The sequence below is a fragment of the Aspergillus pseudonomiae genome, assembly GCF_009193645.1.
Source record: "Aspergillus pseudonomiae strain CBS 119388 unplaced genomic scaffold BDV37scaffold_89, whole genome shotgun sequence".
NCBI classification, from domain to species: Eukaryota; Fungi; Ascomycota; class Eurotiomycetes; order Eurotiales; family Aspergillaceae; genus Aspergillus; species Aspergillus pseudonomiae.
In genome coordinates, this window is record NW_022476081.1 from 418 (window position 1) to 65748 (window position 65331).

Here is a 65331-nt window from a genome sequence, read left to right on the forward strand (position 1 = left end):
GATCTGATCTTCATCTCCAGTATATCCTCGCCTCCCTTTCTCCTCTCCGACTCTGATTACATTCTTCAGTTTTTCTTTTCTTCTCCGTAAATCCTATCTCCTCAATTCCTGGACCTGCCGGAGCGCTCCAGGTTCCTCGTACAACCCGTTCTCCTACTTGACTTACTACTTCCGGCGACTAAATTCTACTTTACCTTTTCTCACGGTGATCCACTTGGCCGAACCACTTTTTACTCCATCCACTTACTACTTACTACTCCTACTTGCTTCACTACTTGCAACAACTCTCTCCGTCCTGTCGCATGTGTCATCGCACCTAGTCTTTGGGTAAGTTAGTTTTCCACCAGCATTCTTCATTGGCTTTTCTACTCTTGCGCCCATTTCCTGTTCCTCCCCCAATCTCCTTGACTGCGTTTTTCTTCAATCAAAATGCGCTCTTGTCCTTTTAGCATAGTCATCTGCTCGGCGCTTCGGGCCATTCACTCATGCTGGTCAAGCTTTTTACACTCTCAATCGGTTTCTATCCCTGTACCATGATGTCCTTATTCTCTTTCTGACCTCGGTTTACTATCTGTTCTTAATCCCGAGTGGTCCCCTCCCTCATATGTTCTTATCCTCTAGTATATGTGCGCCACCTTTCGGCTGGCTATATCCTCCCCCCCTTCTTGTTCCTGACTGAACCTTCTTATCAAGATGTGTGCCTGATTGATGTTGGTCTCCGTCTCCGCCTTCTTCTTTTTTTTTTTTCTTCTTGTTTTCTCTAGCTTATCGTTGGATACTTCCAAAGAGCTATCTCTTGTCAAAGCTCCCCCTTCTCAACAATCTTCCTTGTGACCGCACCCTTACTGACAACTGGATACAGAGAATTGCGATGGCGGGCATTAAACGTAAACTTGACTCCACCAAAGGGTCAGCTGCAGCGCCTACTGGCAGCGCAACAGGCGCAGGTCTCCCCCCCAAAACGCCTAGTAAGTATTACGGAGAGCTGCTATCATCTTTCGTAGGTACTGATTGCTACATAGACTCTACCGTTGGTGATACTGCTCATATCCGCGTGACACGGAGTCTACGTGCAAGTCAAGATGCGCGGGCGAACCACACGGATAACAACAAGAACAGCACAAACCATCCAATGCATAATAGGAGTAGTAATAATCGCCCTTTGTCGCGTATAATCACGCTCAGTACCCGTGCTGCTCGAGCTAATAGCGCTGCAAGAAATGCGTTGAACAACGCAACAAACAATGGAACAAATAGCCCATCGAATGCTGCTCGCGAGACCCGGGCTTCTCGAACTCGCGCCGCAGCACCTGTTGCAGCTGCGGCACCCGCACCCGCACCCGCAGCAAGTCAGTTTGACGGAACAGCCTTGAATGTGCCTGAAACCCCGCGGTCTAAGAGGGTCAGACGAGGACCAGCAGCCGAGGAAACTCCAAGAAGTACGAGACAGTCTGCTAGACTGCGGTCTCACGTCAACACATCTTTTAACGATAACGCTTCCTCTGAAGCAGTCATTACCAAACAGTTCGAAGCAAGCCCCTCCAAGGGGGTTACTCCTAGTAGTAGAACTAGGAATAGAAGCCGGCAAGCTGTGGATGCTGCACTTGACACTATTCAAAGCAGCGTGAACTCGAACGCAACCGCCGATATGAGACCCCCATCCCCGGAAGACATTATCCCAGAAACTGTCGAAGGACTTAAAGAAACAGAAGATGATCAAGATCCACATGAATTCATGGAATCAACTCAAGCTGCAGAAGAACTACCGGCGGGCCCCACGTACCAGGAGGACAATCATGAAACGAATGAGGTGAACGGCCAGGAGATCGAGGGTATGCCTAGTCCTGCGAAAACTTCTAGTTCATCTGGATCTCGAAAGCGCAGATCTTCGGAGCTAGAAAACCAAGGTACTACAGGGCTTACCAGTATTGTTGATCTTCCTCGCCAAATATTAAAAGTGGAGGATGGGGAGCTCGATCGTACGGCAGAACAAACGTTACAGGGAAGTACCGATATCAAAAATGCGTCGCGCTCTCCCGATGATGAGGTGGAAGAATCTAAACCTGGCGATGAATCCCGTCAAATAACGGAAGATATTGAAGAATCAACTCCGGAGAATGCCACAGAACCCACAATTGGGAAGGCACTTCGTGGCGGACGTAGTCGAGGACGAGGCCGCGGTGGGCGTAGCAGAGCTGCAGCACGCTCCGGCTCAAGCAAACGAGGTCGTGGCGGTGCTCGTGCTGCTCGTGGCGGGCGCATTGGGCGTCAATATGATCGGTCAAGTGATGTCGAGCACGACCGTTCTCCTTCTCCTAGTGCAGCCACCCAAAAGCTCCGGGATCGACAACGGGAACTGGATAAAGCATTTAGGAAGGTGGCAGCTGCCCAACGATTGGCTTTGGCTGTCTTAGCTTCACAGTCCCAGAAAAAGCTTTCCCGCGATAAGAACGCCCACAGAAATGTACCCGAGTATGAACAAATTAACACACTCCTGAAGGCGAGGCTCGAAGAGAGGCTGGAGGTTTTCCGCCATGAATATGAGCTCCGAGTTGAGCAAGAAAATAGGCTTTTCGCCGCTAATAGAGAAGCGATCGAGGAAAGATTCCGAGTAAGTCCGATTTCATTCGATTTTCTTCCTTTCAGGAGCTGCTGCTGATGACAAACGATTACAGGCGTCAGCCCGGTACATCAAAGAAGAACATTTCTTTGCAAGCCAGGGAGAATATATGGCATTTGTGGAAGGCCGACGTGCTGCGGAGGATGATGAGCACACTGAAGTATGTCAGCTTTTTATTCAGGATCATTATGCAAACGCAATAAGCTAACATCGTCCCAGACTGATGGCTCTGAAACCGAGCCTGAGCGTGTTATTCCACCAGCAAAAGAAGTCGTGAGGGGGTTCAATTCTTCCTTCGTACGGAATCCTGCTGGAGCCGCTTCCTACGACCGTGCTAGGTATGGCTGGGACGATTTCGTCCAGCGTGCTAAGTTAGGCGATGATATCGACCCACAGATGAAGGAGATGAGGGAAGCTGGACCTTTTGCTGGCTTTTCTGCCCGAGAAATCATAGACCTCTTACTAGAGGCGACTGGTATCGTTGAGGTGCGCCAGAAAGCCAGTGTAGAGAACCAGCTAAACCCTGCCTTCCCTGATACGCGCCCGACAGCCTTGTTCGCATTGGCTGATGTGGCAGCCGCTGAGCTCCCTCGTCCTACCTTATCCCAAACCACACCGCGGCTTTCGGCACACAGAGCTCTCCTTCCGCAGCCTTCACAGGTGTCTCACGGGCCGACAGATCCTCGATCTTTCGTGCTGCCGCCCCCCACACCCCAACGGCAACAGCCCCGTCGGCTCCTCCCTGCTGGGCAGCAAATTCCGCCCATCAGTGAGCAACTTGGTCTCCCAGATCCATTCGCGAGTAGGGGTGGACCTCCACAGCTTCCCCCTCCCCCGGGGTCTAACTTCCAACGGCCTCCGCTACCTAATTACTTGGCAAGTCATCATCCACAGAGTTTGTATTATCCGCCGCCACCACCGCCTACAGCCCCGCCACCTGGGCCTCGCCCTCCATACTAGACAGTCACGAATGGATGATATGAGTTTCTGTTCGTTTTCTCACAATAAATGTTTTGTTTCCTTTTGTCCAGTTTTGCAAACACACTATATTCTTTGGATCTGCCAGGGTTTGATATCAATACGGAGCTACGGTCTACGCCAAAATAGTAATGCTGGTTCACGTCGGGAGTTATGTGCTGATTGGGTGGTGGTTTTTCTATCTTCCTTTTTTTTTGTCTCTTCTTATCTTGTTGGTTTTATCACACGGGTGGTTGAGAAGTCTTTGGAGCGTGGGCTTGATGTAATATCCCAAGATAGTAGTATTTACAGTGGATGCGGTGGTATCATGCATACCCTCTGTGTATCAATATAGGAGCAATACGAACCGGATGTATTCTACATGCAAGAAGATAACTCGATATTTGAATCTCATTGATTATTAGTATGAGAAAAAAAAGATCAACAACGGAGGAGAATGAAGGATGCAAAAAACTCGACGGAGGTGAGAAGCAGACCCACCGAGCATCAGAATGAATAATGATGACTCCTCTCATGACTCTTCACCGTGACTCCGCCCCGATTGGGTCTAGCCCCGCGGGTGGGGTGGTGGGATTTGAGGCTGCTTTTCCTTTGCATTGATCTTTTCTTGCGTTGCTTCGTACCTTCTCTCGGACAATTTAATTCCTATATCAGTTGAGCGTGAACCGCCAATTGCTCCTACCAGAATCTTGTCACGGGTACTGCTGATCCTCGCGCATTCCCCGTTCTCTGTCACGTCCATCTAACGACAGTTTCTGCCTCTTATCACCCACCCCACCTCGCAGATTCTCCCATCTTCCTCCTCGCCTCATTGTTTGAGATTATCTCCTGTCTCTTCCTTCCTACGGGTAATCTTTAATCTTTCCAAACTGAAGCTATCGCTTGAACACGATCGAAAGCTTTGAATTATGGCGGTTCGCGCGCAGTTTGAGAACTCCAACGAGTGAGTGGAATATAGTTGCCAACTTTTTCCCCCCTCTGAACACAAATTGGATTTTTCTTTATTTTAGAGAGAGAGGGCAACAAATAAAGGTGGCTACGTACAGGTGTTAACTGTGATATTCACCATGCAGGGTTGGCGTCTTCGCTCGTCTCACCAATTCATATGCGGTTGTCGCTATCGGAGCCTCGGAGAACTTTTACAGGTACGTGCAGTTGTACGCAGGTCCCGCAAACTAGCAAACTGACTTGCGCAGTGTATTCGAGGCCGAACTCCAAGATGTCATCCCCATTTGTCACGCTACTATTGCTGGTACTAGGATTGTTGGCCGTCTAACAGCGGGGTATGTCTCAGAACTCACTAGATGTTCTGCTCTGGCCCTTATGCCATAGTACAATGGGACTCACACGTCGAATAGTAATCGCAAGGGCCTTCTAGTCCCCACCACCACCACAGATCAGGAACTGCAGCATCTCCGGAATACGCTCCCAGACTCGGTCAAGATTCAACGGATAGAAGAGCGTCTATCAGCTCTGGGAAATGTCATCTGCTGCAATGACCATGTCGCCTTGATACATCCGGATTTGGAGCGAGAAACAGAAGAAATGTACTACCTCCACCACCATTGCCCCTTGGCTACTTTATGATGCGGAATCAAAGTGCTGACAAATTTTCCTAGAATCGCCGACGTCCTCGGTGTTGAAGTTTTCCGACAGACTATTGCTGACAATGTCCTGACGGGCTCATACATGGCTCTCTCCAACCAGGGCGGTATCGTGCACCCCAAGACCTCCATTCGTGATCAGGACGAGCTCTCCTCTCTCCTCCAGGTGCCTCTCGTCGCTGGTAGTGTGAATCGTGGTAGTGCTGTTGTTGGCGCTGGTATGGTTGTCAACGATTGGTTGGCCGTAACGGGCCTGGATACGACAGCGACAGAATTAAGTGTCATTGAAAGCGTGTTCCGCTTAGGAGAAATGGGCCCTCGCGGTGCCGGTATGGGCAATGCTCACAAGGAGAGCATTGTGGAGAGTTTCTACTAGGTTGTCATCATGGGCGGTGTTATTATTTGGGATTTATTCACTCAGAATTGTCGTATATTAATGTGTATGCCTTGTGCGCATACACGTTTACAATGTGAGATGCTTCATCCAGCCTGTCTCTAATTCTTGATCATATATTGAATAGGACACGGTCAATAACGACCCGGTAACGACCTAGAATAGCACCCAGTACCTCAGCCATAGTCAATATAGAGAAGTACCTAGGGCCCAGTGAAGTGATATCCTTGTATACGGAATCTGAAACCTGGTTATATGTTTGGTAGAGATGTCTGTCTACCAAAACCCAACCCAACATATACTATTCCGACTACTATCAGAATCGAACGCAGAGACGTATCTGAAGTTGACTAAATATACAGGTTTAGGTGCTTGGTTTGCATCCTGTTCCAGTATGTTCCTTCTTGCTGGCATATTGTGAAAAAAGTATGCGACAACACTAGGGGGTATGAGGGGTATTGGAAGGGTACATAAGACAAAAGCGTCAAGGCGAAGAGAATATGTTGGAGTGTAGAAGAAAGGAAAAGACAAGAGAAAAGAAAGATGGAGGTCGAGTCGGTAGGGAGAGAAATAGTGCGAAGCATGTTTAGGAGGAAGTACAGACAAAAATTAGAACCCGCTAGACCCGGGCTTAACATAAATAATCTGCCGGAATCAACTCCGTGAACACCAGTCCAAAATGCTGATAAAAATATTAAGTTGCTTTTTTTTTTTTATGGGAGGTAGGTCGGTATTCCCATTATCATACCTTTCCTTCAATCTCAGGTTGAGATGGTTCGAGCTTGGTCATATCCGTAGTATACTCAGCTTTAGATGGTGATTGATCTATGGCGTGATCTGATTCTGGGGATTCGCTCGGGATCTCATCGTCTGGTGGAGGGGGAGGGGGAGGTGGTGGAGTGAACTCGTGGTTTTCACTCCTACTATCAATATCATCTCTTAAGGTTTTCTTTGCATTATCGATGTTTTGCGGGTCATCTTCAGGACTTATTGGCGGCGGCGGCAGCGGCGTTGAGGATCTTTGTCTCTTCGAGGATGAACTGTACCCGCCCAAGGTGGAATCCTCCGCGGTACCTCCCTCTCTCTTCCGTTTTATACCTCCCTGGAGTTCTTCTGCAGTCAAGGGCGTGTCTTTCTCATCGGCCTTGTCTTCTTCTTCATCAGACATCTTCACATCTAGCGCCTCATCGTCACTTGCAGCTTGAGGCGTTTCGACCTTCGAGTCCATCCCCTTCGCTTGATTTTCAGCCTTCCGTTGTTCATAAGCTCGGTGCTTTAGGACGGCTTTGTCGAAAAATTCCTTGCAGTACTTTTTGACTTTCTTCTGCTGCTTTTCGCTGATTTTCGTAGGGTCCTCGACTCGGTTATTCTTGAAGTCAGAGTTGACCAGTTTTTTGGCCACCTATGCGCGGGTGGTATCAATATGTATGTATGTATGTATTGTATACTCTAGGCATGGGACTTACATCCTTGGCGTAACGTTTCAAGTCCTCCTTTGGAAGCTTATGCTTGAACTTATCCACTACATACTTTATGTGCGGGAACAACTGATGCATGATTAGCCCTATCATTCATATGTTATATATAAATTGACACTCACCGTATTCTCATAGATCTTCTTCTGTTTATCTTCACTGTAACCCCTCCATTTCTCCTGTCCCTCCTTCTTGACGGGAATTGGCTTAGATACTTGCGGCGTGCCAGGTGTACCGCTTTTCTCCTTAGGCGTGTTCTCTTTGGCATTCATGATGCCATCGATGATGTCTTGCAGAGCTTTGTCTTTCGACTCTTTCGGAGGTGGAGGAGGTTGAGGTGCTGGCTTAGTTGGTCTGGTCCATGTGGTATCCCCACGTGCCGAGTAATAGTATGTCCGACCATTCGACTCAGCGGCGAACCACCCTGTTGGAAGTGGGTTGAACTGACGACGAAATGACCTTGGGCCGTGATGGTGAGGGTTTCTTTGTCCGTATCCCCCTCGAGTTTGAGCTGCAGGCCCCCGGGGGGCCTCAATTGACCGCGATCTTGACCGACTACGGGACTTTGACCGCCGTCGTTGATCCCGAGTGGTCTCCCGCCGTTCAAATTGATTGACAGCTTGGGCGGTGGCATTCGGATCTCGTTTCATGCGTGGAATCCGATAGCCTACCTCCAAGGTCGACCAGACTTGCAGAAGTGTAGCCGCCTTCTTCTCGACACGCTCGTCGCCACAGCTTGTCAGTGGTTGGATAGTAACCTCTATTTTTGAATCAATGATCTTATTCCGCGTGAGGCGCGGAAACTTATCCAGGATATCCAAAATCTGCAGCACAACATTGAAATCGTCCTTCCACATGGTGAGCTGCGAATTGAGGATCTGGTACCCATGCATTTTCACCACACGATTGCGAACACGCTCATCATCACAGCGTTGGATCCGCCCCAAAAGCTTCACCGCGATCCACTTCTCCTGACACTGCATCAAAGCCGCCATAACCTTGGTGACGCCGTTCTCCTCCAAAGACTTCGGCTGGACACTATCCACATACTCTTCGTCATCCTCGCCCATCTTCTTCTTGCGTGGCCGCTTCGCCACCGCCGTATCCCAGCCGTCTGCATCCTCGATCCCCAGGGCTTCAATCGTGGCATTCGACAACTTCGTGGCACGTTCTGTCTGGGTCCTCCCACCAATGAAGCCTGTACAATTCGGTTCTCCGCAATAGCATGGTTGAGGATCAGCTCCGTACCGGTCGACATTGTAGTTAAAAACTAATTCCTCCCCGGCTTGAATGTCTCGTTCAGCAAAGATACCCATGCGGAGCTTCTCCCCAACTACCCACTTGTCGACATAGCAGTTAGGATTGCAAGAGTGGTTACAGAACCGGCCTAGATTACCCCTCTTAGTCGCATCAACAAATTCACCTTTGCTGAGGGACATAAAATAGAAATGCTTGATCCCCTCTTCGTCGTACTGCCTCATGCGCCGCCGGAACTGGCCTTCGTTGATGACTTCGCCTACATACTCGTAGATAAACTGGTGCGGTCGCAAATCGGCTTCGGCACGCAGACCGAACCCTTTCTTTTCCGTCTTAATCACGGCTACCTGGGCATACTCCTTTCGTTGGAATCTTTGATTTTGACAATCCGGTCCGCATCCACAATCGCCCACACATTCCATCTTGGTCGCCCGGTTAATACAGTCGGAATCCTCTCCACATGCCACATTTTTGGAGAGGGTAGGTTCTGGTTCGCAGTAAAGTAGAGTCTAGTTAACAATCATGCGGCAAAAACGAGGGAATCATAAGGGTAAGTGAGAGTAAGACAGGAAATGAGACAAGGAAATCGAAGAGAGAAGGAAAAGCCGTAACTTACCCCATTCTTCAGCACAATCGCATTCCATCGCATGCTCAGTATAGCCCATATACTTGTTTGCATAAGTGCAACTGTCCATCAGCTCAAAGGACGCCTGGGCCTCTGCCGTACTATCTCGAAGGTGCGAGAATAGCTGTGGTGGCCGCGCAACAACTTTCTGGGAGGAGCTGCGAGTTAATTTAGGCGGCTGTCCAGGTTCTTGTTTGACGGAGATGTCGCCCCCGACTTTCTCTTCCATATCTGTAGTGTGATCTGTCTCCTCTTCCTTTTTGACGGGAGTTTGGGACGAGGAGCGTGAATTAACCGCAACATCCATATCCTGTCCAGATGGCGAGCGGGACGCGCCATTGGGGTCATCATTCAGCGAGGTGCTTCTACCGTTAACCGCGGGAGTATCTGTGGCTCCGGCGGGCTCCAGCTTCATCGCGGTTACCGCATCTGTTACGGATTCTGACCGACGGTCCGCGTAGCCATGAGGGGACATGACGACACGGACGACGCGCGCCGGCTATCAAAGCTAGTCGGTAGATGCGCTGGAGAAGGCAGAGGGTGTTTGTCTGACGTGGTAGTAGGGGGTCGGCAATCGGAGATAGTGTAGGTGAGGAGAGAGAAAATGAGGGCGAAGGAGGGCGAAGGAGGGCGAAGCGATGAGGGGGGAAAGAGGATAGAGAAATGGAACAATTCGAGTTGAACCAAAAGTCAAGTCGAAGTCACCGTCAAACAATGTCCACGTTTTTTTCCCGCGGGCGCCAAGAAAATATTCAAGAGGAAAAAGGAAAAAAAAATTTCAAGAATCAAGGGAGTGCCATTCTCGGACTGCTTTCATACGCTTCTAATCTGACTGGAGGGGTTCTCTCAAGATATTTCCCCAATTTCTTATTCACTATTCATCGATTCATTCATAACCTCTTCCTAACTATTGTTCCTGTCGCATGAACTTCACTCCCCCCTTGTACACCATGATTCACTTCCGGATCTCTCAACATACGGAAAAACACCCAGTTGAAGAGCTAGATAGAGCCAACAAGCTTCTATCTAAGCGAAAGCGGTTGCACAAGGTCTCTTGCTAAATACTTAACTGATTTGCTAGGGCAATTCTGACCTTTTTTCACGCATTTCGCCGTGGTGGTGCGGTAGTGATATGTAAAAGGCGACCACTACACAGCATCGCAGATGTGGCCAAGCCACTGTAACCTGGCCACAGTTCTGCCCTAGAGGTATAGACTTTGCCACATCCCCCTTCTATCGTATACCTGTTCTTTCTTGATTCCCTTAGCTGCAATCTCGACCCGTTTCATCTGTGAGCCATAATCTTGAGAGATAGCATTATCGAGTACTGGCTCAAGCGAGTACAAACAATCATGTGCCTTGTAGCCTTTCCGAAGGAAAGCTAGAACATGTCAGCTTCAAAAAGTAAACGGAAGCGGCCTTTGACTCTTGGAAAGATGAAGACAGGGTGGCTGCTTCGCAAACTCAAGGGGCATGCCCGAACAAAATAAGAATAGAAAGGAGATGGCAAAGGGATGAAAAGACAGGGCAGAGATTCGTCTCATTAAGTTGATCAAGCCGCAATATGTTACTACAAGCTATGCTTGCGTATTATGTAGCAATTCCATTCATCCATTGGGCCCTACTCCGGGGAGTTCATCTGCTATTCTCAGATGGGCTGGTTATGGAGTAGGGAAGACGTGGGCTAATACAAGCAATCGAAGTAACCCTCAGAAAGGATTTGCTCTCGAGAGAAGTCTAGAGATGCCAAGAGTCAAATACAGAATTCATAGGCTGTGAGTGGCCCAAATAATCCGGACAAGCCTCTTGTCCATGGAGGTATGATCTCGCTCGGCTGAGAAGTACGTGAGAGCGCACGACACCGGAGATCGGAGGAGGGATCTGCAAGAACATCGCACTGATATTTAGCATGACACGCCATAAGGAGGGGTGGGGTTCGCATTTCCGGTATGATTGTACCCTTTCTGAACAGGGGTTTATTCTGATGCGCATAGCGATTGGGCGAGGCTATCGCAAATTGAAGTCCAAAGCGCATAATTGGACGGTATGTAATTAAGCGAACGAGTACATGACGGAGGAACAAGAGGGAATTCTTTGTGCCATCAATAGTATTTCTGATAGGTTATTATAGGGATGAATGCATGCAGGATGGAGGCCAAACCAATCTGGGCGAGTTCCCGTGCATGAACGGGTGTTGTCTCGAACATGCTGGAGAAGTGTGCCACGCAACTTTCATCTCATCCAAAGAAAAGCTAGAAAAATACAGAAAGAAGAAAGATAGGATAGAAAAAAAAAATCATACGAGCAAAAAAAAAAAAAAAAAAAAAAATAAAAAACCAAAAAAAAAAAAAAAAAAAAAAAAAAAAAGTGAGAGCGCGCGCGCGAGAGAGAGAGAGAGAGAAAGAAGAGAACAGGCTGCATTATGAAAGAGTAATAACCCGCGTGAATACAACACGATAATCATAGCCTTAATGGTACGGCTGATTTAATACTCTCATGTTCGCCCCAATGAAAGTGGAAGATGGGCAAAAGGCTAATGCAGACATTTCTCTGTTGGTACTACTCGTACAAAGGACACAATACTGGCATCTGTGCGTCGACTTAAGTAGTTAGTTGGTCGAACTCGAGTTTCTATAATTTTGACTCCCGCAAACAAGGGTAAAAGATGGGATCGGTGTCACCCTTAGTCTGGAAGAAGGAAGGAAATTGAACAACGGTACCGAGAGCCAGGTACGTACTAGTATCCGCAAGTACGACTGTACTCGTCGTACGTCGGAGGGCCTCTGTGGACCGTCTGTACCGTACCAGATACTAATAGATTTCCAAGTTACTTGGTATGTACAAGCGCGCCGGGTACCTGAGATGTGGGGCCAAAAGAACATTCTGCTTTGCCAGAAAGTCACCGAGACTTCCTTAACCAACACCGTACACCCGCCATACTAAACCTAGTTTTGTTATGGGGGATGAAACTTTACCGCGTCTGTTGATGAAAGTCACCTTCATGACAGGTGGTTCTGGAATTTGATACGACCAATACATGGGCGCCACATCCACCCTGGTCTGCCAAAGTCTATTATAATTATTATGATGATGATTATCGTGATTATTATTACTATTATTATTTATTTTGAAGAAGTAAAGCTTCCGCGAATTTGTTTCCGTCACATCCATGGATAATGATCCTGCTTTCTTTTCTTGATTCTCTCTTCTTTGGTTTTCTCAACGTCAATCTTCTACATCTGCACCAGCACCGGCACCGTCCGTTTGGACGGACAGATGAAACTTTAAAAGGACTGGACCGGAGGACAAGATGTCGAATGCAAGGCTACTATCGGACGGTTGATTCAAGTCAGCGGGGGCGCTGCTTCTCTTGCACGCTGATGGTTCTTCGTGCATGGTCCATTGTTATTTTCATAACGATGCACTCTACTAAGATGACGATGTCGTACTAGCGGAGCTTTAGAAGCGCGCTGGTAGCATTAGTTTGCATATGATGTGGATGAAGAACGAAGTCGTCTCATCCACACATTGGATGTCCTCTGACTGGGGGCAGGCAATGTTGATCCATCTTGCTGTCGGCCCCTCCTTCCGTGATCCCCAAAGGAAAGGAAAGATAAATGAATAAATAATAATAAATAAATAAATAAAACAAACCAAAAAACCAAAAAACCAATCCAGAACTACGGAGGAATAGAGGTTGGCCCTCCAAGGTCATATAATCATCAGTCAGGGCTTGTTTTCCTCGTTTACACTAATGTTTTCATATTCTGACCAGACAAGAGAAACCTACCAGGATGTGATCAGAGCGTTTAAATTCATGGGTGGCTCATGGACGGACTGGGCCGTCGTTGCAGTCCCCGTTCCATTGCCTTCTCGCCAAATAATGAAATTCATTCATTGACCCAGCCCCCAGGATTATTGTAGTCTGCGTCGACTAAATAGCGGAGCCTTTGACCCCACTCTGCGGTTATCAAACGACATCCTACGAGTAAACCATCTCCACTACTTTCAACTGTCTGCCAGTCATTGGGAGGTGCATTCCCGCTATCTTCGATAGGGCCAATGCACTTTTTTTTTTTTTTTTTTTCCTTTTTTTTTTTCTTTCCTCTTTTTTTTTTTTTTTTTTTTTTGGTCTCCTGTACGTCCGTAACCATGCGGACCTCTATCCGAAGTACACCAGGATGACCTGCTGTAAGGATGGATCGACCGCACTATCTCCATCCCGGACTTATACTCTGAGCCTGCCACCCTTTAAAGCTTCAGCTCTGACTTCTGAGCAACCTGTCGACCTTTAGTCAGTTGACCCAACGTTCTGGGGCGCCATTATCCACCTATCATTAGCCGGCTAGCGCTCGAGACGTACGCCTGGGTACTGTACTTCCCGCGCGGAAGAGTCTCTCTCTGTCTCCATCTCTCTCTCTCTCGCCTTTTTCTTTTTTTTTTTTTTTCTTTTTAACTTTTATGAAATTCGTAGTGAAGGAGCACAACAGTAGCTTCAAACTACTGTTGTTGCATTGATTTAATCCTTCTCCGTCTGAGTGTCCATCGACTTGCAGCTTTGTGCATGCTTAGTTTCTCTCTCGCGCTCTCTCCAATTCAGTCAAGATTGATCCTCGCTCGGATAATCCAGGAGACTTAATGTGCCCCTCCTTGGGATGGGAGTCTTTCGTTCGGATCCCTCCTTCCCCGTGGCGGAAGATACCAACGTTTGGAATTATCTGAAACCGTCATTTTTGAAACACACACGCACACACACACACACACACACACTCTCTCTCTCTCTCTCTCTCTCTCTGCTTGGTACTTTTCAGCCTATCCCCCCTCGGGTTTGGTAGGGTTTGCTGCCACTAGTTCATCTGTTCCTTGTGGCTCCTTTCTCTCAGTTTCTAAAAAGAAACCAAGCGGACACGAAGGAGAGTCCCTGCAGTTCCCTTAGGCTGGCGGCGGACGCATACTTGCGGCATTGATACTGTTCTGTACAATCCCGAATTAAAAGTCCGTTTGGCTCAGAATCGTTGTTGAGGAAGATAGAGTGTCACTTGGCTACTGCATTGATTCCCTCTGGTATCTTTTTCTTCCCTCCTTTACCATCCATCTTGTCATTTCACTGCGTGCTTGGTGACAGTATGCATCGTTGAAACGGGCTCTTCTCGCTCCCTTTCTGTTCTTTTCGTTTTTTTTTTTTCTTTCTTTCTTTCTTTTTTCTTGTCCCTTGGTTTTATTTTTTATTTTATTTTCCCACCCCTCCTAGGCTGGGGAGAAGCCCTCTCTATCCCCTGTCACAACAACATTCGCTCATCTCAACTAGATTCTTTTAACTACTTTGGTTCCATGGTGGTATTCTTCTTCTTCCTTTTTTGCCTTCATTCACATTGGCTTTCCCTGTCCTTCCCTGCATAGAGGTGACTGGAGCATAGAAGTTACATGTCAATAATTCTCCTCCTACAGTCCTAGTTCTCTGCTTTATAGCCCTTTGCCCTTGATTTACACTGCATGGCAAAACCCCAAGTCCAGGTCTCTCGTGAAATTCATTCCTCCTGTGAATGTCCAACCCTTATTCAATGTCTACTGTCCATCTCTGCCACTCGTTGCGTTGCGAACGTGGTTTATGATTGCTTCCTGAGCAACCACGTGTTTATACGTTGAGTAGACGCATCATTCCATTTGGGAGGCTCTTTTGGTCGTTTATTTATCATCCTATCTTTCGTTTGGTGTTTGTTTTGCTTTATATGTGCTGCAGCGTAGTCGCGTGACGCGTTTTACCTTCTCTATACATTTGTTATAGCTTGACTCCTCTGGGCTCCTCTTTCTTGCTTTCTTTCTTTCTTCCCCCTCTCTGAATTGTTTGTCGGATTATCTGTTGAGGGAAGCCGGTCGTATTCGCTTCCATGGTCACCTGGATATGTCGAATCTACCAGAACGACCATGGACCGAGGAGGAGAAGGTAAGAAAGGATATTATATTCTTTATCCTCTACTGTTTTCTGTTTTGATCTTACTGTCGACGGCCCACCAATTTTTACTTGACTTCACAACTTGTTCTTCTCACCGATGAACTCCGAAAGCCCCGTGCATTATCATCTATACAAACGGTTTGCTGATGGTAGATATTCTGAGACTTAGTACACTTTGCTTACTGAAATATTGAAGAAGGCTGGAGTACCCTCTAGTCACCTAGTTAAGATGATCCAAGATTTCAATATCACCCCAAGCTGGGCGGATATACCCCTTCCTCCAGGTACAGACTGCCGGCACCTTGCTCTTGCCCTTTGCTACTCTGAAGCTCGGCTTTATGAGACTCACGCCCTACCCGTGTCATTCTCCGGCTGTTTCGCAAAGAGGGATACTTCGACATTCGAACCCAGCTTTGCTGATATCATTCGTTTAGGCCGTTCTCTCAACTCCTGTCAGGTGACATTTTACAGTATGTGTCCGCAACATGTTCAATTACCTATCAATCCAAGCTTTGCACCTTTTCCTCCTCCGCGCCATGAATCCTCGGCACCTCCAGCCCCTGTGCTTGACAACAGCCAAACCCGAAAGCGCCTTCTTTTCCCATCAGACAGACCCATCTTAGCGCCGCGTGCGATACAACCCCGACCAACGACCAGTACAGCTTCGTTCAGTAGTGAGAGTGGTGCGTCAGCCCTGTTGTCCCCAGGTTCGGAGAGCATGCCATCCCGAGGGGAACCACCACGCAAGCGCGGTCGACCCAGCAAAGCCGAATCAGAGAGACGAAGAGCAGCCGCTGAAGCTCGCGGAGAAACCTATCCACCTCCGAGGCGAACTGGTTCTAGCAAAATGAAAGCTCCTTCTACACCAACCAGTCCCTCAAACATAGAACCTCTGGCTGCCTCGTTCATTCCTCATGCTAGTGGCAGTCGACACCCAGGTGTACTACGATCTGATCTGCATTACGTACCCCCGCCCGGAAGACCGCCGAGACTTTCAGGACCAAATGAAAATCAGGGGATGAGGGATATGCCCCATCGTGACATAGGGCCTCCAGTGAGAGACTTGCCACGACCAGCGGAAATGAGACAGAGACTACCTTCCCCGCAAACACTACATTCAGGCCAGAGGGAGACGATCTCGCGCATGGAGCCTGGGGAGCGACCCTTTGAGGCACCCCCACCAGATCGGATATCTTTCGGTGATAGCAGCCGAAGATCTCTCCTTCATAGATGCCCAGATGAACCACCTATCTCAGGTCCGGAAGTGCCTCTGCACACTTCGGTCGAGAAACGAGCCGAATGACCTTCAATACTCTGGGTACCCGATCATTTAAGTTCGCTAGTTTAAAAGGCTATTGAGACATGATGAATGAATTACACTGTCGGTTATGACATAGATAGCATTGATTTGAACACACAAATCTCACTTATTATGACCTGTGATGAGTTACTAAAAATGAAGGCTACGAGCAGCATGCACCACCGCACTTGCTTTCTTCTTTGTTTCAATTCCTTTTGCTTCAAATTCTGTGGGTGAGTTAACGAACTCAGCAACGCATTCCTTGGATATCTCTTCATTTTTATCGTCATGTCTGAGCTGGCAAGCCTGATATATCATTACAGGTCTAGCCAGTAAACCTGACTTTTGTCCTGTATGTGTTTCTGGTTCATAGAACTGGTATAAGGAAAGTCAACACCTTGTCACTCGCAAACGAGCCCTGGGGATAACTTAATACTATTATATTCCGTTCATTTCAAGTGCTGATGCCGATGCTCCTTAACAAACTGAGTTGATATGAATATCACGCTTTTTTATCCCGTGATTTTGCACCTTTGCTTCATTCTTTAGTCTTTGTCTACTTTATCCAGGACAGTAATCTCTTGGGCCTCTAGCTGTGTGTTTTGGTTTTTGACCGTTTCTCTGGAGGCACAAAAGGTTTGGATTTAACTGAATGCTGAATATCTTCAAACGCTGCATTATTTGATCTAATCTCCATGTCCTCTTTCTTCCCTTTTCTTCGGCTTTCCAGCCTCCTAATTGGCGACTCATTTCAAAAGTTAATGCCCTGTTGTGGACGTTTATGTTTAAGATTGTATAGATCTGGTATATGTACGGATCTAACCTTTTATAGAGATGAGAGCCATTCCACAAAGCAGCGTAACATCCCCCACATCTACAAGAATACAGGCAACCTGCCAACAGATAGAATGGGAAATTGTGCAACGTCATTGTGTGCACAAGCGCTGTTGCCCTTACAAAGTATATATATATATATGTATGTATGTATGTATGTATGGTATGTATGGTATGTAGCATGACATAGCCATACAGTCTTGGACAGCAGAAGATACTTGTCATTACATAGCTGCCAGTATGCAGATATCAGAGGGGAATAACTTCACAAACAAAGGTCGCGTGGAGAGTCCTCTCCCAGATTCTAAGTGCCCTCAAGGAAAAAGCCTTGAAAACAGCTCAAATTTCGGCGATACTTCCAAGGGTTAGTGTGACATCTGTCCACGGCTGTAGCGTGCCCCAAGGTAGAGAAGCATCGAACTATATTGAGCGTATCGATAAGCGAAAACGCTATGGATGCCGTTAGTGAGGCAGAATGTTGAGTGAACAGAACCTATTCTTGGTGCGGAGTTCTAGCCGCCATGCCTTGCATTTGTTGTTGCCTTTGCAGCTCTAGCTGAGCCCTTATTGCACTCACGGCAGAACTCAGACTTGGTCCCGATGGTTTAGCGAGTCTTTTTCCAATTTCGGGGACTGTGCCAGGGATTTTTTCTTCTACTAATTTCATTACTTCGTCTTTTCCTTCCACACGTCGAGTGAGGTACACCTTCGGCGTAGTGCCCTGACGAGGAAGACTGCGGATTCGGATACGCTCAATCTCCTGCCGATACGCGGTCTCGTAGATGTCAAACTCTGCTGCACCCGGTGATTCGCTCACAACAGGGCATGGGTCGATTTCAGAAGGTTCTGCAGATAGCATGCTATCCGGTTCATCAAAGATGTAGTCCATCTCAGAGTCACCAGTATTCGTAGGCGGCGAGCCGGTATAAGTAGAAGGCCCAATGAACAAGAACGGAAACTCTTCCTCCAAAGGATCTCGTGCATGTCCACGTGTTCCCTCTATGCTGCGCTTAGTAAGAACCGAACTTGTCCTCGACAGTGGAACTTGAGGAGATGAGGATCCAGGTGTGGTTATGGTCTGCAAGTCATCGAAAGATGTTCCTGGTACTTTGCTGCTAGGTATGTAGCCCGAGTCATTTCTCTCAGGCCCGACGCTTGCAGTCTGCTTACTGCTATCGGACACCACAGGTCCTTGTTTCCCAAAGATACTGGAGTCTGTGTTGTCTAGGAGCTGCTGTAAGCGTGGTTCATCGCAATTCAGATGATATCCTTTGAGAACGTCATCACGTTGCCAGGCATTTCTATTGTATGTGTTTAGGCTCTGGCTTTTGTTGGAATTTAAAACAGTACCAGCTGCGAAACTTTCTTCTGGTTCCATTTCAAGGGGTGGTTGGACAAAATGCGTCTCGTACTCTTGTCCAAGAATACTCTGCATAGGTGGGTCTGCCTTGGCAGGGTCAATTAGTCTCTTGAAATTCTTCACGGCTTTCATCTGTGGCTCCTTGTTAGCTTGCCTCAAGACGCAATCAAGTCTGTATAGAGCTTACCACAGCTAGGACATGACCAATCGTCTTTGTGATAGCCAAATTCATTTCCTCTTCAGTAGGGAGTCCAACTATTTCAGCAGTATTTTCGCTCTCTGGCAATAGTGGATCTATCCCATCCCTTGTGACCCAGGGGTGTTCCTGAGTTTCTTTCTGTGAGCAATGCTTTGTTATGGAAGTAGAAAAGGCTCGCGCCACTTACTCGCAAATCACTCATTTGGATCCTTTTGGCCGGATCTTTCTCTAGAATCCGTGACATCAGGTCCTTGAAGTTTTCATCGGTTTCCCCCTCACATGCCACTGGGTCACTCTTAATAGCCTCATACAGCTCGAAGATGCTCTGCTTCTCGAAGGGCAATCTGCCGTACCGCAAACAGTACAACGTAACACCCATAGACCATATGTCGGCCGCTTTCCCCGAGACATCCCCGTGTTTGATAACACATAGCTCTGGTGGGAGGAAAGCAGGTGAGCCGGCCGATTTCGCCGTGAACATATCGGAGTCTTTCTCGAACATCTCGGATACCCCAAAGTCCACTACCTTGAGAACGTCATCGCTCGTTATCAGGCAATTATCTGGTTTTATATCGCGGTGTACAATGCCCTGAGCGTGCAGATATTCTATTCCCAGGATCAGGTCGCGGAACCAACAGCGACAGAGTTCGTCATCATATGGGTCGGCTCTTTCTTCAAGCCCAACTTTCATAACCACCCCCTTCTTACACATCTCCATAACCATGTATAAAGAATCCTCTGTCGGGTCGTCTAAGACCTCAATCAGAGACACCAGGTTGTGATGATGCAGTTTCTTCATGATAGCTATCTCTTCTTTGATAAGGTAAAGGGCATTTCTCTTTTCATCTGGATCTTCCAGAGAACGACGGTGAAGTGGGGAATTGAAGCCATCTGACGGGCGCTTGGGACCTCGAGGTCTCCGTAACAGGTGGGATTGGGCGCGTTTCCTAAGCCGTGCCTTGGAGAATTCCTTGACGGCCTTACTCAGTGTACAGTTTGTTAGCTGGGAGTTTTGCTTTTCCTTTGTACTTCATGCCACGATATATGTCCATAACCAAGCTACCAAGACAGAAAGAAGGTCTTACGTATTCATTCCCAAACTGATCCGTAGCAAGATGCACGGCTCCGAAAGAGCCCCTGCCAATTTCTTGTTTGATCACATATTGATTGATTCTGTGTTCAGCGGTACCATCATCCTGGCTGGTGGTATATTCAGATCGGGCATCCAGAGTTTCCTACCACCAGTCCAGTTAGCTTCCTACAGAGAGAAATGAAACATATTCTCTGAAGAACCACCTTGACCGGGCGTCTAGCTATTGGGTTTCGGCGATAATGCCTTCGTGGACTCTCATATGAAGGTGTCGAGCTGATACCGTGGTTTTTAGCAACCCGCTCAATCACTAGAATGGCTGGGAACCCGCAGGAGACAAAACATAGAAAATGGAGAGGGAGAAGAAGATCAAAATGTTGTAGAGCTTACGCATAACGAACTGGTCGCGGATGACGAAGACCGGGGCGACCACCCGGAAATTGATTAGCATCCTGCGAGGAGGGGAAGGCATTTTCGTTGGCCATTGAATACGATGAGCAACGAAAAGGTAACAGGGAGATCCCCAAAATACGAGAGGGAGAACGTTTAAGTTGGGGATGTCTAATTCTCCGTTGAGAGAGCAGACACGCGAAACCCGGATGCCTAGGCAGATGTGGGGAAGAAAGTGGGCTGCACAAGAGAACAAGAGGCGACAACGCTAGGACGTTGTAATGGACCTATAGGAGATATAGAGGGCGGTCGAACCTGCAAGTTGGGGAAGACACGCAGAAAAAGGAAGGGAACACAGATGAAGAAGAAATGAGGACCAGAGGGAAATAAGAAGGATGCCACTACAGTATATAATGATACCTATAAATAAAACATGGAAGAAAAAAAGGGAAGCTTGATAGTTTCCAACTTTCCAATTGGGATCCTCAGGCACAAGTCAATCTTTATCGATAAACAAAACATCTGATCTTATTTTGGATCGCTCACCGCCCACGAGCATACCGACCCGTCCACCTAAACGAGCCTAATTCAACGGTCTCTGGGGGCACATCTTTGTATGACAGCCTTCTCCCCTATAGATCTCCGCACTTTAATTCCCCTTTGTCAGGTCAGCTCCCGTGTATACTTCTGTGGTGAATTGTCTGCTATCTCCTGACCGTAATGGTTGTTTATTCCTTCTACATTTTTGACCGCCATGGTACGTGCCTCTGCCTCTTAACCAACCCTCAGCAAAGGTATACTGACTGCTCTCACTTCTTAGCGGAATGTATATACAAACGACGTTGGGTGCCCCGTCCGCCTTCGATTATTGGAAAATCCTCGCGCCCAACTTCAGAAGCATCTGCCACTCCCAATGCATTGCCTTCCGTGCTGGGTCAATCTGCGCGGACTACCGATGACGATGCTAAGCTGATCTTCGGCACCGTCTTCTCCCTCCGGAATATGGTGCGCAAATTGGGGGGTGAGGATGATAGGTGAGGACAATACCCCATACCACTGCTAACCCAGGAGAAGAGGTTGATACTGACGGTCGAAACCTGGCATTCAGCTTCGTTACCTACCATACCAATCAATACAAGCTCCATTATTACGAGACGCCTACCAACATCAAATTCGTAATGCTTACCGATCTCAAGAGTCCAAGCATGCGAATTGCATTGCAGCAGATCTATATCAATCTTTATGTTGAATATGGTATGCAAGCTCACGAATTGGAAGACTTCACCGGACGCTAATGTGAGGATATTGTCTTAGTGGTCAAGAATCCGTTGTCCCCGGTCGAGCATCCAGGCGGTGTGGGTGTAAATAATGAGCTTTTCGAGGAGTCTTTGGAACAATTTGTGGTATATCTGCCATTCCTGCTCAGCTCAACTTAAGCGCTGACACAGTAACAGACGCGTGTCCTGTCATGAGAACTCGTGGACTCTAGGGTCTCCATCAACTTGGTCGTCTGTGCCTCTTCGAAGTGGACGGAGAAGCCAATCGTGCAGTAGACATGTGATCAACTTGTCGGGTATCTACAGAAAGAGAATTCGATAGATTCCGGGGTTAGCGTTCCTCGCTTCTCCCAAGGCAGCGCCATGAAAGACGCATCACAAATATGCGTAGCCTAACCCGGAAATTACTATCAACCCGGAAGGGTCGTCCTACGGCTAGTATCTTCCAAGAATCTCAAGGCGCGAGGGCTGTGTCATAGCCGTGTTGCTAATGCACCTGTGTGATATGCATCAGATTACTAGATGCAAACTATGGGTTAGAGGATGATAATCAGCTCTCTCAGGCTCTGTGGCGGCTGATTTCACACTATGCGATTGTCAAGTACCAAATCAATAACCATGCAACTAAAACAATATTTGTTTGTCGAGTACATTATGGCACAGTACATTGCCCACGGTTTCACTTGAGATGAATTACACGTCAGGCCTTTAATGATTTAAAGCATTAGAAAATTCCACCCGTGGCAGATCTTCCAGACTGTCCATAACGAACATCCTCGGGTAGATCGTCCTCATCACGTCCTTCACTATATCCATCCTGAGTACGGGGCTTTGCGTGACGTAAGCGGTCGCCACGTAAGATGTTGCTTCTGTCGATAGCCTCTCTTTCGTCGTTCTCTGCAAGCTGGTTAGCGAGCCTCGCGAACGCTGGACAAGTATAAAACCTTACCTAGTTGTTGCGTACTGTTGGAGAATGGAGGCTGGATAGGATCTTCTTCAACATCTTCGTCCTTTTGAACAGGGATCTGACTCCTTAGCTCGGAACGCGTTTCATGGGCGTAGGTATTATCTCTGACTGTTCCAGAAACAGGGGAGGAATCATTCTGAGCCTCGTAGCGGTCTTCGGCTTCTCTTTCGTAAGGGTTCGACATGGTTATTCAAACCATCGGCGATTTCATAAAGGATATACAACGTATTTGTTATGGGCATATATGTAGAATGCTATGGAGTGGGAACAATAGCGAATATTTAAGCATTTCAGTTCCCCCATCCCAACGCACTTTTGACATCAGATGGCCGTCATCCTTATGTATGGGGCGAATTGGGTTTTCGATAAGGTTTCAGATTAGATCGGTCGATGTGATGCAATTCAAAGGGTTCGTTACTAGATCGGTACAATCTCACTTCTGTGTACGTTGATACAACCTATACGGTAGCTCATCTGTGGATTGATACTTTGTGTAGTATGCCAAGTTTTTTCTGACTTGAGTTGCTGATATCTTCGACCTGAGCTTCTCATGAGGTAGCTCATGAGTAGGCAAAATAGCAGGAAACAGTCGTTTTGAGGTAAGGGGAGGTTCCGCTCATAGCAATGATTACTACGGCGATATGGAGCTGCTTTCAGGAAGCAAATCTTGTCCAAAAATACGTAATATTGATCAATGTCAATGGCAGCTCTGGCCACAACTATGACATAGAAATGATCCAGACTGAGGTCATCCGTCCCAAGATGTTTAGGAGATTGCTCGTTCCGATATCAGATCAAGATCGCCAGGGCTTTGCTCCTTAGACGATGATGTCCGCTAGTTAAATCATTGCCTTCACTCCAGAACAAGTTAAAGAAATCTAGTACCAGCAGGTAGCCTTGAGAATGAGAGGGCCGGTTCCAATGGATGTTAGTTATACATCAGTGGTATTATGTAATATTCACAAATTCTCCCATGATTTCGGTAGATACACACCCAGCTACTGGTAGGTATCTGGACTTGATTTTGCTCAAGTTAGTGGTAGGGGTTATAGCCTTCCAGTGACAAAAAGACAAATCAATCACCCATACAAGCCTATTACAGAACCGAAAAGGCACGATTCAGTAGCATACAGTGGGGAAGACAAGTCCATTCTGCTGTACACCACTTGAAAAGGAATTATTGTGCTAACCCAAATACTGCACAGAACTATCCTGAAATGTGTCTATGAAATGTGAATTGAAGTGTACAGTATATCTACAATTCACCCCATATGACCATGCCGAATATCACCTGACAAATTCTAATGCAGTGTACGACATAAATTGGCAAGAGAAATGGCTCGTGCGCTCCCACACACAAAGGGTTAAGTTTCAGAAACAGCTTAATCTTGTTCGGGAAGGCCAAAGGGATGTACGAAGCTTGAACTTTGACTCGCGGCAATTCATTCGCTTAGGGAGGGGAGCCCCATAAACTACGTAAAGCAGACTGGTAGCCCTTAGGCCCCGCTTTGTTCACCGTAGCGTACGCCGAGTACTGCTTGTATGGAGTAGGGAGCAGTTAACGGACAGTAGATTTAGGGGTTTCGAAAGATTTTGTTTTTTGATTTTGATTTTGATTTTGATTTTGATTTTGAATTGATTGAAAAAAAAAAAAAAAAAAAAAAAAAAAAAAAAAAAAGAGAGAGAGAGAGAGAGAGAAAATAAAAGAAAATGAAACCATTGTACCGACACAGTGAGGGTTATCCCGACAACGGAAAGTCTCCTGGTTTTAACCCTTCCACCCGGACCAATCGTTCAACTGATAGTACACAACTATCACCCTAGATGGATTGAATATTGTCGCTTTCATATGGGAAGACTTGTGGAGTGGTTTAATATGGCAAATTAAGACTTTGAGGGAGTCCATCCACAAATGATAGTACCTACAGAGTTGTATTCCCCGCTTTTGACTCCCACCCCTGAGCAAGAAAGTACACCGCGAGCGGTGTCCAGGAGTGCATATTTTGTGTGCGGTCATGGAAGCATGTAGTGAACGGCAAGAGAATTATAAAGACCTGTCGGCTTTTAATTTGACCTGGGCTCTTTTTATCTGTATCCTATCCCCATTCGCTTAGGTTGTTTGACCTGGCGGTGAGCCAGACCCCGTCACGTACAATTTGAACGAACACTTCTATACTTCAGTCCCTACCCCAAGAACCAAGGCAATAATAGCTGGAGTTTGACCGACTCGTCAAACTCAAACCATCGGGTGACCAGGAAGTGTGCTGTGGATCATGGATTATATCGAGTAATATCAAAAGATGCTAAAGACCAACAGTAACGGGTACCCGCACCCATCGGAAACGGATGGGTTGATTTCCGAGATTAACGCATCTTTTCTTTTCTAATCACTCATAAACAATTCGGGCCATCCAGTTCATTCCAATTTAATACGGTATCTATATGCAGTAAGATAGCCGCGGTATCGGAGATCAGCTCAACCCATTGGTAATCTGGCATATTGAGGAGTTTTGAGGGGGGGAGGGTGGAGGAAATAAAATACCCTCTTACAGGCATAATAAGGATTAACTCTGGAAATGAGAGAGGCACTTCGTGTCAGTTGCAGTACTACTGTGTACTAAGGCAACTAGCGTGGGACAGTACAGATTCCATCGGGAATGCCCCACTCACCATGATGCAGCGTGGTAAGTAATTTTAGATGGACCGTTTTCTTTACCCTAGCTTTTTCTTCTGGTCTGTGATTGGCCTCAAAAATCCCTCGTGCATTTCTTGATAATGCTGGTCGATTTACGTCAGTTGTATAGGTCAGGGTTAGGTACCATCTCCTACCGCTGTTGAGGGGAGATTATAGGATGAAAGAAAGGGAACAGTATCTCGCTCCAAGCTCAGTTGGCCAACCCTAGGTAGGAATTTGCAATTAAAAGTACAAATGCCTAGATACAGATTGGTTCTCTACGAAGATCTGTGCAGCTATTAGGTTTGGATCATGCTCCAAGACACTCCGGGGACGGCAGCCACAGCCGAGGTCCGGAGTACTAGCTCTAATAAGCCCACGTCGTCTGTTCCGGAGCATTGGTACGGATATACGAAGCCTGCTGATGGAGCATTGTAAACAGTTACGCATACCTTCCCATGCCAAAATTGTCAAAATAAATATTGATCATCACGTGGCTCGAGGTGTTTAGGTAGGCATGTTTGGCGGTGGATGACGTTTCGGAAGGAAAAATGAATGGGGGAAATAAAAGGAAATGATAACAATAGTAGTAGTCGTAGATAGATCAATGAGGGTTGTTGATGATAGCCTTAGCACTCGGTCGTCAATTCACCTTGACATCTGCTGACCCCACGCGGATCCTCAAGTAGAAAGCCAAAAAGGGCCATGTGCATGAGAAATAGTCGCTTCCAGTTCATAATATGGTAGAGAAACTCATGATCTGATCACAAACCAAAGCTCGAAGTTAAGACAAAGCCATCAACAGCTCCAAAATATACCCATTAGCCTCCTCAAGTGAGGTAATCGCCACGAGAAAATCTGACCGTTTCTCCACCACTAACTAGTAATATCTAGAAAGAATGTTGTCATAGCACATCAGTGTCTTAGGCAAGCGAAGTCTGATGTGCAAGCTTCAGCCCTGTCATTGCCGGAAAGACTGTAAAACTGTCAATGTACCCGTTAGTTGATCCCACAGTATGTATTTGGCCGATGGAATAAGTACTATAATCCAGAGAAAAGGGCAGTCAAGGCAGAAAGAGTAGAGAATCAAACCGTGCATTGGAATTGGCTGTATTATATGTAACTGGTGGGTGAAACCCCGAAAAAAGGGTCGATCCCTAACACCCTATATTAGTTGTCTAGTGACGTTGGCTGCCGACTATCTCATTAGTAGCCCACTTCCAGGTCCTCTCTTTCATTACCCCTCATTGTGTGGATGACGAGGGTTTTGTTTTATCAAGCCATTTAGGCAAACCGCCACACACAAAGGGAACTAAGTACGGAGTAAGGTAAGCCAGAGTAATAATGTGACGCTTTCCCGTAGTTCTACCTAAACTCGACCAGCCACCCAAGCTGTTGTGAATGATGTGCGGGGACAGCATACCCATATGATCCATAGGACTGCAGAATGCACAGCCTCAGTCTGACTTAAACTCCCGAGATTGACTAATATCCTATGCGGGTCGCATTTGTTTGGTAATTGCCAGTGTCACCTTGTCCAGATGAGCCAGACAAAGCGGAGGCGAGCGTAAAGCCATCAATGGATGGACGTCATCCGACTGATCTTCAAGAGACAAGGTCGTAAAGAAATGAAAAATCAAAACATGAAACAACGATCAGTAATTACTGATGACTCAGGAGAAGTGAGCAACTCTAGTATCTTTCTAACAGTCCTTCTCCAGACAACCAAGTGCCTAAAAAAAAAAATAGGGTTAAAAAATACATAAATACATATTAAATAGTGAAAGAGAAATGCATGAGGCTTCTTCCCTCATATAATACTAACTAATCTGCGGAGCCTTTACTTTACTACTGAGTAACCTGAAGGATGAGGAAGCCACTTTGGTTTTCTTACATCTTGTCCAACGCACTCCTACCTGGTATGTAGAATTAGTCTGCAGTACTACCTAGGTACATACATATACATATATTGTTAGTCAGTGGCTGCACTGAGTGATTTGTCTCGTCCACTCTTCACCTCCATCGTCCCGTTGTCCGATTGTCGGGGAATGACTTTCATGGATACGTTACTTGAGAGGAACAGTCAGTACAGAGTAGTTTTTAGAAATAGAATCAGGAAATCTGTGTAAGGTAATGACAACCCTGTAAAATTCAAGGTAGTGGCTCCAATGGGATACTATATTCACATAATCATGGTGGGTACTCATTTACATAGATACTCTGTATAATACATACATACTATACAGCCATTTCCCACAGTGAAGAGATGTGGCTGCAGTTGTATGATACCATACCATCACAAGACGATACCGACAATGCGTCCCATCGGCGAGGCCTGCGAACGGAGGGTTAGTAAATTTCCAGCAAAAATCATCCATCTGATTACTCGATTCTGACAAAAAAAAGAGGGCTTCGGCTCCATGAGGTATTAGCCTCTTACTTCCACAACCGGCAACAAGAAAGTCTCTTCCAATCCCCTTTGTAACCCCAACACAAGGCGTACCCATAGGCACTGATTCCCACCATAATATAAAAAAAAAGAAAAATACAATTCGAGGCAAGAAAAAGACTGGTCGCTTTATTGTAGGAAGCTAAAGGGACGCCCACCCATACTTTCAATATTACTTTACATTACTTTGGTATCATCTAGAAGCTCCGGACTACTATTTCAACCTGGACTTTCCCCCAGCAGGCAACTGCATTCTCACAAGAGACTCTCGCTGGGTACTATACCTTCACTACAGTGCTACTACTACTACGGAGTATTTTAATTTCTTGGATTACTGCCTTTCTCTCCTGCCCCAACTGGAATTTTAGAGCTACATAAGAGTCCAGTCCCATTCTGTGGTTCTCAGTGTGGTACCGTCCCATCTGGACATTCCGTGCCTTGCTGCGCTAATTTTTTCCTTTTTATTTTATTTTATTTTTTTTTTCTCATTTTTTTCCCCTTCCCCTTCCTCGCCCGCCCACTTTTAAGTCAGTTTCGTCACTTTTCAGGGAGACCGTCGCCTCAGGCCACCACCGGTCACCGGGGGCCACCGCACCTCTTTTTTTTTGCCGTCTTCCTCGCCCCCTCCTCTTCCTCTCTCAATTTCTTTCCAACCTCTAAACCTCTTCAATAACAATCTTTTGGAGCCTCTTCAGCTTCGTGCTGTAGGCGTTTATTCTCCTACCTTGTCACGGGGGCAACCTTTGTCACTCTCGTCCTCCGTGTACATTACAATTAGTTACCGCACATGACTCCACAATCTGCTTCACCTGTACCTTCCGCAGTCTCCTCCGCCGCAGCGTCACAGATATCGTACGATCCTCGAGATGGAGAGCCCTCGGTAACACGCGCTCTTGCGGGCATGAATCTGTCCGCAGCGAACGGGGATGTTCTCCCCACGCCTCCTCCGCCTGCGAAAACTGCCAGGCCGACTATGGCAAATCGCATCTCTCGTATGTTTTCCAACACAGGGAAGACAACTTCAAGGGAGCCGGATACCCACCGTGACTTTTCAGACAGCAGCACAGACAGCGTAAAGCCACCTAGTAATGGCAGCGGGAGGCAGTCTAAGCCTACTTCTAGGCCTTCTTCCAGAGCTCCATCGCGACAGACTTCTACGAAGGAGGATAACGAGAGAAAGCCAAAGTCTAGCAGTGGAAAGGATCAAAGAGAATCATCTGCAGCAGCACACAAGCGGTTCGAAGCATTGCCAGACCACGCCCACTGCCATCACCTTAAGAGTACACGGCGGCAGGAAAAATTGACAGACCTCCTTCGGGACATGCTTGGCGGCGGCAGGAAGAAAGACGATCATGTCGATGATCAGCAGCTATCACTCATGTCGACATGGATTGACCAGTTCAAGAATGAACGCGACAAGCTAGCCGCCGATAAAAAGGGTGGTCCCAACGCTACGGCTTCGTTAGTCGATAAATATGGTAAATGCCAGGAGATCGTCGGACGGGGCGCATTCGGCATCGTTCGAATCTCTCACAAAGTCGATCCCAAAGATTCCAGGGTCGAACAACTATATGCTGTCAAAGAATTTCGCCGTCGTCCTCAAGAGACCAGCAAGAAATACCAAAAACGTCTAACCTCCGAGTTTTGTATATCCTCGTCGCTTCGCCATCCGAATGTCATCCACACCCTCGACCTCTTGCAGGATGCTAAGGGCGATTATTGCGAAGTAATGGAATATTGTGCCGGTGGCGATCTCTACACCCTTGTGCTGGCCGCAGGAAAACTGGAAGTTGCCGAGGCCGATTGCTTCTTCAAGCAGCTCATGCGTGGTGTTGAATACATGCACGAAATGGGCGTGGCTCATCGTGATCTTAAGCCAGAAAATCTGTTGTTGACTACTCATGGTGCGCTCAAAATTACCGATTTCGGAAATGGGGAGTGTTTCCGCATGGCTTGGGAAAAGGAAGCACACATGACAGCAGGACTTTGCGGCTCCGCTCCATATATAGCTCCTGAGGAATATATCGAAAGGGAATTTGATCCGAGGGCAGTCGATCTGTGGGCCACTGGTGTAATCTATATGGCAATGAGGACAGGGCGTCATCTATGGAGGGTAGCCCGCAAAGACGAAGATGAATTCTACCAAAGATACTTGGAGGGTCGAAAGCATGAAGATGGTTACGCTCCCATTGAGACTCTGCATCGGGTAAGCGCTGATAATAGTCTATTTGGTGCGTCTAAGCTTACAGATGGCTCGCAGGCTCGTTGTCGGAACGTGATTTATTCCATCCTTGATCCAAACCCTTCTCGTCGTATCAACGCCTCGCAGGTCCTCAAATCCGAATGGGTTCGCGAGATCAAATTGTGCAAGGCTGGCGAGGAGGGATTCTGATCTAGTCAGTGTGTCTTGCCCTTGAGGCTTTGATTTTCGCAGATAGTGTATCCCTAGGGGGCAGAGCCTGGGCGGATTTTGAACATTGGCCTGGACTCTGTCCCTCTCGTGGTAGTCTGCCTCTGTATGCCTAGTTTTGTGATAAAACCGGGTGGCTCATCTGTTTATCCCATTTCCTTGGGGTTTTAGACCTTCTTCACCTGTTTCATAAAAAGGAGGTCCTTTTGCTTTCTATACCGGCGCATGTCTTACCTGCCTGCTAGCTTAAGGGCTTAGTTTGTTTTTATGTTTTTCACGCTAATGCAACGAAGAGTCATGACCTTGAGCTCCTTCTCTTTCCTTCCTTCCTTCTTTCCTTCGTCTTTGTCTTTGCATTTGTTAATCATATATGTTGTATCTCCATCATTCTACTTATCCGGCATGCAGAGTTCAGCGACAGTCTTTCGCCTTTTCTATTTCTGGGTTCTTGGCTGACAGATAAGTTGATGCTACTGACCTACTAGCTCATCTAATTAGGTCGCTATGGAGCTGAGGGCACGTTTAGTTTCCCGGTTGGGTTCCGCTGATTCTGCAATTTATCAATCAGATTGTTTATAAAAGGGCGTTTCATATTTTGTCAGTTATAGCGAACTGCATATCTGTGGGACTGTCTCGTTCATTTGTACTCGGGGTTTGGGCACTTATTATTTGGATACCCTTTGACACTATTTGTTTCAATGCTATTCATATCGGAGTTTTTATAACTTGATGTATCTTTGCTGGTCGTAAACAAGGCTAGCCACTCTCTCCCCCTTTTTAGTTACATATTAATATATTATAATGAAAACTGTTGAAATTCCACAAGAGTTCAAGGGAGTGATGGGGAGAACATGGGCTTTCAGTGGAGCAGCACACTAATGCCTATGTCGTCTCCCATCATGTGATGCGTCGTGTCTCCTTGCCTTAGACTGCAGGACAGAGGCATAGCGAGGTATAGTCTAGTATTTGCCAAGGTATCACTGTCGGCTGGAAACGCCAATTCAGTTGCTATTCTGTGGCCAGAATCTGGATGGCATTGGCCGAGTGAAACACTTCAATGCCTACATTCCTGGTACCAACATGGGTTCATGTTACCCAACCTGTACTAAACCTTGACTTGGTTCGGTGAGCTTTTCGGCTATGCTCTTTTAGTAGAACCACGGTACTTCTTCCTCATGCAAGGCAATATCCTCTTTTTTATCCCCTCCTCTTCTTGTGGGGCCTCTGCGACAGCTGCGATGTGTATGTACATGTCTTAGCAGTGAAGTTATGTCTTCCCCTAAACTAGCTTCAGAGACACAATTACATAGAACTTTGGGTATGTTTTGATTCCTTTTCTTCTGTGCTGAGTGACCATGCATAATATATATTGATGTTATTATATCCGTATAATCATTTAATTACCCCTTGCCCTGGCTGGATTATAAATGGGTAGATTCAGAAGTCCCAAAAACGTACATCTTCTATAGTTGAATAGTTGCAGTCACGGTTATTCACCTCTAGCTATACCCCTACAAGTAGCAGCACCAAGAAGTCACCATCTATAATTTTGGAGTACCCGGCCAGAAAGCATTCCGCAAAAAAAGAGCCCTCACACCTCCCTTTCACCAACCGCCATTGTAGCTTCTGCCTAGTACCCTGACCTACCTTGTGCAAGGTCATCGGCGTCTAGCCATTTGAAATTGACGACGGTTCCAGGCCAAGCTTGCTTGGCACTCCGTGCAGACCGAAAAGTGCGAGAGATTACTCAATAAGAATGTCCAGAGTACTGCGTACCATACATGGTTTTCTTTCTGTGTGAATTGGTCTTTCTTGGCGCCTAGTCCATTTTGCTTTTTCCTTGCATTGGAATTCCTTGGCATTATGCCCTAATGCATGGATGAACCTCGAGAAAGGTTATGGTTGTGTGGTGGTAACAGGCAGCATGATTCTCAGGGATCCCAGGATCCACAATCCACAATCCACATTGGAAGGGCGTGGTTGAAATGTGAGAATTAAATACCAGTATTTTCATTGAGCGAGACTCATAGTACTCGTTTGGTCCGGAAGACCATATCAACTTGCAGGTCCATCTGATCTAAGGCTTAACCGCTCATTTAGGGCTTAGTCAAAGTCACAGTTAACTATATGGTGGTGGTGCTTTTTGAACGCAGTAGTCGTATGTATAAGCTTTGCTTGGTGTAGGACTCCTAACTAGACTTATCTTCTGTCATCCCGATCCATTGCACTTCTATGTGGTTGCTATCATCCATGCGTGCACAATCCTGAAGGGTTGGTATCATACTTATACTCAATAGATCACAACCAAAGACTAGGTTCACGGTGCGAATTTGTTACACTGAGGATGTTACTGCGTAACAGTCCATTTCAAGAGAAAAGAGAAGTTTCTCTGAAGTCGTGCAAGATCCGGAGGAATGTAGTAACATGGAGGGCCTAGAGGTCTTCACACTTATCACCGGGTAGAGTACGGTATTTGAGGATGTCACTCTGAATTAGAAGAGATCGAATTGACATCACCATCCTTGTGTTATCGGATCCAAGTTCAATACATGACGTAAGAGGAGACAGTTGATAAGGATTTAATACCGTATCGTATAAGGCCGCATGTAATTACCGATACAATACACCTCTTCTATAGGGCTGGAGAAAAACGTCTCCTGATAATCACTGGATGAGTGTACATACATACACAGCCACACACATAGCCACATTAGAGGGAATCTCCCCCGAAGTCCCGCATTGCCAGCCCTGTGACAGTCACCTCTGTCTTTTCGAACATTCAACACTATCGTCAACTAATATTCCGCCAGACAATCCAGGCATTTTCTCGTTGCGTACATTACCTGCACATATCCTATCAAAATCCTCACCGCCATCACTTGCTTCATTGCCTACAGTAGTACTCAGTCGGTTCTGCCTGCTTAGCCGTCATCATGTCATGGGCCGGTGCGCAAAGCTTCCTAAGTCCCTTATCTCTACATATGTCAGGTTAAGTGCTGATATGCAGTCTGTGAATCTTAGGGTTCAAGAAGAATGTCAACCGTGCTACCACCCAAGTCATGATGAAGACGGGTATGTACATTATTATATAGCCCCGCGGCTCGAGACGACCAAGTGACTGTTGATATGAGCGGTACTCAGTTGCTGATATAGTATAACCTGTACAGGTCATGTGGAGAGGACAAACGATCGTGACTATGAAATCGAAGAACGGTAATGGCATCGAGAGATCTGGCATAAGCTAAGCCAGTCACTGATGGGATCCCATAGGCGATACCGGACCATGGAAGCTGCTGCCAACCGTCTACAAAAAGAAGCTAAAGGCTATCTAGATTCATTACGAGGTAGGATTCTTTCTCGTTCAAATGGAGCGAAATGCTAAGTCCTTGGTTGTGACAGCAATGACTGCCTCCCAGATGCGTATTGCGGAGACAATCGATGCCTTCTACGGTGATGCTGGAACGCGCGATGGTGTGAGCAGGAGCTACAAACAGGCTGTGGAAGATCTGGATGCCGAAACGATAAAAGCCTTGGATGGGCCATACAGGTGTGACGTCTTAATATTAGAAATTCCATAGCTGCCGCTAACTGGTTTACTAGAACTACCGTTCTTGAACCGATCTCGCGCTTTTGTGCCTACTTCCCTGACATCAATGAGTGCATCAAGAAACGCAATCACAAGTTACTCGACTATGATTCTATGCGAGCCAAGGTGAAGAAATTGGTCGAGAAGCCAGACAAGGACGCTACAAAGCTTCCCAGAGCGGAGCGCGAAACTGAAATTGCTAAGCAAGCATACGAACAGTTGAATGAACAACTTTTCACCGAACTCCCGCAACTTATCGACCTGCGTGTACCTTATCTGGATCCTAGCTTTGAGGCTTTGGTCAAGATCCAACTGCGTTTCTGTGCTGAGGCATACTCTCGCATGGCACAAGTGCAACAATACCTTGACGCGGAAACAAGAGACCAGTATGCTCGGGGCGACTTGGATAACAAGGTAGAAGAAGTATTGCAAGAGATTCGTGATTTGAGTATAGCGGGAACTGTTTGATCTGTGAAATTAGTTGTATCATTGCTGGCCTGTTTATCATTTGCTCTACAGAACTAATGCTGTCGAGGCTTGCCTACGGGTCTGTTATCTCGCTTGTCCAAGGGTCTCCAGGCCTAGGAGTCATTACATATTATGTCAAATTTTCTTGACCAGTAGGATAAGAGAAGCAGAGTGTGTATACTAGTTAAAAGCAGATACGCCTAAGCCCTGATGGTAATGGCTCCGAATTTTGGAATGTTGCGGCATTATGGACAAGTAAACAAGCCTTTTCAGTGAATTTTCAGGCATTGCTGGCGCAATCTGTGTCTTAATGTACTATTTTGGGTATCTGTCTATATGGTTCTATTTATCTGTACAATATTTTAGCCTCATCGACTGCTGTATAGCTCACCACAGTTATTCACGAATATCACAGCGCGCTACCACCACGGTATATTTCATCTGCTAAGATGTCCAACACCGGTCCAGCTGCCGCACGTACTGCAGCCATCTCAGTGTTGTTCATTTCCGTGAGAACATAGTCTGCAACATCGCCTCGATCTCGGGTTGATGGACGACCGATCCCGACGCCTATTCGCAATACAGAAAGGTCTTCATGCGAACGATTTTCGCCAGGACTTGTACGCGGTGGGTACAAGCCTTTTCCTCGTAGACTCTCCATGATGCTGATCAAACCTCGATGGCCGCGCAAACTGGCCTTTTCAGGCCCACCCCGTTTTACTCGGACTTTTCCCAAGGGCGCCTCCAGTTCATCGTGGAGGATCACCAGGGTGGGAGCTAAGGATCTCAGCAACTGAGGATCAGTGCCACGACGCTGCCATTCGGGGTTCTCAAGATCTGCAGCCTCGGTCGTCTTAGAGAGCACCACATTTCCCTGCATGACCACCTTCCCCAATATCTCGGTCTGTGTTGTAGATATCCAGTTCTTCAATTGTCGAACAAGCTTCGGACCCGACTCATTCATGTACGATGGGCTATACCACGTCCGATAAAACAAGGGCCCGGCAGATGGCTGGTGTTTGGTGGAAACCAAGGGAAACCTGTTGGGTAGAAGAGGTATTAGGGCATCGAGGAGAATATGTCCAGCGCTGTGACGAGTTTGGCGGTAGGGACGGGGATTTCCAATTGACGCGATAAAGAGGAACCGGCGCGGAGTCTTCACTAGAGATATGTGGGTTGCCATCGAATATGGTATGTTTTGTTGGAACTGTGATATGATATGAATGGATATGGCCCCTTTGCGCCTTTCATTAAAATGTGTTTTGTTGGGTGTTTGTCTTTCTAGGGTCCGATGTGAGGAACTAGGTTTAAAAGGACTGACTCAGCGTTCGTGTTATGACTCTGTTAGGAGGACAGAACCAGTACACCATTAGAGTATGTAGATATACAAGTGAATAGGAAAAGTGTCGTTGTTTGTTTGATAGGCAATTAAATAATAGGGCAGGATTTGTTCTGGTTGCAACGGGAGATCGTCCCTGGATGGTTAAATTATAACTCTCGTATTTTGACCAAAGTTGGCTTCTATCGTTACTCATCCATGTATTGAAAATAGATACAGTACGGTATTTGACGTATTGAATCTTTTGTCACTCGTATATTCAGTTTCCTTGGTCACCATGTGAATCAAAGAGTCTAGGCTGGGTTCGATTAGGGCTGATCATGGCAGGAGATCTACGAAGTCCCTCGATGCACGGGACATAGAATTCGTATTGGAGAACAGACGATACTATAATACAGCTTAATCCAGGCCCAATGACGAAGCTGAGAAAACCCGCTTAAACATCGTCCATCGGACGTTATCTCCTTATGTCTGACGGTAATCCAACCCGTCCTCCTCACCAATGAAACGCCGCAGGTTCTTGATCTCGAGATCCGACCCGGTGACTGGGTGATCGAATCGAGTGCTTTACCTATATCCCAATGCCACAATCATTGCTTTCTACGTTGTATGTTTGGCTAGAGTCTCAACATCTCCTTTCAGCTAGATGAAACCTTTGGCCTCATCCATATACGTGGCCTGTCCGCATTCGGGGGTATTCGACAACTGGGAATTCACCTATCAATAAGCGTTCACACAACTTGCACTGAGGGATTCGATCACAGATACAGATCCTGCATGCGACACTGTGACATACCCTAAACCTGATTCGTATGTAGAATTTTCTGGTCCACTTTGCGCTCCGCCGCCGAAGAGACTGGAAACCTAGACAATCTGATCAACCTGCAACCCAGCGCGCCTCGCACAGCAGGGTTTGTGCACATTCATACCCTGGAACGCACGACGCCAATAGGCCTCTCGTCAAAAGACGTTAGGCAAAATGGTCCTGATCGCTGCCTTCGAGGACCTGGAGTTTTATAATCCAAGGAGCTTTTGGCGATTACGGGACTCTAGTTTATTAAATGGCCCATGTAGTGAAATAGTAACAGCACATATTTTTGTGTTTCTTCCTTTCTAATGTGTCAACATAGATGGCCAGTTGGCCGCAGATAAACCGTACAATCGTAGATGAAATGTCACATCAAAATCATTATCTTTAGATTCAGGTGGTATTTTCTTTTCTTTTTTTCTCTTCCCACCCAACTCCCATCCTTTTGTCGGTCCCGTACTTCCGTTTCGTAGAGCTTCCAGGCTGCATACCCAATACTGGCAACACCTACTGTGTACTGACGAAAACAAAAGCCACAAGCAATGTTTTAGGTTGAACGGTCACCAAAAAGAACACCTTGAAGAATTGCCTCGCCTTCGTCTTGACGCCAGTGACCTGTATCTGTCAACTGCTGTTTCCACATAATCTGATCTCTCTCGGTGAGGTCCTCCCAGCGGCGTAGGCCCCCGTCAGGTGCATTATGATATGCCCTGTTCGTAGACTCTATGAGGATCTCGTCTGTATCGCGGTTGCGACGGACAACAATAGAGGTATGTGATAGAGACGCAGCGGAAGAGGATGGGTCGTTTGCTGCAAGATCGGTATCAAGGATTGAATCAATCGCATCTGCTGCTTGACGTGCATGAAGAAGATCACGTAGGGAGCGGTGATGTAGGGTGGGAACTGGCGACGAAAGTGTTGAGTGCATTGACATAGTGACTGATGGCACTGCTAAAGGATGCGACGCAGGTTGATGATATGGACGCGCGACGGCGACACGAATATCGGGGGGGAGCCATTCGGTGGCTCCGAGATATGGAGGCATAACACCCCTGATCTCGGTGAAAGCCTGAAGGAGGAAGCAGACAATGAAGATAGATAACAGAGCAGTCAGCCCACTGGCGAAGTTAGCCCAAGCATCCGAACTTCCTGGCATGACTAGGACATAGCGCGGTGAACGACTGGAGGGCGGCGATGGGGCGAGTGGGAGCGTGTGTACGACAACGGTATTGCCCATACTGACGGAGGCAAGCTTGAGATATTGTGGTGGCGTCTCAGGCCTAACTGGGTTCGGCGGAGGAATGAAAGAAGAGAAGCATATCTTTGTCATGGAGAATGGATGGACGTCGTGGAGGGTAGTGTAGGGACGTAGCTTCCCGTAACCTCCTCTCCTAGGGTTGTACTCGAGCGTCAGGACTTCGATAGATTGATCACTTCCCGAAACGGCAATGATGATTTGTTCCTGGTTCTCGAGATTTGAACCCAGATTGCACACGTCCAGGCCAAGCCCAATCTTGATTGCTTTGCGGAGCTTCTTACGCCGGATGATGGTTGCAGATGACTTTGATTTCGGTGATAGCCTTTGCGACAAATCAAGAAGCACGAGCTCGCAGCCTTTACGGTCTGGTAAATTCTGAAGCAAAAGCAACATTGTGCGGGATAGGAAGCGCAGGGCTCGAAATTTGGGCCTGGGTTTGGTTGCTGCTTCAGACAAAGGCGTACTATATACGCAATGTACATCAGGTGATGCATTAGATCTCGTTGACGATGAGATCTGACAGGTGTACACGTCAGTGCCATTGGTATAGGCAACCTGGTATTTGCCATCGTCCAAATCCGCAATATCTACATCCTCAGCTTCCTCATCACTACCCAACCGTATCCTCCCCATGATATCCGATGTACTGGGTGTAGGAGTAACATGAAAAAGGACGATCTCTCCTGATGGAGCCAATCCAGTCGCAACCGCCGCTATACGCGGAGACTCGACATCTTTCCACGGCGAGAGCCGTAAAACTCTTTGATATGTGTCAGGACCGCCGGCCTTCTCTGTTCCTTTGGTGCGGAATAAAGATGTACGAGATAATGCAGTGGTCTTCTGGGAAACTTGATTGCCAGTTTCCCTATCTGCTTCTCCATTTGCGACTTCTTCGGTCGAATTATTCGTGAAGGATCTTTTTCGCGGGGGGTAATCAATCTCGAAAGATCTTAGATGTTGGTTATTGCCACGCTTTTGCTCAGCTACAGAGCTATTGATACCAGCAAAGGCAATAATAGAATCATCGCTTGCATGCGCCGTTGCCAATGAAGTAACGGAGTCTTCGTCGCGTGATAGTTCGATATCGACCACCTCGGAGATTTCGTTGCGTTTGGATGTGTCCAGCAGTGCCTGTTGTTGTGCCTCGAATATTAGCGCACTGACAATAACCAAAAGACTTTGGATTTAGAATATAGGGACAGAGCAATCTCGAATCATTGTCCCAGAAGGTATAGGGTGGCACTTGCGATTTTGTTCCCAACGCCGCTACGCCCTTCGCCGCCTCCGCCCGCGACAAGAAGATAGCCATGATTGCGCGGGTCGAAATCAGCGGCAAAGAGAGGACAGGATAGGGTCAATTTAGCCGAAGGAACGAGTGGCGCCATGATCGGGATGGACTCCTCGTCCTGGACAAGGGAAGAGTTGAATGTGTATTCAGTACTAGCAAGGGAGGGAATCGAAGTTACAGGCCAAGTAAGCTACCGATGACGTTCGGCCCCGGATTTAATATAATTCAAACCAAACCTCTTGGCAGAGAAGGACTCCACCTACGTAAGATCTTACAATAAATGGATAAGACAGTGACTTCATTCTGGAATGAAATCGAGAAGCAATGGAGAGATACTATGTAGAAATCATCATAATAGTTTTTGGCGGAGATCCGTAAAGATCTCGAACACTGTTCGCCTCATTTCTAGTACAATTCTAATCTAATCAACTTCTTGTCCAGTAAATTCAGGCAGCCGCTTGCGAATATCTTCCCATGTCTCGTCGCCTTCTACCAAGGACTTGAGAGCCTGCAAAATCTCATCCTCGCTAGCACGGACCTGCTTAGTCGAGTCACGATCACGCAAGGTGAAGGTGTCGTCCTTCACCGACTGAAAATCAACAGTGATACCAAACGGCGTGCCAAGTTCGTCGTTGCGTGCGTAACGCTTTCCAATGCTAGCCGAGGAATCGTCAACCCGGTTGGAGATGCCCATGCGCCGCATCTTCATCATCAAACGATGTGACAGAGGACGGAAAGAAGCATGGTTCGAAAGAGGTACAATGAGAACCTTGGTAGGCGCAATTGCTGGTGGGAAGGACAAGACCTATATAATACAGATATTAGCGGGGATCAATTCAACGTACTACGGCGAAGGACAACAGCTTACACCACGCGCTTCATCACCCTCTCGGGACCAGTACACATGTTCGAGGGTACTGTACAAGATGCGGCCAATGCCAAATGATGGCTCAATGACGTTGGGCGTGTATTCACGGACATTCTCTATCCGTGTCCGCTTCTCGATCTTGATCAAGTCCTTATCCAGTTCAACTCTGCCTGAGCCGACGCCCTCTACATCCACCTCAATCTTGCCTTGCTGCTCCAGATCGAGAGCCAACTTCTCACGGAATTCCTGAGAGAGCGCCTCGACGGCGGCTGCAACAGCCTTGCCGTCCTTCTTAAAGCGAGGGCCGAACTTCTTCTTGTCCAAGTCGACCTGCCATTCTTCAATTTTGAGGGGCTCAACTCGAGGCTCACGGACAACAAGAGGCGCCCCGGTCTTGTTCTTGTGCACAGTCAAGTCATAAGCACTGCGGTCGGCACAGCCAACACATTCAATCCAACCATAGCTGGTCTGCAGCTCGGCATCCCAGCAGTCAGCAGCGTAGTGAGCCATTTCATTAGCCATGTGTTGACGGAACCGGAGCTTCGCTGGGTCCACACCCAACTTGAGGAGGAAGAGCTGAATGCGGGCAAGGAAGTATCCGAGAGTTTCGTTGTCAACCAGACCGGATTCAATGGCTTTGCCGATGGTCATCTTCGTGGTTTGTGTGCTTCCAGACAGCTGCACATCACGGCTAAGCAAGGAAAGTTCGATGTCTTTCATTTCTTGAAAGCGAGAATGTTTTTTGCCTCCCTCTGGGTCCACATAGTGTTCAATCTCAGCCATGAGGAATTCGCGCACTCGCAGCAGACCGGCACGGGGCGAGATCTCATTCCGGAACGATTTGCCAATGGAAGCCGACGCAAAGGGCATTGACTGCTGGTTGAAGTCCAACAGCTTCTGGAAATTCAGGAACTGTCCCTGAGCGGTTTCAGGGCGAAGGTAGCCAGGCATATTGCTGCTAGGACCGATTGAAGTCTGGAACATCAAGTTGAATGCAACCGGGGGAAGAAGATTGCCATCGGTCGTCGGATTTCTGATATCGTACTTGGTGATGATTTGTTCCAGCTCCGGGCCGTCATAGTTATCAATTTGCGCTAAAGTCTCCTCATACTCCTTGACGACAGCATCGTCTAACCGGACAGCCTTGGTCTCCTTAGCCTTTTTCTTCCTCTTTGCCTCCTTCTCTTCGTCCACGACAACCTTCTGGCCACGCGCTTCCTTGTCACCTTTCAGACGAGCCTCAAGGACCTCCTCTACCAGGTGGTCCGCGCGGAAGATCTCGCCGGTTTTGGGGTCTTTGCACATCCAGTCGGCAAATTTCTCGACATGTCCGCTAGTCTTGAGAATTTCATGCGGGGTCAGCATGGTGCAGTCAACCTCCAGCATGTCCTCCTCGAGCACGAAATGCTTCCGCCACAAATCGACAATATTATTTATAAGAGCGCAACCAGGAGGGCCGTAGTCATATAGGCCGGATACCCCTCCGTAGATCTCGAAGGAGGGGGTGTAAAAAAGTCGACGGCGGAGCATCGACTCCAAGACCGTACGGTCAATGACCTGACCGGTCTTGGTATTAACGGTCGCCATGATGGTGTTCTTCTTTTTAGAACCTTGGGCGGCTCGAAAGGTGACGGGGGAGGGTGAAAAAGATCGCGTGCCTATGGCGGGGTTCCAACGAGGAAATTGGAATTGGCGGCGGGGAAGAGGAAAGAGTCGAGCGAACGAAGAAGCCAATTGAGTCATCCACGTGAGCCGCACCGGTCGCAGTGGAACACCACACAGTTGAGTGGAAACAGAATCAAGGTATAAGATATAAGAAAGAAGGCGGAGGAAACAAAGCGAGAGAAAAAAAAAAAATCTATATATAATAAACAAGCTAAAGGATTGAGATTATTTTCTTTTCTCTTTCAAACGATTCATCAAGGAGTCCGGATTATCTCCCTAATCTCCTTCGAGTCGATATCCTACCGCCGGCGAAATATTTCTCCGCCAAATTTTATCTCAAAACTAGATCCATAGGTTCTCTCATCCATTTTTGAAGAGCGCCTCTGGGATTCCCGGTTTATCCCTGTTCCAAGATGGTTTCCAGGAAGTCGCAGGCGAAGCCTCCTCCAAGTGCTAATTTAGATGTGAAACCCGCCAATAAACTCAGGCGTCAACTTCTCCATATCAAGCGGAAGCGGCTCAAGGACTCCACTCGACGAGCAGAACGATATCAGATTAAGAAAGAAGAGGCTAAGAACCCAAAGCTCAAGCATGAGCGCTTAAAGCGTAATATTCCGCTTACTATCGATCGCAAGCGGGTCTGGGATGATGCCAATAGTGACATCGAAGACGGTCTGGGATTGAGTGTCGACGTCGAGCGCATCAAGAAACAAAAGCAGGAAGAGGAAGATGAATGGAACAAGCCGTTGGAGCGCTCTGATGAATCGCAAGATGATTCCGATGACCAAGATGAGGTCGACAGCATGCTAGCCAGCAGTGATGACGACGACGACGACGAAGAAGGAGGAGATAACGACAACGATAACGCTGAGAGGTCTCGGAAGTCTAAGAGATCATCTCTTCCATCCGCTACAGAGCGTGCAACAAGTCCGACTCAGTCAACCAAGAGCACAAACCTGAGCCTAGCTCCGGAAGCCCTAGCAACCAAGTTCCCGTCGTTGTTTCCGTCGGAAACACCACCGACGCCCAAAATTCTCATCACGACTGCCCTGGTAGGTTCATATATTCGCTGTTACAGTCTAGGTGCAACACGCTCCATTAAGCATGTGGGAGTGTTGCAATGGTGTTCGCTAGGTATCCGTGCTAATCATTGGCAGAACTCAACCCTTCATAACGAAGCCAAAGCTCTTACAGATCTTTTCCCTAATAGCCAGTATATCCGCCGTACAGCGCATCGTTATTCCCACAAGTTTTCATTGAAAGAAATAGCAAAATTCGCAGCAAATCGCAATTACACTACTGTATTAGTCCTCCAGGAAGATTCCAAACGACCGTCTGGCCTCGATGTGATACACCTACCCAAGGGTCCCATGTTCCATTTTACTATTAGCAACTGGGTAGATGGCAAAAAGATCCCCGGGCATGGTGTAGGCACTGAACATTGGCCTGAATTGATTTTGAATAACTTTCGCACGCCTCTTGGGATTTTAACGGGTGCTATTTTCCGCTCATTATTCCCACCGCAGCCTGACATTGAGGGGCGCCAGGTTGTGACATTACACAACCAGCGTGACTATATCTTCGTCCGCAGGTGAGTTGCTCTTGTCACTCTGTTTTAGGCTTAGAGGATGTTGGGATTTTGACTGTCTCTGCAGGCATCGGTACATCTTCCGAGAGAAGAGAGAGACAGAAAAGAGCGTAGTTGATGCAGACGGAAAGGAGATGAAAGGGGCCGAGGGAATAAGAGCAGGCCTTCAGGAATTAGGGTGTGTGATCCTGTTATTCTTATTTCCCTCTTGATATATACTAATAAATCGTCGAACAGGCCTCGGTTCACCCTGAAATTACGAAGAATCGACAAGGGCATCCAAAGGGCGAGTGGGCAGGAATGGGAATGGAAGGCTGGAATGGAGAAGCAGAGGACCAAGTTCCAGCTATGATAGCTTTAATGCCAATTCCATCTGTGTTGGTCGGAGTTAGGGATAGATAAAAAAGGAGACAACAAAAGGACTTTATTGGATATATTGTGAGTTGATATTAATTATACTTTGGACGCCAAGCTTTTCACATATCCACCAAACGTGAAGTCCCATACGCTATCCAATGCATTCATTGATAATAGGGCTCTCAGTGATGTAGCGGCTCGTTGCCTCCTTTATCGTTCTGGACCGAATTCAGCCATTATGACGTCTGATGAACATACAGGGCGGACGTTTGTATATTTCTAGTCCTTCCCGGGCACTCAACCTCGAAGGACCATAACTATCATCAGAGATTGCTTGTTCTATCTCGCTGGAGAAGATGCGAAGGTGGCTCAGTCCGAACAACACAACAAACGCAGAATTGATTATTCACGGCAGTAGAAGCTGTTGCAAACGAAGATTTAGACACCAAACATAACGCCTAATTATCCATGCCAAGTCCGAAAGACATAGCTTTATAATTTGGATATCACATAAGAAAAAAGATGATTGTAATGCAAGTCATAAGCGAACAGATATCATCCGAAGGCACGTAAATGGGACCCATATGTGCGTGAGACAAGTTCTAATGTAAATCGTAAAAGGTGAAACATGGAGGGTGGGGTTAAAGCTCGTCTCAGTTTTGTGTTATCACCACAGCATGCGATCTCCGGCACATCACTGTCCATTGTTCTTCTTCCAACGGAGCAACTCCGCAAGGCTAGGAAGACTACAGCCAGATTTCAGGAATTCGTGAGCTAGCAGTTCATCCGCAGTGGCACGGCTGCGGACGTCGACACACAGACACTGGCTGAGGAAGGATTTGAGCTCCTTGCTCAACTTTTCAGGCTTCTTTAGACGAGGAGTGCCATTGGTGGCAATAAGATATAGAGCTTTAAGCGGTTCCTCGTTCAGGTAAGGGGGCTCTGACTCTATCATCTCAATAGCCATAATTCCTAGTGACCAGCAGTCGACCTTAGGTCCATATTCTTTCTGTTTGACAACTTCTGGGGCCATCCAGTATGGCGTCCCGACCATCGTTGCACGCTTGCTCTTTGATTCAGTAAGTTTAGCACAGAATCCAAAATCGGCTACAATCCGTTGTTAGCATGATATTGGACTGTTCCATAGATGGGGGCTACTTACTAATCTTGACATGACCAGCGCGGTCAAGAAGGACATTGTCACTCTTGATATCACGGTGGATAATGTTTTGGCTATGTAAGTGTGCCAGCCCTTTGCAAGTCTAGGGAGATGATTAGTATAATCCCCGTGTATTTTGCCGTCTTATCGCGCTGAGCAGCATCAACGTACCTCTGAGCAAATGGTAGCAATCTGATCTTCCTGGATTACAGGGTTATTGTCGATGACATCTGTGAGGGCACCGCCCTCCATGAATTCCATAACAACCCAGAGCTCATTGCTTTGTTCTTGCAGGAATGAGTCAAGGAAATTGACAATATTGGCATGCTGACTGTCTTTCATTACAATGATCTCATTGACAATAAGCTCCTTTCGTGGTTGACTACGCAGATCCATTTGTTTGATTGCGACTTGAGTCCGGGGCCCATATTGGCGGTACAGTTCGCGGGCAACCGGAGACACAGCATGTTCCTTCACACGTGCGACATACACAGATCCAGAAGCGCCTTGTCCAATCTTACGTTGCTTACTGTAAGATTCGTTGGGATTGTCTTTAGAGACGACGGACCTAAGCCGATCCATGACTTCGTTCTCAGACATTGCCGACATGCGAACTTCCCTCTGCCGGGGCTCAGCTTTCTTAGTCAGGGCAGCTTCAGCTTGACGGACACCATCAGGAACGTTCTTATTAGTTGCCTGTTTGTTCGCAATATTCAGTGGCTTCACTGGCTGCACGGGAGCAGGAAGTTTGCTGGGTGGTGGGCCCTGAGCCTGCTGTTTGGTACCATTGTTCTGAGCGCGTGCCGCAGAGGACTGTGCTCGCGGATCATGCGCAGGGTAACGCGAGCTGGGAGAAGATTGGTCTGACCCCGGAGCACGTGCAATTCCGGGGCCGTTGGCCGATATGTACTCCCCCGGCCGTTGGCCCTGGTTGGAACTAGTCGGAGGAGCTGGCGCTGGGCGCTGAGCAGTGAGCTGGCGTGCAGAGTCTTGTCGAGCCGAGCCAGGAGCCTGCGGGGCGGGACGGCCTGGTTTGTAGCGGTCGTTCATCGACGGATCGGCGCCATAGCCGCCGAGCTCCTGTTTGGCCAGAGGGACGCGAGTCTTTGGAAGTGAGGCGTTGTACGCTTCTTGATCGAGCCTATTTTGCTCTTCTTCACGTTGACGAGCACGGCGACCTTCTTCCTCCATGCGCCGACGCTCTTGGTCCGCCATCTCCTTCATCCTCTCCAGCTGTTGCTGCTGTTCCAAAGCACGATCTGAGTCTGATTTGCTGTGTGTCTGCGAGGGTGATGAACCAGCGGAACGATTGGAGTGGCCACTGTCTAAGCGCTGGGATGGGGCTGGTGGCGGCGGTCTTGGAGGAGCAATAGAACTGCCCACCGTATTGCTGTTGTAAGTTTTTGGTTGCTGGTTTGACTGGGGAGAGGCTAATCCGGCATAATACTGTGGGTTCTGTTCGCGCATCTTTATATCAGAGTAAAACTCGAGAACTTCGATGACGGCTTGGGGGTTCTTCTTATAGTCTTCTTTGGTGATAGCCGATGCAGTCAGCAGCTTCTCCCACTCAGGCGGTAATCCCACAAAGGCGCCTGTCCGCGGGTCGAAGCCGACGTGAACGCGGTGGCTAAAATTGGTCGGGTTGCTCACGCCTCCCATTCCCGGGCAGCGCTCGTAGATCTTGTCAATCCAGTCATAGATCTCGTCATCACTCTTGACCTCGCAGGTAATACTCTTAGTTGGTACGTCGCGTGTGATCAGAGCAGCCTTAGAGGTGGCATCTTTCGGATTGGCCAAACGAATAACTTCGAAGGCCATCCGAGTGTCTTCGGAACGGGAGACAGCGGTGACCGTCTCAAGGGGGATAGACAAGACTACCCTACCCGTCTCGTTCTTCAAAAAGTCCAATCGAAACTCTCGAAGTATCAAATATCGCTGGTTCCAGGTAGCCAGAAATTTGTCTTCCTTGCAACGAACATATCCTTCTTTGATGACGGTTACCCCTCCTTGTCCTGACTGGTTGGTTTTTGTTTTTGAGAGAGACGGGGTGCTAGTATTCGGGAATAATGACAAGTTGGCGGACCCTGGCGTACTGGGGGAGTCTAGGCTCATTTGGCTGAAGGACGTGACCGTATTTGAGGAGTTAGCAGGCAGGTTAAGCTTCGGGCGCTCGGCTGGTGGGCGCGGTGCTGGCCCAGGATTCATGAACTGGTCGGGAGAGTACATCCTGTGTGTCGCCATCAGTTACTGTCCAAAGGTCCAATATCTTTCGGATGATACAAAAATAGGGACAAAAGCCATCAGTATATGCCGTAACAAATACACAATGGCTGCTAAGCAGTAGTGGTAAATAAGAGCAACACCGACTTACTTTCCATAAGTTGAGGGGAGAAGCGCGCTGGCTCCAGAAGTAACTTCTTACTTCACAGCGGGTACGAGGGGTATCCGTGGATGGTTCGGTTGTTTGTGCAATTACTGTATATTGTCAGGGATGGAGTCAAACTTCTTAGCACAAAACTGGCGCTTCAAGCCCCGTGAGTCCCAAACCTAAATGGTCTGGTGCGCAGCATCGGGAATCCTACAACAATAGGAGTCGATATGGGGGGAGTATTGCCGGATTATTTTCCTTTCATTTTTCTTCTTTAATGATGCTTTGGACAAGAGAGACCTTACCTGACAATACCTTTAGCTTTGAAAGAACCGAAAGGTCTCCTCGCACCAGCGAGTATGACCGAGCGCAAAGGACCCTTCAGAACGCGGTGAGAAGAGTCGCCAATTCAGAAGCGACAAGAGTAAGGGACGTATGTGAGAAAAGGGACTTTCCTGTGGGAAACAGTGAAGCGAATAAGAATGTGTTATATTAACAATGCATAGGAAAGAGGAGAAAAGCGTGGAAGGGAGAGAAAACAAAGTAGCAGGCGAGGGGTGGGAATCCAAGGAGAACGGAGGGGGGAAAGAAAGGGAAGGGAAATCGTTAATGAGGTTTCACTAACAGCGGGAGCCATCGCAAGTCAAGGGGTGCGGCACTTGACATAGGAAAAGCGCTCAGGCTTCGAGAGCGGTAACGGTTGCAAAGAGAGTTCTAGGATCTACTAAGACATTCCTATAATAACGGTTTATCGATATCTTTATTTACTCTCCTTTACATTCTTGCTTTAGCTAGATAATGATAATGATACAAAGGTTCCTCATATTTGAATGAATATATTTGATACACTAGTACTTTATTTCTACCGTAGTTACATCATATTCAGGGCCATTAGCTAACAGGATAATATCCATCAGACAGCGAATTCGTATCGGAGGCGGAGCGGCCACGTTCAATACTTAGACCTTTGGGTTAAGTGAGGAAAGGTTGTACTAGGAGGAGAATACTGTATTTTTTTCTGACAAAAAGATAGGGTAGTCTGCGGTAAGTGTTGTAGAGTTATTGCTACCCAAAGAGATTGGGAGACACAGTTGCAGGTGGACTGACGGTGTGAATCACATAAATAACGAGACTGGACCAAAAAACCCAGTTCCCTGATGAAAAGGCGACGACGATGAAGGCTGAAATGTAACTCTCCTAAGCATGCTCGGCAATCTCCCGTCAGGGCGCCCCCTAACTTAAGTAATTAGTAGGCATTGACACTTCTATGAACGATTGTACACGGAAGACCATCCTAAGTAGTCCCTACGACTCCCTAGAGCATCTATGTCTGTTCAAATATCCTGCCACTGTTTGTATGTACCCAGTCACTATCCCTTAAACCAATCACACCAATGTGTGTACTCCTAATCTTCCCCAAAGATAGAACCCCGGCCCACGGGTTGTCGTTCCATAGATCCAAGAACTTGGGCGGTCCACTCGCCTGATACAAGCAACCTCATTTTTTGTTTCTCTTCTCCTAAACTATAATTCACAGATCGACCGCCAACTAAAGACCAATCAACCGTATGCATGACAACTCCCAGAGTATAGCAGCGATACCTACTCATATAGACTGTCTACCTACTGGTAGTACCAGCTAACCTAGAGATAGGCTTGTCACAATTGAGACCGCCCGGGGGAGTCGTTCGCTGGCAGAAGGTGGCTGAGTAAATAAACTTTAGAAAGTGTTCATATAATAGTTAGAATATGGATTGTTCTCTGTCGGTTCATCACGGTTCTTCACCGAAGGGGTAGTTAAATTTGAGCAGCCCATTCAAACCGCCAACCCATCCATCATGCGCCTCACCACCCATAATTCTCCTCATCACACATGGTACTCCTCCCTGCCATTCGTTTTTGCCGTGCCGCATCTCTTCATTCCATACTCGGACCTCCATACCAACAGCCATTCCCTGACCCATGTTGACCCCGTCAATACTCATCTCTAATTCACGACCCCGGTTCTTTTCACTCAGTTTCAACGTAATCGGCGTGCTAGATGGTAAAACCAAAGGCCGGAAACTCAGACTTCGGGCGCAGATTGGAGTTAATAGAACCGAAGGTACCAAGGGATGCACAATACTGCCACCACTACTCAAGCTATATGCGGTACTACCCGTGGGCGTCGAGATAATGATCCCATCCGCCACTGCCTCTGTAAGGAATCGTCCTCCGACATAAACATCCACCACCGCAAGATGCGGCTCCTTGCCACGATGGAGAAGCACCTCGTTCATTACGTACACTCCCTGGCTGCTCAACGTATTCCGTACGGAAGTTGAGCCTCGGTCTTGCTGAACAGGTCTCCCGTCAGCAGTGAAAAGCCCAACTTTTAGGCGGTTTCGCATCAAAATGCGAGCTCCGCGGCTCGAGCCCATTGATTTCCCACGAACCGACGACCATCCCGTGGGGCCTGTCTCAGAATCCGCTTGATAATCCGTCGCAGTACACCTCGACGCTTCTAACATAGGAGCTCGATCCCCTACTCCCGCACCGGACATGTATACCTCACGAAATGCGCGTTTGTACTCCTCGAACTTCCACTCGCTTAAAAACCCCAGTGTACCCATGCTGAATGAAAGCACCGGGGGCACATTGTAACATGTAGCGAACAAGGAAGAAGCATGCAAAATAGTTCCATCCCCTCCAAGAGTAACCGTAAGGTCCGCTTTATTATGTAACCCCGAGGCTAGCCTGCTCAATGGAGCTGAGTAGATGGGAAAAGGGAATTTTGAATGCACTTCTTCGGCAGTCTTTGGCTCTAGGATCAGGGCGATAGATGGATATGTAGATGTTACATGACTAGGCAAAAAGCTGTCAGTTGTATTCTCCAAGGTATCAAGACGGCTCCCATACTTTGCAAATTCAATCAGAGATTCCGTCACTGTTGGCACGCAATCCTTTTTCACAACAAAGACATTCCGAGGGGGTGCTGGCCATTGAAGAGAAAGGAGATCGCCCTCCCAAGATTCTGGGACAAAGGATCAGCAAGGCATAGTCTAGTGTCACCTTCTTTCGCGTTATCTCAAGAGGCGGAAGCGGTTTTGCAGTTTGCAGAGACGCACACCTTCGTATTTAGGTAATAACCGGTGAGGTAACGTCTCGATATCTCTGATTTCACAGCGGCGAAGAGAAGATGAAAAGGATCGCTTCCATGGTGTATACTTGGCTATGCTAATCATGGACCGAAATGATTGCGTTCGAAGAGTAGTCGCTTGCATGTTGAAAAAGGAGTGAGCAGCTCAAAATAAGGCTTGACACAGAGATTAGCGCTGTGAACAGCGGCTATTTTCATTGATCTAATAAAAGCTCACTTGTATTTTTCCCTCTTGCATCTTCCGGGCTCAACTTCTGGGGGACAACACTAATCTGAAGCATGGAATCATTCCCGGAAGACGTATATTTATCGAAGCCTTGAATTTGTATTACCGTTCCCGTTAAAGAAGAAGGGAGAGAGTGTGTGAGTGAATGAACGAAGGTCACTCCGGATCTTTGATGGGGTGAAGGATAAGGTGGTCCCCAGAATGATCTACTCCGGAGCTGAAGAGCCTGACCGCCCTGAGAGCCTGACGTATGAGGGAGAGAACGTCACAGGTGCCTTGCCTGTGGACTATTTACCAGCAGTGGATGTCTTGGCTTTCGGGTTCACAAGATCCCCTCCTGCCAATAGTTGCGGTCAGGCGTTTTCTCGTACCTAGTACTTTAGCTCCGACGTACCGTTCATTCTCTGTTATGAAACTTATCTTTCACTTCGTCCTACATGCATTATATATAAGATATATCCTCTGATCTTCTTGTTTTGCTTCGCGGGTCTGGGCATGGCCTAAACTGATAGGCGTCAAACTTCCCTTGATCGCCCGACGTGGTGTGAGATTCTTCAAATAGATCTTTCGCTCGAGTACGGGACTGCCTTCCCTTTTATGCAATCGCTCGACTAATTTCTAGTTGCGTGATCGGCAGGTTAAGGATAAATTGATACCGCAACAAAGCGTCTAGTCTACCAGCTCAACAGAATCAGGTGCTCTTTTGGCCACTGGCAATCTAAAATGACGGGTGGCCCTAACCCTGAGCTTCACCAGCAAAAAAAGAACCCAACCTGGCAACGTATAGGGAGCATGAATCAAAATTCTCGGGCTGGCGATGACATGGAACCACGGCTTAAACATGGGATCCCGATGCAGGTGCTTCGATCCCTCTTGCTTGCAACATGGTTCAACTGCTGTTGTGTCGTCATCCTAGTGACTCAGGTGCTCGGTGCTCCTCTCTATCTAATAAGCAGGGATTATTATTATGCATATATGGCATACACGAAGCAGTCTTTCGGGCTGGTCATCACAGCTCTCACACAATGGGGCTGTCCGACATTTGTTCGCGTTAGTGGTGATAAGAGTGTACAAGGACAGATTCACCTGACAGAGGACGGCCGGTTGAAAACTGAATTTCCCGAGCGCTTGGTATTGATTGCTAATCACCAGGTCTATACCGATTGGATTTACCTGTGGTGGGTTGCTTATACGAACATGATGCATGGCCGCATTTTCATCATCCTCAAGGAGTCTCTCAAGTATATCCCGATTGTTGGTCAAGGTATGACGTTCTACGGCTTTATCTTCATGGCTCGCAAATGGCTATCCGACAAACCCCGGCTACAGCATCGGTTGGAGAAGTTGAAAACCCGGCATTCAGGCTCCAAATCGGAATCGTCTGAATACGACCCCATGTGGCTGTTGATATTTCCTGAAGGGACAAATTTGTCAATTAACACTAAGAGGCGTAGTGACGAGTATGGGCAAAGGCAAGGGTTTCCACCTTTAAAGCACGAGGTTCTCCCGCGATCGACCGGCCTTTTCTTTTGCCTACAACAATTGAGGGGCACTGTTGATTGGGTGTACGACTGCACCGTAGCCTATGAAGGACCTCCGTAAGTCCCCATGTCTATTGAATTGTCATTTGAAAAAAGAGAAAATCCACGACTAACTTATGCCGTAGAAAAGGAAGCTACCCGGATAAATACTTCACACTCCGATCAACATATCTTCAGGGTAGACCCCCAACATCCGTCAATATGTACTGGCGACGGTTTGCTGTATCAGACATACCCTTAGATGACCAGAAGGAATTCGATGCCTGGCTCAGGGCCCGGTGGACGGAAAAGGACCAGCTGCTTGAGGAATATTTCGAGACGGGAAGGTTTCCGTCTGAATTAGCTGGCTTTGTTGACGATGTGGACGTATCCGAAAGTCTAAAAGCTGCCGCTGCCGCTGGATATGTGGAAGTATTTGTTAGACTGGGACATTGGAGTGAAATCGGGCGTATATTTATGGTATTAATAGGCGCTGCTCTTCTGTGCAAAGTACCAAAACTCTTGGGTTTTTGATAAGACTGCCTTTTATATTGTCTTAGATTAGCTATTCTTACCATGTTTATGAGAGATGCATTTAGAAAATGATAATATTTGTAAAGAGATTTACTTCCCCTCTCCCAATCCGCTTTGATGTACAATATAGGTTGATAACGCAAGCCCACTTGTTTTCCTAACTTTCTTTTGATTGCAGGAATTTGGTACAAGAGCTAAGAAGATATTGAAGCCACATGTGGCGGTGCCTCAGCACGGACTCCAGCCTCAGGTTCCGACCCTTTCAATCTACTGACACCCGCACCAAGTAGAGAGCTCAACACTGCAGGTTTTGTCGTCTCGAGTTGCTGCTGTAAATTTAGGACGCTCTTCCTGCTCGAGGTCTCAGCAGGGGGACGTGTTTCTCATTTTCATTGCAATCGTTTCATATAGTACGATCATGAGCTGAACCTTGCAACTATCCCTACTCCAGACATCCACCACACCTTCCGTGTCTCATCGACTTTCAAAGGAATACCTTTCACGCGCCATGGCGTCCCTACGAAGTGAACACACGAATGGCATAAACAGCGAAACGCATTCCACAGCTACATCACTCCGGTTCTCGGACATTCCTTCTGCCATTGATATTCCTGCGTCCACCCTCGACAGCGAAGTCGAGGTTAGTCTGGAAGGTCTTCCGGACGATCCTACGGAGCTCTGCACTTTACTGGAGAATGAAAAGGCCGCAAAAAATTTTTGGGTTATTATCGCGCTCGCTTATGCCAAACAAAAGCAAATCGACCATGCTATTGACATCCTCAACAAAGGATTAGCATCAGTCGCCCATGGAGCGACGAAAGAGAAGCTCGGCTTGCTGGGTTGGGTATGCTGGCTGCTCATGTTGAAGAGCCGACAAGCGCCCCGAGTGGCACCGGAAGGGGAATTGTATTCTGAGGCTAAAACTAAGGACCATTACCTACAGCTGGCGACGTCGACATTAAACGAGGCATCTCGCCTGAACCCAGCTTTCCCGCCCCTGTTTCTAGCCCGTGGAGTGTTGTCCCTTTTGCGCGCATCGTTGCATCCCCCGAGGCCAGTTCGTCCTGGTACAGTTGACACGTCCGAACGAGTTGAGTCTCTTAGACAGGCTCTTAAATGCTTCGAGGAGTCGTCAAAAGCCTTCGGGGGTCGAAACGTGATGGCTATCCTTGGTCGCGCAAGGGCACAGTATATGCTTGGAAGATATGCAGAGGCACTGGAAGGTTACCAGAAAGTTTTGATGAAGATGCCTGGTTTAACAGACCCTGATCCTCGCATTGGTATTGGGTGCTGCCTGTGGCACCTGGGCTTTAAGGACCAGGCGAAAGCTGCGTGGGAGCGAGCTCTGTCATTGGTACGTGGTTCCCGCATTATTCTCTTTTTTTAATACCAGATGCTAATCGTATATGTGCTCTGTAGAACCCTGACTCCAAAGTTGCCAATATTCTACTCGCCGTCTACTACCTCTACGATAGTTCCCGACACGCCACGACGGATCCTGCGTTTGGCTCTTTGTATAAGGTGGCTATGACCCAGTATACACAAAAAGCTTTCAAATTGGACAAAGAATACCCCATGACGGGCGCTTTGTTTGGGGGGTATTTTCTTTTGAGGAAGTCATACTCTACGGTTGAAACCTTAGCACGGAAAGCGATCGAGCACACGGACGTGATGCAAATAGCTAGCGATGGTTGGTTCCTGCTTGGTCGCAAGGCGCACTACGAAGGCGACCTTCCTCGTGCTGCAGAGTTCTATAACCGCTCTGACCAAGCTCGAGGTGGCGGTGATAAAGGGTATTTGCCTGCCAGGTTTGGCACAGTGCAGATGCAAGTGTCTAATAAAGATTACGATGGTGCCAAATTTCGACTGGAGAAGATTATACAGCAAACCAAAAACCCAGAATGCATGATACTGCTCGGAGCACTTTATGCGGAGGAGGTCTTTGCTACCGAGAAGATTGGTAGCAGGGAGGACAAGTCAGCCGAAGCTAAAAAGGCGATCAGTCTCCTAGAATCGGTTCGTGCCCTCTGGAAGGACGAAGGCAAAAAACTCTCCCCTGATGAGTCAGTGTTGGTGTATTTGGCTCGCTTGTATGAGCGTACAGCCCCGGAGAAGAGCATGCAGTGCCTGTCCCAGCTCGAGGAATTGCAACTGGCAGCAATTGTTGAGGATGATCATCCAGAAGGCCTTGAAAATGAGGAGCAGGTTAAAGCTGCTCTTCGAGTAAACCTACCGCCACAGCTTCTCAGCAATATGGGTTGCTTTTTGTACCAGGCTGAGAAGGTAGATCAAGCGCGGACTATGTTCGAAACGGCGTTGAATGCCTGCGTCCGGTCGCAGGAGAAAGAAAGCGAGCATGACACGGACGCCCTGGTCACAACCATTAGTTATAACCTTGGACGGACATACGAGGCCTCTGACATGCCGGAAGAAGCTAAGAAGGTGTATGAAGGTCTCCTGGAACGTCACAGTGACTATACGGAAGCAAGCGCTAGGTTAACATATATTGCCCTACGGCAGAGCCCCACGGATGAGGGTCCCAAAAGGATGGCCAAGCTGTATGAAGCAGATTCGACGAATCTTGAGGTCCGTGCTTTGTTTGGTTGGTACCTCAGCAAGTCTAAAAAACGGGTTGCGAATCTGGCCGAGGACCAGGAGCAACGCCACTACAAACATACCCTGCAATACTTCGACAAGCACGACCGCTACTCATTGACTGGGATGGGTAATGTTCATCTCATGACAGCACGTGATATGCGCCGCGAGACCGATCAAGAGAAAGAGAAGCGCCGGAAGATGTACGAGAGGGCAGTGGAATTCTTCGACAAAGCTCTTCAGTTAGATCCTCAGAATGCTTATGCGGCTCAGGGTATCGCCATTGCTCTGGTAGATGCTAAGAAGGACTACAGTACTGCAGTGCATATATTTTCCAAGATTCGGGACACCTTGAGAGACTCTAGTGTCTACCTAAACCTTGGGCATGTATATGCGGAATTACGGCAGCACACGCGATCTATCGAGCATTACGAGGCGGCGCTGTCGAAAGACCGCGCTCGTGATGCGCAAATTCTAGCTTGCTTAGGCCGAGTATGGCTGCTGAAGGGGAAACAAGAGGTAAGCTTGTCGGCTATGAAGACCGCTCTGGATTATGCACGACGAGCGCATGCTGTTGCGCCGTCCCAGGTGCATCTGGAATTTAATGTGGCGTTCGTACAAAATCAAATCGCCTCTCTGGCATACAGTTTACCGGAGACGCAGAAGACTGTGCAAGATGTACAGGATGCGTCTGATGGCCTTCGTGAGGCGGTTGAATCTTTTGGACGCATTGCCCAGGCCAAGAACCCTCCTTACCCAGCGGGAGCCTTGGAACAACGAGCCAACATGGGCAAGACAATCATCAAACAGCTCGAACGAGCCCTCCAGAGTCAGAAGGAGTACGAAGAAAAGAATGCGGCCAAACTTCAGCAGGCACGCGAGGCCCGTGAAGCCGAGATCCGGCGGCGCGAGGAGGAAGTTCGCAAGGCGCAAGAGGCAGAGCGCGAGCGTAAACAGCGAATTGCAGAGGAACGGCAGCGGATGGTGGAGGAGGCACAACGATTAGCGGAGCAGCGGGCGGAGGAGGAACGTGCGCGGGAGGAAGCGGAGTTAACGACAGAATCGGAGACAGGCGCTAAGGTGAAGCGCAAGAAGAAATCATCCTCGACGAAACGCAAGAAGAAGCGGGCAGAGGACGACTTCATCAGTGACGGCGAATCACCGACCAGGGCTGGAAGCTCAGAGCCAGAGAGCGAGGGCGAATCGGCCCCCAAGAAACGGCGTCGACTGGAACGTCGATCGGGCGGGAAAATGCAGAGCAAGTACAAGAGCAGTGAACTGGTGGTGGACTCCGACGAGGAAGACGGGGCCGACGCCGCCACAACTCCGGCGGCGGAATCCGATCACGATCAGGAGATGGCTGATACAGGTGAAGATGGGGAGAACGTGATTCAACGGCGCCGAGCGAAGGTGAATCGCCGGATTGCCGACGACGAAGAGGAAGAGGAAGAAGAGAACCAGCCCGGGACGGTGGCAGTATCAGAGAATGGGGACGACGATGGTGCAGATGATCTGTTCAACGACAACGCGGATGGTGATAATGGTGCGGCGATGGAAGAGTAAAGATTTGCCAAGACAACTTTCTTTTCCTCTATTACTTTGTAGTGTATATCTTCTACTACGCTTTTACTTTATTCTGTATCAAGAGGATCCAGGCGTTGGGAGAATTGGAGGCAAACCTGGGATATGTTTATAAGCTGTATTGGAATGAACAATCTGATAATTTCTTCACTCAGGAGAGTGAGACTCTATTGATTTTCAACGTATAGTACAACCTGGCTAATCTCTATGGGTATTCGAGATTGCTGTACGGAATGTGGTTCTGATTCAAACGATTCAAACAGAAGGAAGCAAGTCCCGGAGAAGCAAAGGGACATTGCTTCCAGTCCTTTAGAGTACCTAGGCTTGTAATTAAAAAATTGCCTCGTCAACACTATTAGGGCGAAGTCTAGACACAGCGATCGTCAGGAGGCCGAACGATGGGGAACATGTGAGACACGCTAAAGAGGCTAAATAGGGGGGGGGGGGGAGAAATAATAATAATAATTAAGGCTGGGAAGAGACGGGTTGCCTCGAAGGTTCGTGTCTGAGACAGTAGCGTGGCACTTGCTTCTTTTTTCAGATCGGATATCGATGGATACGGAGCACACAGAAAGGAGTACGTAGTAGTTGATATTGACTTAGAAGCAGTACGGAGTGTGAGGGAGAAATACTCCGTACAAAGAGTAGAAAGAAAGATCTTACAATTACCTAGCTGGAGCTGTGAACCGGGGGAAAAAAAACAATGGCCAATGACAGTAGTTGGTTCAGCAAAAGGAATAGCAAATATCATTAGTTATACTCCGTAGATAGAAAGAAAAGCTGAGAGAACGTGCCATCCTGCACAGCTAATGCATGCAGGTATACATGAACACTGTCTGGCGGTGTGATCAACAAGCAGATATTACGTTGGGGGGTATAGTGTACACTGTACATACATCCACTTAGACAAGATAGCAGGCAATCCTACAAGGTATCAATGTAGGTAAATACATACTCCATACCAAATACAAATGTGAATAAGAGAAATACCACACAGGAATCCGGAGGGTATTAGATACCATACTCTCTATCATGGATGAAATGAATTATTACTCTTGTATGTTCTCTGTATATATGATTTCTATCCATATAGATCAATATTAAATGTGAGAGCACATGCCATTTTTGACCCGAGCCATGCTTGCTCATACGGAATAATTGATGCTGTGGGATCAAATCCTCGAGGCTCAAGCCCTAAAGCAGTTCCGTCTCATTCCCTCCCCCGACCCAACCAACATTTTGGTTCATCGCATCTGCATATTATTGACCGACTACCCCGGGGCAGGCTAACCTCGTGTAATTTAGGGTAGACGCATCCTGTACGGCTATCTAGGGTAGTATTGCTAGGCACTTCCTTGGTGCTACAACAGCCGTGTTTACCACCCTTCTGGATATGACACCACTGGCGCTAGCCATCGCAATAAACCTGACCACGGAAAAGGGCCGTAGAGTCCACCAGTTTTTTTTTTTTTTTTTTTTTTTTTTTTTTTTTTTTTTGAATCCTTCCATGTACTGATACAGTACAGAAATATCTGAAATATGCAACAACACAACAGGGAAATAAGTATGCAATTTTGGAAGAGAGACTTGATTTTTTTTTTTTTTTTTCACAAAAAAAATATAATAATAATAATACAAACAATAATTTATAAATAATAACAATAATAATAATAATTCAGTTCCCTGCACGACTTGCATTAGATACAACAACAACAATACTAACTCTTACCGGTACTGCTAATTTGCTAACGCATTTGGATCCGCTCGGACAAGTATAGAGTTCAACCGGGCAGGGAAGTTGACCCATTAATGTCATTGTCTAGCGTCCTAACTACGTAGTAGGAAACCCAGTGGAGAGACGTTGGAATGGGTCCGCGTCTGTAAGCGAATGATGATCTGGTGCCTGACAGTCGTATTGCTGGGTACTTCTTCCTTTCCTCGGAACTTCTCAATTAGACGAGTGCCTGGCAAGTGGTTTATGCAGTAATATACTGTATGACAGGTGTTTAGATTGTTATTCATACAAGCACTTACTTCATATACGCAGCCAGTAGTAAGTTGAAAGTTTAGAGCATGTTGGGGAGGAAGCCGGCATACTCCGCAGGTTGTTCTATTTGGTTATTAAATATGCTTTCTTAACCCATAACTATCCATGATTCCATGTAGATGCTAGATGGGCCATTGTGCCCATCCTTTATGATCTCCATGTGGTACTCCGTCCGAAGTGGAAGGTAGGATCCATTACTTTTTCTATCGTCTCTATCTATGGTCACTAGTTGCCTATGTTTAATCTATCAAGCCCCATTTATCTACCGTCGATACTTACCCAACGGGGAGCCCCGTATGGGATCGCTCGTGGCTAACTAACATGATTCTTTCCATTTCCAGTTTCACGATCCCCTGTCTACTAGGAGCTGATAGAATATACTAGACTAGACCTCCATCTGCAATCCTTTCAGGGTAATCCTAGACAAGGCAACGTAATACACAGTAGCTACCGAGGCTAAAAGTAGTATTCCCTGTCAGTTTGTCTGGCTAGCGCTAGTTTTCAATCCGGTCAAAATCCTTGGGGGGAGGAATTGACTCCCAGGTCCCGAGTCCGTAAACACCAATTCCGATCGATCAGCAACACGGGACAATTAGATCCATAGGTTTGTGGTTTTATGGCCTGAGTTCGCGGTTGTGAGTACCTGCGTCCTGCGCGTCTGGGTTCCTGGATGTCCGTGCGAACAACTCCTTCTCCATAGTCTCAATAAACTAGGAAAAAACCGAGTCTCCTGATTTGATCGTCTCCACGACATGCAGCTCGGTGTTTTCCCTTGTCCCTTTTGCTTTTCTTCATTTTCTTTTTTAGGGGTTTTCTCTTCCTCTATCGTGGGATGTCCATAAATTGAAGAACAACTACTGGGATCCTTGGTAAAGAAGTCCGTAGATATAAAATACACTTTTTGTTAGTACCCCAAAGTTCGGTGCGTAATCGTACCGTAACTTCTTTTCTACTTTCTGTTCTATTCCCCTTCTATTTTCCTTCTTTTGTTTTCCTTTGCTTTTTCGCATATTTAAAACGTTATGTGTCATTTCAGAATTAACTTGTCCGCTTTGTAAGGGGCAAAAAAAAAGGGAAAAATTAACTAGTCTGTGCCTTTTGGAACTGTCAGAACGTGGACTCTGCGCTAAAGTAAAAATAAAATTACACCAAAATGTATGAGCAGCACCAGCATAAAATAAATACAGAGAAAAAAAAAGGGAAAACCAAAAGTAACATCCGTCCCAAATTTATTTATTTTTTTTTTCTTTTTGTTTTGGATAACTTTTCTCCATCCTTTCTAACCGTCGAACTATACTAATAATTGTTAGTTCCCTCCCTTAATTCCTCTTATTCTTGTCCTTGTCATTCTCCTCCCCCAGAACATCCATTGACTAACCATTTATCGATCCGCTTTGTTCTTTATCTATTGATTCTAACCTCCACCATCTTTCCTTTCCTGTCCCTCACTCAGCTTCTCTCCTAGGTACCTTTATTCCCCTCTGTATTCACGATCACGATCCTTTTACTCGCTAGAGTCACTTCCCTATTATCTCATGCGTCTTCTCTTCTGTTGTGACAATTGTTGCTTCGTTTCATATTTTCCTACCCCCAAATTTATGATTCAGTCTTGCCTCGCCGAGTGGCCTTGCCCCTAAAATCTAAATCTAAATCTAAAACACTTCAGAAACTCTTTCACCTGGAGGTGTCATGTCCTCTTGCTCCTGATCCTTAGCCAGCTTAACCTATTTCATCGTTCAATTCGCTCTCATCATCCTCTACCATGGTCCTAGCCAGGACCGCCATATTGCAGTTACATGCTTGACTATCGACTTGTATATACACCCCCATCGACCTCGCCAATTGGACTGCGGTAACAGTCTACTATGCATGCCTCCAACTCTGCCCCCCGGACCATGGCGGATTCAGAGCAACCCAATACCAGAGTGTCCAACAATGACGTTCCTGATCATTCAGTTCATATCCGCTCTCGATCAACTGCCCACACCCAGAGTCCAAAACGTCTGTCGGTCTTCAGTGGTCGTTCCAGGAGTAATACAACTACTTCCACCACATCATCACGCCGCTCCCCCGCCTCCTCCATGACATCTATGGATGCTGCTTCCCTGCCCTCATCTCAAGATGAACGGACTAGTTCGGCCGGTGTCCGCTCGGAGCGACAGGAGAGTATGACCAAATCGCTTTTCTCGCGTGGGAGTCGTATCCTCCGTCGACAGGGAAGTAAATTCAACATCGTTGCCACGCTGGATGAAGAGGATGAAATGGAGCGTGAGAAATCCCGGTTTGAGGTCTCAGACCTCTTCAGCCGTCACCACAGGTCGCGGCAGAGCGATGCTCGTAAGCGCACCTTTACACGAATGGCACAAGCTGGTGCTCATAACTAATATGTTGCAGATGAACAATTGAAAAACCTTATCTCGGATCCCTTTGACTTTCACCACCTAACTCATACGAGTCCATCGCATTTCCAGGCAATGGACAGGGCCCGGGAAAATGACCTAGTCACTGAATTCTCCGCCATCCGTGCCTCTCAGAGACCTATCACAGGACTTAAGGGTATCCGCGCGGAAGATCTTCATTTCCGTGACTTCTCGTCTGAGAACCTCGCCAATTGTGTGACAGGTATTGCAAGGGACCAAGATGTTCCCACTCCGATTAGCCCTCCTGGGTCGCCAGGAACATCGTCATCAGCAACGAGCCCCAAGCAGCAAGATGATAGGCTAAGAAGGGAGTCACGAGTCTGTGAGAACTTTTCTCGGCCGTATCCCAGAGCCGGTGCAATTACGCCGCCCGGGTTGGCGGCATCTCCAGAAATATCTGAACCAGCTCCTCGTGCCATTGATGAGATATTGGGTCTGTCGTCCCCATCAACATACCCGGAACATGTCTACTCAAACGGCGATGACGAAGCCCAAGAAGGCCGCTTACTCCATATGAATGTTGAAAGCATCTTCCCACCGAGCATTGGGCAGGCCATCGTTCCCGACGCTCAAAAAGACACGATTGATTTCAGAACTTCGTCCATGTCATTCACCAACATATCCTCAGATCTTGATGTCCTTCCAGAAGAAGAGGAGGCTACCAATTCAAGGGAAACTTGGGCGTTTGGTATAGAGAAAACCAAGGCGTGCGCCCAGTCTCGGCTAAACTCACCTCCAACTGAACTGCAGAGCACCTCTGGAGTCAGGCCTAAGTCTAATCTAACTGTATACGTGAGCGAAGAATTATCGAAGAAGGTTTCTGAGGCTCTTGGCTCTCCTACGCTCCCTCAATATCGTCAGCCCGAGGCATCGCCACACGACCAAAAACTAGGTGGAACGGTAAGGAGAACAGCATCCATCCGTCGAAGAGCAACATATGAAACCATCTATGAATCTTGGGATGCCGATATTGACTACTGCTACGAGCATGCAGCAGAGTCGAATTGTAACTTCGACTGGGCTCGTAATTCGTTTGATGAACCACAACAGGACGCAGTTGACGTTTCCATCGCGGGTTCCCAGGTCGATCCGGTGAATGGGGCCAACAAAATTCACCTGCTCCCTGCTGCACATTTGAGTACGTCCACAGTTCCTGGATTGGATCTGGAGCCCAGTCCGCCTCGTTTGTTTCCTAGCGCGCAGGTTTCCTTAACCCCGTCCACCACAAGTTACGAAATTGAGGAAGGCGGCTCTCGGCGGAATAACGATTATTACCAACCAGTCAGCTCTTCAATGTTTCCATCGACCCTGGGAAAGCACTTGACCCATGATGTCTTATATGAGGAGTACCTGGCAGGTGATGCTGAATCAGATCGGCACTTCTCCTTCTGCTCACAGGGAGTGATCCAACCCATGGAACAGCCTGTCTCTCCCCGGAGTAGTTTCTCTCCGATCAGCAAATGCAACTCTGAAGAGAGCCTAATCTTATCCCGTGCGGCATCAATCGTCCGCAAGCATCGCTCTTCCGTCTCGACCACTAGTGTTCCAGAGCTTGTGCACAGCTTGGCAAATAGCCGGGAGTTGTCCACGACGGACCAAACCGCCTCAAGTGATCACTCTCTGCCCTCCGGGCCTGGACAACCAGAGTCGTCTTCTTACCATCGTCAAACGAAAAGCCTAGCAAGAGAGATTGAGACTCAGGTTGCTTTTCGAGCTGATGGCAGTATGATTCTTGAATCTGCTGGGATCATACCAAATCCGGGCCCTGCTATTCATGATCGGGCAAGATCCATATCTGAAGTAGAGGCGACCAAGGCTGAAGTCCCTATCAGAGGAACGCATCGGCGAAAGGGTAGAGCATCGTACTCGCTCTTTCCATCTTCCGCAACTTCAGCTAACGTGCTGTAGTTGCACCATTACCTAGTCCCGAAGTGTAACCTGGACATGATATTCTTTTCTTTCACCTTGCTCTCCGTCACACTTCCATACAAATCACCGATAGACTTCTTCAACGACGTGATGACTTTTCACTTGTTCTTTCTGCAATTTTTCCTTCTTCGTCGTTATTCCTTTCAATATGTCCTTCTGCAATTGTTAGCCATTCTATACTCATTCTTTTCTCATCTGCGATTTATTCAAGATTTTCGTTTTGCATTCTGAGCGGCTACTTTTTCCACAGGAACAAAAATCTCTGGAAGGTGTTTTTCTGGTATGAAGAATTGGGAAAAGGCTGCGAATGGGTTTTGGTTGCATAGCACTCGCTCGCAAGTTCTTTACTTTGTATTTGGGTATTTGCAGGCATTGTGCTTTCTCTGCATTTCCTTGTTGCTTGGAAAGTTCATCTTTTGGTAAATACGGATTGGTCTCGTTATAAGAAGTATACATATAGAGGAGGATGGTTTACTGGGCTGCTCTGCGGGTTTTCTGGCCGGATTTTGGTGGACAGTGAAAAAGCGAAAGCGTCATCGACTAAATATTGTATATTCAAGAAGAAATTCGTGTACCTGGTTCAATAGGATACTATATGTCATATCCAAAAATTTACTTGGCCAGATAAAGGAACCCTGAGGATTACCTAGAGACCAGAGTGCTGATTCATAAAATGTCGTCACTTGCTTATCAATGCTCACCGCCTCTCCCTCATTTCTGCCGCTCTTTCTCTGTTCTATATTGTTCATGTACACATCCATCCACCCATCTAGTATCGTGCTCTTAACAGGTTTCTTCAGCTGACCGAAATCATATTCCTTTGGGTTGCTCTTTCTGGGCTCTCGTTTACCCTCGCCGTAATGTCTTCCTCGTCGCAAGCTTTGGCTAAGCGCCATATCGAAACCAGTCTAATGCCCCCTCCCCCCCCGAAACGCATCAAACGACCTACTACTGTCCTCGATGAAGACGTCTATACGAATACCTTATCTGGCATCATTGCGCGAGATTACTTCCCGGGGCTTCTGGAGATGCAAGTGAAGCAAGAGTACCTCGAAGCACTCGACTCGAGGGACGAAGAATGGATTGCCACGTCCAAGAGAAGACTTACCGACCTGATGTTGACTCCAGAAAGAGCTCGGAACCGTTCTGAACCGTCGGATCCCGTAATAACAACCAACCGTACAGAAATAAGGCATGTAGGGGATACTCCTACGGGTTGGGGTGGGGATACGCCAATGTCAGTCATGTCCATGGCCTCTTCATCACCGGCCCAGCATTTAAAAGATAACCATTCTTCCAATCTGTCCAATCTCGGGCTGCTTGAGTTCCAGGCGAAATATACCAGTGAAGATAACGAATCCTTCAACAAGCTGCTAGATAAGCAGAATACGAAACGTCGTGAAAAATATGCATGGATTTGGAGCGGCAACAAGATCCCGTCCGCGCGACAGATTGCCCATCATCAAAGGGAAGCAAAACGGGTCGAGGAACAGGGTCTCAACCCTTATCAAGACAAGCAATTAGCCACTAAGAAGGACTTTGATTCTCGGCCCGCGAAACCGGACTCATGGAAGGCCAGATCGGAGAATTCTCTCATGTTCACGCCCTCGTCTGTTGAAGACACTCTTGAGACACTCCAGCAAAAAGCAGAAGCATCCTCACGAGCGGGGCCCAAGCGAGTGGTGTATCAGAATACCCGATTACCAGATGAGGGATTGAAATCTACACAAGATGGAGGCGCGCTTCCTCCCTCTCCATCAATTTCTGCTATTAAAGACGCTATTGCCGGACGCCCCCGCCCCAGTGATTCAGAAGCGGGCTATAGTGGGAGTGAGACGCCACGAGTGAATGGATACGCCTTCGTGGATGAAGATGAACCAGATTACCCAACAAATAACGTGTCGAAAGACAGCCATGCGGGCTTTTTAGAGGACCTTCGGTTGTTGGGGACAAGTGATAAAACCCCGAATCCGTTTAAAATCAGGGAGAACAGAAGGCGCGAGGATCTCCACCATCGTGTAGTAGACCGCGTTGCGAGAAAGAAAAGAGCGGAGAAAGTTGCGCAAGAGACTAAATCCCCGGTTGCCATGACGCCGCGGTTCGCCAGTAGCCTCCGGCTAGACTTTGGATTACGCATGCCTGGCAGAGCAATAGTGGGAGGGAGTGGGCCAAGCAAGTTGTTGACTCCAGCGGCACAAAAACTATTACATCGTATGGGGAACACTCCTCGGCCGACAGAGTCATCCTCATCGAATCTGAAGAATGTGTGGACTCCGACTCCACGGAGAGCCAAATAGATACGAATTCCCTTACATATGATCTTTGATTAATGGCGCTTCAATAGATACCATGGTGGGCCCGGCGTTGTTTCCTGCTCCTATACTGCTTAAGTCGTGAGATGATATTCTACTTAATGATGTTTAGGTACCCTTACCCTAAAATGCTGTTTTCGTCGTAGCCAATCTATAAACGCTTCTAAGTTATCGTCCGAGTTATCTGCTGTCTTTCCTGGCCTGAAGATACCATGTCTAGTTAAATATAGACAGTGTGACACGCCGAAGGAAAACAGCTGTAAACAGAAAGAATTATATTGGCCAAGGGATCTGGTTACACGAACATATGGCGTGACACTAACAAGTGACTCAACAGAATTGACCAAAATGACGAAGTTCCGATTGAGAAAGGTTGATGATGACCCACACTATACATACATAGCACTAGTTCGCTACCCG

General features: G+C 47.4%; 18 protein-coding genes across 18 annotated transcripts in view; 9 read left to right on the forward strand and 9 right to left on the reverse strand.

Moving 5' to 3' along the window:
• The first annotated feature begins 717 nt into the window (after positions 1 to 717).
• On the forward strand, positions 718 to 3974 carry BDV37DRAFT_220479 (uncharacterized protein). Its single transcript, XM_032080156.1, has 5 exons — positions 718 to 798; positions 863 to 968; positions 1023 to 2611; positions 2676 to 2780; positions 2840 to 3974. The coding sequence occupies exons 2-5, from the start codon at positions 872 to 874 to the stop codon at positions 3578 to 3580; spliced, it is 2532 nt and encodes an 843-aa protein (XP_031937100.1). The 5' UTR covers positions 718 to 798; positions 863 to 871; the 3' UTR covers positions 3581 to 3974.
• Positions 3975 to 4310: 336 nt separating this feature from the next.
• Positions 4311 to 5643, forward strand: BDV37DRAFT_220488 (translation initiation factor 6). The gene is made up of 5 exons (XM_032080157.1): positions 4311 to 4541; positions 4672 to 4743; positions 4795 to 4881; positions 4957 to 5145; positions 5218 to 5643. Exons 1-5 carry the CDS (start codon positions 4507 to 4509, stop codon positions 5576 to 5578), a joined length of 744 nt encoding a protein of 247 aa, XP_031937101.1. The 5' UTR covers positions 4311 to 4506; the 3' UTR covers positions 5579 to 5643.
• A 222-nt stretch (positions 5644 to 5865) lies between these two features.
• On the reverse strand, positions 5866 to 9522 carry set2 (SET and WW domain protein). The gene is made up of 4 exons (XM_032080158.1): positions 8945 to 9522; positions 7197 to 8815; positions 7063 to 7143; positions 5866 to 6998 (listed from the first exon to the last, which is right to left on the reverse strand). Exons 1-4 carry the CDS (start codon positions 9426 to 9428, stop codon positions 6339 to 6341), a joined length of 2844 nt encoding a protein of 947 aa, XP_031937102.1. The 5' UTR covers positions 9429 to 9522; the 3' UTR covers positions 5866 to 6338.
• Positions 9523 to 14885: 5363 nt separating this feature from the next.
• On the forward strand, positions 14886 to 16733 carry BDV37DRAFT_259350 (putative AT DNA binding protein). Its single transcript, XM_032083130.1, has one exon. The coding sequence runs from the start codon at positions 15136 to 15138 to the stop codon at positions 16207 to 16209; it is 1074 nt and encodes a 357-aa protein (XP_031937103.1). The 5' UTR covers positions 14886 to 15135; the 3' UTR covers positions 16210 to 16733.
• Positions 16734 to 17064: 331 nt separating this feature from the next.
• Positions 17065 to 20543, reverse strand: BDV37DRAFT_259352 (putative calcium/calmodulin dependent protein kinase). Its single transcript, XM_032083131.1, has 6 exons — positions 20080 to 20543; positions 19896 to 19965; positions 19685 to 19834; positions 18787 to 19578; positions 18588 to 18725; positions 17065 to 18532 (listed from the first exon to the last, which is right to left on the reverse strand). Exons 1-6 carry the CDS (start codon positions 20172 to 20174, stop codon positions 17534 to 17536), a joined length of 2244 nt encoding a protein of 747 aa, XP_031937104.1. The 5' UTR covers positions 20175 to 20543; the 3' UTR covers positions 17065 to 17533.
• An 88-nt stretch (positions 20544 to 20631) lies between these two features.
• On the forward strand, positions 20632 to 22168 carry BDV37DRAFT_259355 (TRAPP subunit BET5). The gene is made up of 5 exons (XM_032083132.1): positions 20632 to 20836; positions 20900 to 21113; positions 21188 to 21333; positions 21394 to 21482; positions 21534 to 22168. The coding sequence occupies exons 1-5, from the start codon at positions 20800 to 20802 to the stop codon at positions 21549 to 21551; spliced, it is 504 nt and encodes a 167-aa protein (XP_031937105.1). The 5' UTR covers positions 20632 to 20799; the 3' UTR covers positions 21552 to 22168.
• On the reverse strand, positions 21339 to 22581 carry BDV37DRAFT_220634 (uncharacterized protein). The gene is made up of 2 exons (XM_032080159.1): positions 22306 to 22581; positions 21339 to 22253 (listed from the first exon to the last, which is right to left on the reverse strand). The coding sequence occupies exons 1-2, from the start codon at positions 22505 to 22507 to the stop codon at positions 22081 to 22083; spliced, it is 375 nt and encodes a 124-aa protein (XP_031937106.1). The 5' UTR covers positions 22508 to 22581; the 3' UTR covers positions 21339 to 22080.
• A 5420-nt stretch (positions 22582 to 28001) lies between these two features.
• On the forward strand, positions 28002 to 29981 carry BDV37DRAFT_220657 (serine/threonine protein kinase SAT4). Its single transcript, XM_032080160.1, has 2 exons — positions 28002 to 29652; positions 29707 to 29981. The coding sequence occupies exons 1-2, from the start codon at positions 28234 to 28236 to the stop codon at positions 29836 to 29838; spliced, it is 1551 nt and encodes a 516-aa protein (XP_031937107.1). The 5' UTR covers positions 28002 to 28233; the 3' UTR covers positions 29839 to 29981.
• A 2625-nt stretch (positions 29982 to 32606) lies between these two features.
• On the forward strand, positions 32607 to 34115 carry BDV37DRAFT_220730 (amphiphysin-like protein RVS161). The gene is made up of 6 exons (XM_032080161.1): positions 32607 to 32802; positions 32878 to 32928; positions 33024 to 33069; positions 33127 to 33200; positions 33256 to 33403; positions 33457 to 34115. The coding sequence occupies exons 1-6, from the start codon at positions 32790 to 32792 to the stop codon at positions 33908 to 33910; spliced, it is 786 nt and encodes a 261-aa protein (XP_031937108.1). The 5' UTR covers positions 32607 to 32789; the 3' UTR covers positions 33911 to 34115.
• On the reverse strand, positions 34115 to 35373 carry BDV37DRAFT_220745 (aminoacyl-tRNA hydrolase). The gene has a single exon (XM_032080162.1). It carries the CDS (start codon positions 35091 to 35093, stop codon positions 34320 to 34322), a length of 774 nt encoding a protein of 257 aa, XP_031937109.1. The 5' UTR covers positions 35094 to 35373; the 3' UTR covers positions 34115 to 34319.
• An 872-nt stretch (positions 35374 to 36245) lies between these two features.
• Positions 36246 to 38763, reverse strand: BDV37DRAFT_259375 (uncharacterized protein). The gene is made up of 2 exons (XM_032083133.1): positions 38563 to 38763; positions 36246 to 38446 (listed from the first exon to the last, which is right to left on the reverse strand). Exons 1-2 carry the CDS (start codon positions 38698 to 38700, stop codon positions 36605 to 36607), a joined length of 1980 nt encoding a protein of 659 aa, XP_031937110.1. The 5' UTR covers positions 38701 to 38763; the 3' UTR covers positions 36246 to 36604.
• A 261-nt stretch (positions 38764 to 39024) lies between these two features.
• Positions 39025 to 41729, reverse strand: BDV37DRAFT_274957 (glycine--tRNA ligase; the record flags this gene model as incomplete). Its single annotated transcript, XM_032085315.1, has 3 exons — positions 39025 to 39408; positions 39472 to 41129; positions 41669 to 41729. The coding sequence occupies 3 exons, from the start codon at positions 41727 to 41729 to the stop codon at positions 39025 to 39027; spliced, it is 2103 nt and encodes a 700-aa protein (XP_031937111.1).
• A 2046-nt stretch (positions 41730 to 43775) lies between these two features.
• On the reverse strand, positions 43776 to 46466 carry BDV37DRAFT_274960 (serine/threonine protein kinase CLA4; the record flags this gene model as incomplete). Its single annotated transcript, XM_032085316.1, has 3 exons — positions 43776 to 44188; positions 44244 to 44343; positions 44412 to 46466. 3 exons carry the CDS (start codon positions 46464 to 46466, stop codon positions 43776 to 43778), a joined length of 2568 nt encoding a protein of 855 aa, XP_031937112.1.
• A 1833-nt stretch (positions 46467 to 48299) lies between these two features.
• BDV37DRAFT_220861 (NADH kinase POS5) lies at positions 48300 to 50047 on the reverse strand. Its single transcript, XM_032080163.1, has 3 exons — positions 49718 to 50047; positions 49507 to 49621; positions 48300 to 49452 (listed from the first exon to the last, which is right to left on the reverse strand). Exons 1-3 carry the CDS (start codon positions 49869 to 49871, stop codon positions 48381 to 48383), a joined length of 1341 nt encoding a protein of 446 aa, XP_031937113.1. The 5' UTR covers positions 49872 to 50047; the 3' UTR covers positions 48300 to 48380.
• A 649-nt stretch (positions 50048 to 50696) lies between these two features.
• On the forward strand, positions 50697 to 56185 carry BDV37DRAFT_274962 (putative RNA polymerase II transcription elongation factor (Ctr9); the record flags this gene model as incomplete). Its single annotated transcript, XM_032085317.1, has 4 exons — positions 50697 to 51571; positions 51640 to 52003; positions 52479 to 53381; positions 53447 to 56185. The coding sequence occupies 4 exons, from the start codon at positions 50697 to 50699 to the stop codon at positions 56183 to 56185; spliced, it is 4881 nt and encodes a 1626-aa protein (XP_031937114.1).
• Positions 56186 to 60145: 3960 nt separating this feature from the next.
• BDV37DRAFT_287226 (uncharacterized protein) lies at positions 60146 to 62578 on the forward strand (the record flags this gene model as incomplete). Its single annotated transcript, XM_032088072.1, has 2 exons — positions 60146 to 60587; positions 60645 to 62578. 2 exons carry the CDS (start codon positions 60146 to 60148, stop codon positions 62576 to 62578), a joined length of 2376 nt encoding a protein of 791 aa, XP_031937115.1.
• A 691-nt stretch (positions 62579 to 63269) lies between these two features.
• On the forward strand, positions 63270 to 65288 carry BDV37DRAFT_220901 (splicing factor ESS-2 family protein). Its single transcript, XM_032080164.1, has one exon. It carries the CDS (start codon positions 63460 to 63462, stop codon positions 64894 to 64896), a length of 1437 nt encoding a protein of 478 aa, XP_031937116.1. The 5' UTR covers positions 63270 to 63459; the 3' UTR covers positions 64897 to 65288.
• Positions 65289 to 65324: 36 nt separating this feature from the next.
• BDV37DRAFT_274965 (magnesium transporter CorA family protein) overlaps positions 65325 to 65331 on the reverse strand; it is a gene marked incomplete at both ends in the record, with an annotated part of 4441 nt that continues 4434 nt past the window's right edge. Inside the window, one exon of the mRNA XM_032085318.1 lies at positions 65325 to 65331. This exon is cut by the window's right edge and continues 670 nt beyond it. Coding sequence (XP_031937117.1) covers positions 65325 to 65331 — 7 coding nt within the window.

Bases quoted from the DNA above. Each gene is read 5' to 3' on its own strand.
- BDV37DRAFT_259352 (XM_032083131.1), bottom strand. From the start codon at position 20,174: ATGGCCAACGAAAATGCCTTCCCCTCCTCGCAGGATGCTAATCAATTT. The intron at 19,579-19,684 runs GTAAGACCTTCT...ACACTGAGTAAG, and splicing joins ATCAGTTTGGGAATGAATAC to GCCGTCAAGGAATTCTCCAA. The intron at 18,726-18,786 runs GTAAGTGGCGCG...AAAGAAACTCAG, and splicing joins TCCAAATGAGTGATTTGCGA to GAACACCCCTGGGTCACAAG.
- BDV37DRAFT_220479 (XM_032080156.1), top strand. From the start codon at position 872: ATGGCGGGCATTAAACGTAAACTTGACTCCACCAAAGGGTCAGCTGCA. The intron at 969-1,022 runs GTAAGTATTACG...ATTGCTACATAG, and splicing joins TCTCCCCCCCAAAACGCCTA to ACTCTACCGTTGGTGATACT. The intron at 2,612-2,675 runs GTAAGTCCGATT...AAACGATTACAG, and splicing joins CGATCGAGGAAAGATTCCGA to GCGTCAGCCCGGTACATCAA.
- BDV37DRAFT_220861 (XM_032080163.1), bottom strand. From the start codon at position 49,871: ATGCAAGCGACTACTCTTCGAACGCAATCATTTCGGTCCATGATTAGC. The intron at 49,622-49,717 runs GTGTGCGTCTCT...CCTTTGTCCCAG, and splicing joins GTTATTACCTAAATACGAAG to AATCTTGGGAGGGCGATCTC. The intron at 49,453-49,506 runs GTATGGGAGCCG...CTTTTTGCCTAG, and splicing joins TCTCTGATTGAATTTGCAAA to TCATGTAACATCTACATATC.
- BDV37DRAFT_259375 (XM_032083133.1), bottom strand. From the start codon at position 38,700: ATGGCGCCACTCGTTCCTTCGGCTAAATTGACCCTATCCTGTCCTCTC. The intron at 38,447-38,562 runs GCAAGTGCCACC...GCACAACAACAG, and splicing joins GCGGCGTTGGGAACAAAATC to GCACTGCTGGACACATCCAA.
- BDV37DRAFT_259355 (XM_032083132.1), top strand. From the start codon at position 20,800: ATGGTTGTTTATTCCTTCTACATTTTTGACCGCCATG. The intron at 21,114-21,187 runs GTGAGGACAATA...CCTGGCATTCAG, and splicing joins TTGGGGGGTGAGGATGATAG to CTTCGTTACCTACCATACCA. The intron at 21,334-21,393 runs GTATGCAAGCTC...ATATTGTCTTAG, and splicing joins CAATCTTTATGTTGAATATG to TGGTCAAGAATCCGTTGTCC.
- BDV37DRAFT_220901 (XM_032080164.1), top strand. From the start codon at position 63,460: ATGTCTTCCTCGTCGCAAGCTTTGGCTAAGCGCCATATCGAAACCAGT.
- BDV37DRAFT_220488 (XM_032080157.1), top strand. From the start codon at position 4,507: ATGGCGGTTCGCGCGCAGTTTGAGAACTCCAACGA. The intron at 4,882-4,956 runs GTATGTCTCAGA...CACGTCGAATAG, and splicing joins GTTGGCCGTCTAACAGCGGG to TAATCGCAAGGGCCTTCTAG. The intron at 5,146-5,217 runs GTACTACCTCCA...AAATTTTCCTAG, and splicing joins GAGCGAGAAACAGAAGAAAT to AATCGCCGACGTCCTCGGTG.
- BDV37DRAFT_220634 (XM_032080159.1), bottom strand. From the start codon at position 22,507: ATGTCGAACCCTTACGAAAGAGAAGCCGAAGACCGCTACGAGGCTCAG. The intron at 22,254-22,305 runs GTAAGGTTTTAT...ACCAGCTTGCAG, and splicing joins CAACAGTACGCAACAACTAG to AGAACGACGAAAGAGAGGCT.
- BDV37DRAFT_220745 (XM_032080162.1), bottom strand. From the start codon at position 35,093: ATGGCAACCCACATATCTCTAGTGAAGACTCCGCGCCGGTTCCTCTTT.
- BDV37DRAFT_220657 (XM_032080160.1), top strand. From the start codon at position 28,234: ATGACTCCACAATCTGCTTCACCTGTACCTTCCGCAGTCTCCTCCGCC. The intron at 29,653-29,706 runs GTAAGCGCTGAT...GATGGCTCGCAG, and splicing joins CCATTGAGACTCTGCATCGG to GCTCGTTGTCGGAACGTGAT.
- BDV37DRAFT_220730 (XM_032080161.1), top strand. The intron at 33,070-33,126 runs GTAATGGCATCG...GGGATCCCATAG, and splicing joins GACTATGAAATCGAAGAACG to GCGATACCGGACCATGGAAG. The intron at 33,201-33,255 runs GTAGGATTCTTT...TGGTTGTGACAG, and splicing joins CTATCTAGATTCATTACGAG to CAATGACTGCCTCCCAGATG.
- set2 (XM_032080158.1), bottom strand. From the start codon at position 9,428: ATGTCCCCTCATGGCTACGCGGACCGTCGGTCAGAATCCGTAACAGAT. The intron at 7,144-7,196 runs GTGAGTGTCAAT...ATCATGCATCAG, and splicing joins AGAAGATCTATGAGAATACG to TTGTTCCCGCACATAAAGTA. The intron at 6,999-7,062 runs GTAAGTCCCATG...ACCCGCGCATAG, and splicing joins TGAAACGTTACGCCAAGGAT to GTGGCCAAAAAACTGGTCAA.
- BDV37DRAFT_259350 (XM_032083130.1), top strand. From the start codon at position 15,136: ATGATCCAAGATTTCAATATCACCCCAAGCTGGGCGGATATACCCCTT.